At 42.1% G+C, this 55,736-nt stretch overlaps 1 protein-coding gene across 6 annotated transcripts; it reads right to left on the bottom strand.

Annotated features, from left to right (window-relative positions):
- Positions 1–22,828: 22,828 nt before the first annotated feature.
- LOC124277390 (multiple epidermal growth factor-like domains protein 11) lies at positions 22,829–50,537 on the bottom strand. 6 transcript variants are annotated; one of them, XM_046713065.1, is made up of 12 exons: positions 50,387–50,537; positions 41,386–41,520; positions 39,710–39,907; positions 30,296–30,520; positions 29,735–29,869; positions 27,436–27,584; positions 27,204–27,327; positions 26,848–26,873; positions 25,418–25,555; positions 25,030–25,168; positions 24,419–24,554; positions 22,829–24,236 (listed from the first exon to the last, which is right to left on the bottom strand). In XM_046713065.1, the coding sequence occupies exons 1-12, from the start codon at positions 50,442–50,444 to the stop codon at positions 24,053–24,055; spliced, it is 1,647 nt and encodes a 548-aa protein (XP_046569021.1). In that variant the 5' UTR covers positions 50,445–50,537; the 3' UTR covers positions 22,829–24,052. The 6 variants fall into 6 exon arrangements, with proteins under 6 accessions (XP_046569021.1, XP_046569020.1, XP_046569023.1 ...); XM_046713064.1 differs by lacking the exons at positions 25,418–25,555; positions 26,848–26,873 and adding an exon at positions 25,759–25,910 and having other exon boundaries at positions 27,180–27,327; XM_046713070.1 differs by lacking the exon at positions 27,436–27,584 and having other exon boundaries at positions 23,917–24,236.
- Positions 50,538–55,736: the final 5,199 nt, after the last annotated feature.

The raw sequence follows: 55,736 nt of genomic DNA, 5'->3' as shown, positions 1-55,736 counted from the left end.
TGCCGTGATCGTTCCATCAACACATCGTCATCAATAACCGAACAGCCGAACGCGAAGCCGCAATCGACGGAACCACGCATCCAACTATATCATCAATAGTAGATGACATCCTCATCCAGCGAACGAAGATAACGCATTACGATGAAGAAGACGCAGAATCAGAAACAGAATCACAGATAATAAACACCGAAGTCGTCAATCAGTTACGACAAATATTGGTCACGATCAGTCATATCATCATTCGCGTTCCAGCGTGATCACCAATCATCAGCCCAGTTGGCCAGAGGTCCAGCCACATCCACCATCAATCGATTCGATAAGAAGACATCTTCGATCATCGTCATGGAAAGATTGCTCGACAATGATCAAACGCCATATGGATTGCGAGCACATTTATTAATCAGTTATAATCGCGCGAAATAGACGGTGATCGATCGATTCCGTCATCGTCCACGTATTGAACCGCGACCGAATAAATATCTACGCCGATCTTCCCTCGACGTTGAACCTGAGACGCCGGATAATTTGCTTCACGGATTGTTCGATCCTCGTTTATTAGAAAATCGGCATCGGTCACCGTACACGCGTATCGATAATTCGTCAAACGTGATGTTAATAGTGCTATTACGAAAGGAACTTAGCCTTCAGCGTCGATGAAAGTCAAGTAACCGATCAGTTCCAATATCCGAATACCGTGCCTAAATCAAGATATCAAGCGAATCCGTGAAGATCAACCGTTTCCATAATGCTCGACCAATAGTAATCAACTGCTTATCAATCGCCGAAATAATCCACGAGATCGTTCACAGAAGAAAGAGCATCTTCAAGTACGCCCATACCGTTATTCAATCATAATCAATACAAACAGGCTAATACCGGCATAACTCAACCAGACCCAAAGTTTTATCAAACGATCTGATAACGCATTAAAGTCGAAGACGAAATTGGTTATCGTCATCGAAGACGCGGTTTATCCAGTCAAAGACAGCCGTCAACAAAGATTTAAAGGAAATATGTCGTCAGTTATCGTCATCGTCAACATCAAAGTCGTTACAACAGTCAAGCGCGGTCATCAATCAAAGACGCAGCGAAATAATGACGTCGTTAATACACAACAAGACGTATGGTGCCGCACAAGTCAGTTAACGAAGATTTCAGCGGTTGAGCGTACGCCAGCGATGCCAGTCATCAACAAAGACGGGTGAAATAAGCGTACGCCGGGTTATCGAAGACGCAGCGGTTAGCGCATGTCAAATATCGTCAACGAAGAGTCGGCGAAATTGTTATCAGTTATTGTCAATATCGAAGACGCAAAGTGAAGCCATAAACAAATATCGTTATCAACAAAGACGAAGCGGTTACGTACGTCGTTATCAAACAACAACGAAGACGCAAAGCGGTTACGGGTCGTCGTTATCGTCAACAAGAGCGGTTACGGTAATGTGCGAAGCCGCGCACAAATAACAAGATGCGCGGCGTACAAAATACGCGACAACGAAGACGCAGCGAAGCCACAAGCCAAAGACAGTCGAAGACGCAAAGTGGTTACAAGCCAGCGACAACAAAGACGCAGCGGTCAGGTATCGCCGTGTTATTTAACAATCAACACGCAGCGACAGCCAGTCAAAGATACAATAAGACGCAAAGTGAGCCGGTAGCCAGTTAAAACAACAAGACGGCGGTTGCGTATCGCCGTTATAACAAGATGCAGTGAACAGCGTACGCCAGCCGTCGGTCAGCGACGCAGCGGTTATATCAAAGAGAAATACGTCTACGCAGCGGTTACGCATGTAGCCGCTATCAACAAAGACGCAGCGTAGCCATATGTAATAAAGCCGTTATCAACAAGACGCAGCGAAGCCATAAAGCCAGCATACCGGGTCAAGACGCATGGTTATGTATTGCCGTTATCGTTACCAACAAGACGCAAAGTGCAGCCGACAAGCCGTTATCATCAACAAGACGCAGTGACAGTTGTTATTGCCACAAGACGCAGCGGTTGGCGACAAAGCCAAAGACACACAACGTAAGACGAGCGGTGTATCGAAGACAGCCAATAACAAGACGCAGCAGCCGGCGTAAAGCCGTCGTTATTAACAAGATAAAGCGGTTGGCGTATCAGCATTTAATAACAAAGACGCAGCGGTTAAGGAAGCCAGCATTGTCATCGTCACATGGTTGCAGTACAAAGCCGTTATTACCGGTCAACAAAGACGCAGCGGTCAGGCACAGTCAAAGTACGTAATACGTCAAAGACAAGCCAGCATTGGTCAACAAGACGCAGCGGTGCATTAAAGCCGTGTTATTGCCGCACAACACATTTTATGGCCGGTAATAAGCCGTTATTGCACAAGACGCAGTGAAATAAGGTATGCCACATTACACAATAAGACGCAAAGGTTGGCGTACAAGCCAAAGATACACAACAAGACGCAGCGGTTTACCGTTAATAACAAGATGCGGCGTCAGCCGTCAACAAGATGCAAAGCGGTCATGTATCAGCATTAATAATAACAAGATGCAGTGAAGCCATAAAAATAGCCGTTAATAATAACGAAGATTTACGCATTGCCAAAGACACAACAAGATAAAGCGGTTACGATGCAAAGCGGTCAGGCCGCCGCTACGTAAGCCGGTCAACGATGCAGCGGTTGGTAAAGCCAGTTACTGGCCAACAAAGACGGGCGAAGCGTACGCCGTTATTGCCATCAAAGACGCGGTTACGTAATAAAAACGTTATTTAACAAAGTGACGCAGCGGTTGCAAAGAATAAAGCCGTTAATAACAATAAATAAGACGCAGCGGTTGCGCATGTCAGCGACAACAATAAAGACGCAGCGGTGTCAGTACAAGCCGTTACGTTACCAACAAGACGCAGTGGTTATGTACAAGCCAAAGTTATTGCCAATAACAAGACGCAGCGGCCGTGCACAAGCCGCAATGGTCAACAAAGATGCAGCCGTCAGCATTGCCAATCGCCGCAGCGGTTGGGTACGCCGTAAAGTTGTTTGTCAACAAAGACGCAGCAGCCGTACAAAGCCAGTTATTGACATCGTCAAAGATGCAATAAAGACAATAATAAATGAAGACGCAAAGAAGCCGTTAATAATAACAAGATGCAGCGGTTACGTACGTACAAAGACAATACCGGGTCGGGACGGTCAGGCATGCCAGTTATCAACAAAGACGAAGCGGTTGGCGGTTGCCAGCATACAACGAAGACGCAAGTGGTTGCGAAGTCGTTATTACCAACAAGACGCAAAGTGGTTTGCGTCGCCGGGCACACAAGACGCAGCGGTTGTGTACGTCGTTAGACACACAACATTTAGCGGTTATGCAGCTGAAGCCAGCATAAATACCGGGTTCGTAAGACGGCGGTTGTGCATAAAGCCGTTAATCAAAGATGCAAGAAGTTATGTATTAAGCATCAACAAAGATGTTACCCAAGATTCCGCAGCTGCAGCTGGTAAGCCAAAGATTAATAACAAGACGTTAAGTTGCGCCAGCCAATACCGTAACGAAGATTTGAAAGGGAATATGTACGTCAAAGATGTCAACAAGATACGCAGCAGTTGTCAAAGCCGTTATTACGCAAGCGGTTCGTGTGATAAAGCCAGCATTACCAAGGTCGGGGCTGCCGTTGCCGTTACCGTCAAAGACGCAAGTGAAATAACAAAGCCAAAACATTAAGCCGCAGTACTAAGATACGCAGTGGTTATGAACAAAGCCATCAATCGGTAAAGACGCAGTGAAGCCAGGCATGGAAGCCGGGCACGCAATACATCGCGGTTACGTACAAGCCATTACAACAACATCTCTTTGAAGTCATCTCCAACAAATGATTGGACATGTGCATTTTACCAAACAAGAAAGCACGGCTAATAGTTTAAGATGCCATTGGCTAAAGAGCCAAAACAACAACATTTGTGGGCGCACACTGCACACATGCATCATCTCACATAATTGTAACACCCGCCGGTTAAGATTCGGCAGCCACAGCCCACGGAAATATTAAACGCAGCCGTACGGTTTAAAGCGCGCATAATATGTCATTAATATGGCAATGAAATAAGTCGACAAAAGCTGGATCAACAATCTGCTTCAGGAAATGGAGAAGACAACCCTCTGTTTATAAAGATCGCATTGAAGCAAGGTTTAATACGTAAGACGCCACGGGCTTCACCATTTGCTACCAAGCGATGGAGTTTATAAAATAAATTACCGAGCCAGCGAATTACCAGTTACGCTTACCGCGTTATCGCAGCTGACCAGCGTCGTGCCTGGCGAATTCAAATTGACATTGCGTAGTCTGCCGGTGACAACACCGGCCTTCATTCTTTCAAGATTTACTCTCGAACACCTGCCGAAAATAGAGCCTGCCAGCTCCCGGTATTTGAATTTAATGCTTATCTCTCAGTGAATGGGGGTAGCGCAGCAACATTATAACCACAAGGTATAATGAATACGCATTGTAAATTGCCACTAGGTGACAACGTCAGACGGCGATCGCGTTCTGTCGCCGAATAGTACACAATTACCAAACGTAAAGAACACTGACGCAGCGTAAAAGAACATCACAGTCGCTACGAGTACTCTCGTTGAGATTAAAGTTATTTCACATAATCAGTGTACCGAATCGAACAATTGAGTGTATTACGGTAGATAGGTTCTCGATAGTCAGTGGTCATTGGCGAGCGGTTTCCGTGTTATTACAAGAGGGCCGGTAAGGAAGAACTCGAGCGCAGCCCTTTCGCCTGGTATGTTCTCGATAGCCTTTAAAATGTTCCGCATTGCTCCAGTTCGCAGAAATTCCATATCCTCGAATTTAACATCGTTCGTTGATCGACGACGAATGTTCTTCGGAAAATACCGCCTGGCCTCTTGATACGCAACGGTAACCGTTCCTTTATCACGGATTCAACATTGTTTTATCCGAATATCATTTATCAATCATCGTATTGATGCATTAAATCAGCCTTTCCGGTCATGGTTCAGTTTCGTTCGAAGCGACACTATATATCATCGCAGAATATTACAATAATGAGCCGACAGCATTTCCGGAGCATATCGAGTTGATTCGAATCAACATTTCAAAATCGATTGTCATCACGAGATCCATTGATCATCGTCAATCGGCACTAATGTACGTAGACCGATGAAAGTGATGATATAAAGAACGGATGTTAAAGCATACTATGCCATTAACAATACATACCAGCAATCATTTCGATAATCAATAGTCTAAGAAGACGTAAAGTCGTTCAACTTCAGTTTTCATTGACTCGTTATCATAAAACATCCGGTAGGTATGGTCAGATGAAATTCTTCAGCCAGAACCTGTTAGATTCGGTCCTGCTTTGAAATCATCATACCATTAAACGTCAATCCGTCATTAATTGAAGCGCACCAAAACATATAGATCGTTAATTTCATGTTCATCGAGTATCGTTGTCGTTAAAGTAGCCGGTTGTTATTCGATTTGTGCCAATCGATTGCCGCAGAGTTACGAACTGTTTGTTTTCCGATAACATAACATCATTCGCTTCCTTCAGCATCGGTCGCCCATAAAAGGTTACTGAAAGAAACATGTAGATCGAAAGTTAGCAAGCCGAAGTTAAAGATTACGTTAATGCCTTGAAGTATCCATTTTCTCAACTAACGCAATTTCAAGAACAAACCGAAACATCTGATCAACTTATTACGTCATTACCGTTATTAAATACAGCACATACGAGCCCCAGAGTCACATAGTTAAGCTCCGGCACCAAGCATGTTCAAAACGGAATGGCGTTGAACATGGACCGTACCTTTCATCGAATCAAACGATGTTAACAAATCATCATCTTCACAGATTATCATCAGAAGAAATACATCCGTGGCGTATCATCAATCGAACATCATCAAGATGTTACACGACAGAGGTTCGATGTCGTTAACAATACATCTTCCCCGTCACGGCAGTATTGCCATCAACGTCGACAGATCAAACTGGACTTTGTAGGTGCGAGGCACGGTAAGAAATCCCACTTTCGCACCGAATTACAACTTTAATTCCACGATTCTCTAATATCGCGCAGATTGAGGCATGAAAGCCTTGGACGATCACCGATTCGAAATAACGGCGAATAAAGTCGACCATTTACGGGGAGAATAGGTTCCGAGGACAGCGTTGTCACCAGTCTAACGAACCACCACCCGAACATCCGTATTGCCAATAACGCAGACTATGCTCGACACCGCATTCGCCTGTTATTTCAGTTGTGATCCGGCATCTTTGCGATGATCGTGAACTATCGCTAAAGACGGCACATCGGGTTTGTCCGGTGATGTCCGGCACGAACCACCGGTGACGGTGAAATACACGAACAGAGAACACGTAGAGACTCAGCAGCCGTCATGGAACAAAGATGGGGCGAATGCCGATAAAACGCAGTATCGGTTGCGGTCAACCGTTCTTTCGACAAGACGTTTCGATTAAGTTGGCCGATGGAAGTGGGGTGCGGTGGGTGCGTAGTGCAAGTGCGTGTGAGCGAGCGTGAAAGGTGAAAGGTGAGCGTAAGTTTCAGTTATAAACAGTCAGCCCGGATCACGTACGTTCACTTGTCGAGAACGTCAGCCGTTTACACCAAACAACCGATCGCTGTTAGCTCAACATACGTTTTACGCTATTAACGATTTGAAGATACGTAACGCAAAAGCGCGCGGTGGTAATAAAATATGGCCAGAAATTATTACGCGTACTACAATTGCGCATTCAATCGCCAGATAGTTCAGACTCAACACAAACACGGTTCGTTTACGTTAACGAGCCCGTTCAACATTGCCGTAAACAGTCAAACAACGCCAATCATTATATGAAAAGTTCATCTGTCCTTCTGTTCGTGCTGTCTCTTTAAACCGAAGTTATCTCTGTTATTGGCTGGAATAGTTTTCATCAAACTTCGAAACAGTTGATGCTGAAGTTCACCAAACTATTCATCCAGATAAACATCGAAACCATTCACGTTGGAACAACCATCTAATCCAGAGCATACCGAAACCACAACATGCCATCAATAAACTTGCTCGTACATATATCACCGAATCATAATTCACCAAACCATCTGTTCAATAGCCAATCGAAAACCATAATACGCCAGGTTCGCTTGCCCGAAATCCGTATATAATCATCGAAACCATTGTTAATGCTAGTTCATCAGTCCAGTCTGTCCGTTACGTCACCGAAACACAGTTAATGTGTTCAATAAACACCGGTCGTCACGACAGCCTTTTACCCGATGATTCCCGTGAATGCCGATCCTCGTTCGTCATAGCAGACGTCCATAACTTCACAGTGGGAAAGCGGGAATCAGAGCCGCCGATCCTCGACACATTATATAGGTCAACATCAGTCCTTACGTCCGAAAGGGTCGAGCCGTTGCGCCATCAACATCAAATCCTTACGTCCAACAGGGAAGCGGCCCGTGAAGCCGATCCGGACACACAGCATACGGAACATCGCCATGTCCACGTCCCATTACAATGAAATGCCGACGCCGTCATACATCAACACTCACGTCCAGCAGCGGTAGACGTGGGTTGCCGATTCGTCGCCAATATACAGTCAACATCGTCTACGTCCCACAGTGGAAAGCGGGGAATGAGTTATCTCGTCGTTACCACGTCCTTCATAAACAGCGGGGAATGTGAGTTGCCGACTTCGTCATTATTAATAGTCAACATCGTCTTCACATGTCCCACAAAGTGGGAAAGCGGGGAATGTGCTGCCGATCTCCGTCATCAACATCGTCCTTACGTCCACAGCAGAAGCGGAATGTGAGCCGCCGATTCGTCACATTAGCAGCATATCAATATCAAAGTCTTCACGTTCACGGGGAATGCGAGCCGCCGATTTCGTCACATTTATAGCATCAACATCAAACTTCACGTTCCAATAAAGTGGGGAGCGGGGAATACGTGCCACTTCAATATCTGTTTGTTTCGTTCACTGGCCGACAAACCACGCCACCGTTAGTACTTACACGCACTACTATTTACCGTGGCAGCTTCAGCCGTGGCAGACGGAATGAATAAATCATCAATGCACCCCGCCGAGGATGCCAGGAAAGCCGCATCGTCCCTCGGCATGGAAAGATGTCAGCGGGAGTCAAACAGTGCTAAGACATCGAAAGCGTCATATACCGAATGTTCCTTAGAATAAGACAATTACTCGAATTGTGACCGCATGGACAAATCACTTTAGTAGCTCGCGCTGCAAAATACGGTCAGGTGTCAAAAACTCCGTAGTGCCGGATAGGCTAATTGCTCCGGGATACAGTGACATGACGGAGACGTGATGAAGGGAGGTTAACCATTGCATTAAAATAATGGTTTCACGTCATCTCATTGTACAGCCAAAGTATACGTAGCCATACCCTCGACATACAACAGCATCGTAACACATGCTGCACCGTGCCTGTAAGTGCGACAGCCGTACTGGTGCGACAGGGTCAATATTGAAGCTACCAGTTTCGGCCCCAACGGCTTCAGCACGTAAGGTATCGTTGCATAATATCAAATATCGCGCCCACTTTTCAATGATTATTCATCTCGAATATCGTTACAGGGTCAAAAGTCATAAAATATTCGAAGATTCCGAGCAATGATTTATGGAAATTTTAAAACAGCGATAATTTATCAATACGTATTTGCCAACGCGTGATTTTCGCAGCAGAAGAAGCGGCGTCAGTCCGACATTTAAGCCTGCGGCGTTCAACAGCACGGTAAGCTGGGAAATCAGGAGCCCGGCTAACGGCGTAATTCGTCAAGGCCGGTCATCGCATCATTTCATTTGCGACAACTTTAAGGTAACAAAGATTTAAAGCCGCTGGTCCATCAACAGTCATTTGTACTGTTTAAAATGTCAATTTCGGTCTATTTTTTACGACAAACTGTTTTCAAATGACGATGCACACCGTAACCGAAAGTCAATTTTATCGTTCATAGTCAAGGACGCATAACGACAAATCTACGAGGTTAGACCATCCTCAACAACCGGTAAGCGACGCACCTGGTACCGTAGCCGGTATGGACCCGCATGTAATATCAATCAGTCAATGTTCGGTCACCGAGCATATCGCACACAGATCTCATCCGCCAGCAAAACAAACAACAGCATCATAAAGCGAACTGGTCAAGACAACGCAAGCCGCATGTTGTTCGAAAGGAAAGCATCACCAGTAAGTTTGTCCTGATGATTATCTTTCGAGAGTGTACAGCAAACGTGAATTATAGACTATGGTCGGAAAAGCCCGGAGTGTGAGGTATCGGGCACTGGCGGTGCGAGGAGCGAAAGATGGAGTGGACTGCATGTTCGCGTGACGTTCTTTTCGTACCATGGAGTAAGTTCTGTCGTTAAAACAACCATGTACGAGTTACCTGTACCGACGATTAACAATGCTGGAACACAGTAGTTTGCGCCGTATTACGTTAAGACATTGAAGCCAGTATGCCCGCTCGCCCGAGCTAAGACAGAAGTTATTATCGGTAGCGCATCCTTATCAATATAATATTTGAAGACGTCACGGACATTTGCGTTACCGCCTTCCACGCGTGACGGTGCGGACATAGGTTATCATCATAAACATTGAACTGTTCGGGTCGTATTAAATGTTAATGTCATCAGTTAAATTACGTGGTGTTAACAAGAGGTAACTGCCGTTAACGCCAGTAGTGTTGGCACGACATATCATTGAAGAAAATCGCGTCTTCCGTTCGATACCGATCACATGACATCAGTCATGACATAACAATAAGTCGTTAAGTTCGGTTCAATAATAAGAAAGCCAATATTGCAAATTATCAGAATGTCAAAGTCGCGATGTTGGTCATCCAGCCCCTCCACGTGCGATGACAGGACGACTTTCGTCACCATGTCACCGGAACTCCGTCTGGAAGCGGGTTGCAGTCACCTCGTCGGTCAGCGTTGCCAAGGAAGAGGGCCACTTTTTACAACGTCTCGCATTTTGGGTTACAAAGTCAGCAGTTCATCATTAAATCAGCGCAAAGCAGTAACGGATGTAAACATGTAACATTCAAGGAAAATGTAGGTTCACGAGCGATTATACCAGTCGGCGTCTCCAAGTTTTCGTTTGTTGTACCAGTTCCAAGATTAACTGCGGAACACGAGCGTCAGCGAGAGAAACCCAAGATTATACGAGAAGAAATATGTTAATTCGGCATTCATGGGGAATAAATTACCGCCGATCTTCAACAGTTTACGATACCGACGGTGTCGAATGACGACATCTTCGACACGGTCAGCAGTTCGCGTACGAACATTTTGGCAGCAGGATTTGTTGGAGCGATTGCCGTCGTTGTAGTAAGGGTAGTGCTCGGCGGAGAAAGGATTTCAGGTACCACAACCGCGACAGAGACGTACACGGTGTTTTCAGTCGTTATCAAACACAAGAATGGCGAATATAATTATCAACACCAATACGCAACATCTAAATGGTTATCATTTCGTCAATTCCTTCGTTACCATCATCATTGACATCGTGACGGCAAAAGACGTCATCAAAGAACTCCGGCATCTTCGGTAATAAGTCAACCAGAAGTCACAGATGCCGCCCGAACACGACCACAATAAAGCTGACGATCCTCAATAATAAGAAGCATTGGCGACACATAACCAGCCGATTGACAGGAACAGATGTCAGTATTCACGTAAGAATCACAGAACATATGAAGTATTTACAGCTCACACTTCAGTTGAAACAGAACAGTGACGTTCGCATGCCTGATAGACCATTACGATCATTACGCCTGCCGCCATGTCATAACAGTGATCAGCAGCCTGACAGGATCCAACAGTAGTTATCGGCGAAGAGTATTGTGCTCACAGTTTAATAGAACAGCGATGTCAGTAGCTTCGTCGACAGATCCACAGAGCATCATGACATTACCTGGTCAACAGAACAGTGACGTCCGTATTCATTTCGGCGGGATCAACACAGAAGTTATTGCCTGCCAGTTAAGTTGTCAGAATATTGATGGGATCAACACAGAGCATTGGCGATTAAAGCCTGGTTACAGTCAGCGATGTCAGAATATTTTGCGGGACGTATGACATTAAAGCTCGGTTGAAGCTGGTTACCAAAAACAGCGACGTCCGTTGGCGGATCAACACAGAGACATGATACATTGTTACGTTGCCAACAGAACATGATGCCCGCAGTCTGCTGGCGGAGTCAACACAGAAAGAATATGAGTATCATCATTCAAAGTTGTAGGATGTTCAGCTTCGGCGGATCAATAGTACGAATATTACAGCTCCGCCAGTTAACAACAAGGGTGTCAGTATTTGCCACCGGTGAGTTAATATGACATTACAGCTAGCTCACAGTTAAGTCGTTATGTTCATGGAACACCGGTTGGTCATGACAGCCTGGCCAGTTATCAGTCATACGTCCTGCTGGCGGGGATCAACACAGTGTTATCATATTGTTAAAGCCTACAAAGTCAATAGATCAGGTGTTCGCAAAACGCTGGCGGAACAATAAGTAGCATTGCTTAGCAGCTGGAAGCCCGTTAAAGTCAGTTGCCGCGAACAGTGACGCCGTATTCAAGCCGGAGTCGGTGAATATGAGACACGTTCAGTGCTCGGCGCGTCCAGCAGGGCATACCTGCATGTCAGCCGAAATCAATATCAGCCAGTACTAAATTCCTCCATTTATCAAACGGTCGCCGTTGTTCCGTCACGCCCAGAGCGCGGAACACCGTCAAAGTATTATCATCGCTTTACCAGAGCCTCCACCAATAAGACGACATTTCAACGTTGTAAACTCGACAAAACATCGAAGAATTCTGCCTTGAATTTTGTTTGAAAATTACTGACCGTAACTTTCGAAGCGGAAAGGCTACCATAAAACCGACAATTCATTGGGGAAGCGTTACCGACTATCTCTGTTAGTGAATGATATGTATGAAAGGGACGCCATGTCGCACAAGTCGCGTCATCGCGGCGAGGCAAAACAGTCATATCAACGCTTATCATCGGCACAAAAACCATTAATGCACAGTGACAGCGTCGCGCTCATCAATACATATTTTAATTCCTTCAAAGGGAGACGCGAATATGCTTATCGGGTTCGCTGTCAAAACATGTTCACGCGCACGCCTACGGCATGCGTAAAACGCCCAAAATTTAGCTGCACGCGACAGAGACGTAACGCGATACTTCGACGCACGTCGCGCCGTCGCATTGTCGCGCGTCGCGCCTGTTAAACAGCTGAGCAAGGCATGTATTATAACATATGATGCATTATCGCACGACAATATGCCCGCGCCGTCGCGCGTCGCGTTTCGTTCTCGATCAGTGCATGCGCAGAAACACGAGCCCGCCATGCGCAGCATCAATACTTCAGCGGTCTGTTGTTCAATGGCAATAGGGGCCGCTTCGAACTTAATGGAACACTATCGGTTGCTTCGAAAATCATTGTATATTGCGTATTATCATCGCTTACAGCAAAGACAGTTATTAGCGCCAATAGTTCATTGTGGAACATGGAAGAATGGTGGCTCGCTGGGCAAAGTACCTACGCAGAGTCATAGTCACACCAGAAAATCCAGATCATAGGTTTCTAACTTCAGCGTCAGCAATAATATTCAGTCACTTCGGGACATTTCAATTCCATCGCGGTTGTGAAAACAAATATTGTTAAATCCAGGTCATTGAATGGAAGAAACACGGCATTCACGAATGGTCACCATAAACGCTTCCCTCAGTTCTTTGGCACCGTCCTTGATGCCGACAATACCGAAGCCAGCAGTAAATGTTAGTGTAATATCACCATCTGAAATGTTTTGCTCCACTTCGAACGATACTTTGGGAAAATCGCCAAATGGAATGTTTGATCATGACGCAGCGCTCCAAATGTTGGCAGAGCTGGAGTGCCGTAACTTCACTCCTCCTCCACTCATCATCTCTGCTCTGGCGTTCATCATGTTCACGCTGTGCCTGCTCCACCACCACCTTCATCATCAGCCTGTCCCAACAATACGCATTCGTTCACTACCACTGACCACTTCAATCATGCCGCTTCCACCATCACCTCGCTCATCATTCGACTGCTTCATGCTCTCCACTTCCGCTCATTTCACTTCATCATTCTTCACCACGACCAGCCTTCAATAATACTGCCCGCTCACCACGCCACCTTCCGCTCAGCGACCACCACCACTGGCTCTCCGCCACTACCATCATCATACCGCTCGCTCATTCGCTCACTGTTTGCCTGCTCACGTCCTTCACCGTGCTTCACGTTACCACTTCACTGCTCACTCTTCACCTCCGTTCATTCACTCACTTCCACTTCCACTTCAATCCGTCCAACCACCACTTCACCGTTCACTTCCACACTCACTTCCACACTCACCTTCATCCATCGTTCAACCAAATCCAACCACCCAGCAACCGCTGCCTTCGCATAGCCTACGCCAACCGACAAAACGCGACACGCGACAAATGTTTTGATGAAATGTCGCGTTGTCGCATTGTCGCGGGTCGCGCTTTGCTAAAATATTGAGCATAGTACGTATTGGTAACGTATTACTAAACGCCGACGACACGATGGTATCAAACGCCGACATTCGATGAAACGTCGCGCCGTCGTATGCCGTCGCGCGTCATGTTTAAGTTAAAACATTGGGCATAGTACGTATCATAACGTATTTACCAAACGCGACACGCGACAACGCGACAACGCGATTGACGAAATGTCGCGTCATCGTATCATGTCGCGAAAGAAATATTGACATAAAACATATTCGAACAGCCTGTTCAAACACGACAGTTTCTTCCGCGGATGACGACTCCGGAAACAGAGGTTCAGCTCAGCCTCCGACCTCAGGGACTGCGCTATCAGCTCTAATACTGAAAAAGCCATTTATCATTCAATTATTTCCATAATATGAGTGGAAATACCGATAAAGTGTTCAACCATTGCTCAACGGTGCGCTTCAAATATCGGCTCAGTAACATATCGCGAGAATCTATCTGAAAGTCGTTTTCGCGTTGTTACACTTCCGGTAATAAACAAACAGATCCAATTACGGTACTTTTCGAAGAATGTTGTTCGAACGGTTTGTAAACAACATACGAAAAGTAGTCTTTACCACAGAAACGTTTACATCAATAAACATGGGGATCAACAGAAAAACGTACCAGTACCGCCGAATACAATTTGTTCTGACCATCATTTTGTTTCAAATCGAATATATAATAACAATATCAGCATGATCAGTACGTTATCATCACCATAAGACGTTACCGATTCCGGTGAAATATCAACATTGGTCACAGATGAACATCTCCGTTATTTGAGCTAATACTTCGTTCCGAGTACCGTAGTTTCTTTATGGTTGAAGTCATATCAGCGTATTTAATTTCCGGCGTTACATATCGCCCGGAATTTAACCGTATTTTACGTTTGTTTTGAAACATCTTCGTAGGTTTTAAGAGTCATCAGCATCGTATCGACTGAATGCAGACTTGTTCATCTTTTGGGTTTACCGGTTGATGGAGATGTAAGTGCTGAATAATACTTTCAACATCGTTGTCCAGAATGCATATCGTTCGGTGCATCGAACGAAGGTTCGAATATTCGTAATGTTCATCGTATTAACTTCGCTTCCGTAATTGTGCGAAAGTTGCGCCGAGTACCTGGTTCGGGAAGTAAACAAAAGAGTCCAACCAACCCGTAACGTCCAGACCTGAATGTCGAACTGTCCGTCCAACAACGAACCCATGTTTGATCGTTTCGGTTATTCGCATATCGTACGAAAATTCAATAGAAATGATTCATCATTTCGAACTGATTCGCCACTGAAATGTTCGAATAATGTTGGTGCAATTCATTTCGATGTCGACGACGTTAAACGAGTTACAGTGGTCATACCAAATCTTTCACGTAAAGTCTCGATCGTTTGTTCAAAGTCTTCAATCCAAGTACTTTGTAAAAGCGAAGTCGCCAAATATGACGCAGGTGATGCCGACGCGATCTTCGTGTCGCAGCAATGCGCCGATCGTTCATTCGTTTAGTGTTAGCCCATTTCGTCGGTATTTTCCGTGAAAACGGTGTTTTCAAGATTTTATGCGTCGTATAACCGGTACGGAGATCGTCAGTTTCAGTTAAAACCGGCGATGGCGTACCGTCGGTCAATAACCGAATACAGCGAATATCGACAGGTCTGATCGTCCTTTGATCATTCGCCACGCATCGCATTTTGAATTGCGTATTTCAAAACACCAGAAATGACGCCGGTATTCCACGGTGCAAGCTTGTCGTGACAGTTCAGTAATTACAGAACCTCATAAACAGAGCAAAACCTTCGGTAAAATGAATCACGCTCATTCATTGCCACAATGAAATCAGTTTCACGATGCGTTTTCAGGAAGAAGTATATATCTGATTATTTCGGATACGATAATACCGGTGATATTAGAATAACCGGATACGCGTTTAATCATAATTTGATATCAAAGGGTTAATTCAGCAGCCATCGTTTCGATTAAACGCCAATAATGGAGTTTTGCGCCGCTTCATTAGCTTTGGTTGCATTAAAACATTATCAACGACATAATCAGTGATTTACTGAATTTTGGAGAATGACAGTACCGCCAGTCAAAGTTCAATTATTGACAGCCTGTTTAAATCGAAGTTTCCATGGTTTGCATCTAAAATCTGGGTATTGTGTTAACATTCATCCTTATTTGATCACCAAATACCTGCGGCAGAGATTGAAAAGTTATCTCCCGACAGCACAGATATTAAAAGAAAGTTTATACCGATGTCCTGTTGTAACGTTACCATTATTATTATTATTATTGTTTATTTGTTATCTCGCAGTTTAAAACAGCCCTTAAAGACCAGCGGTCAGAATCGAAAGAAAGCGTCACAGATGCTCATTGATCGATATTCCCCCATTAAAATCATCACCAGGTCTGGTCAGCTGGCAGATAATTCAAAATTATTTTAACTACCGTGCAGCAGAACTATCGACGACAGGCCAGTTCCTTGACGCGTTAAAATGCCCACCAGTTGATCGTCGTTAAAAAGAATGCGGTTTGGCGTTATATTTGTTTAACTGATGTTCAGTATGATTTAAATTCGCACAAAGTTAGATTGCCGTCTTTCACCGATCTACCTAAGATCAATCTTAGTATTACGCCATTATCGTCTTAGCTAAAGTTACACCGTTCATTCACCGACGAAGTCGATTGAACTGTTAGACGCTGCGAGATATATTATCTCCTTGTGTAGTCGATGGAAGTAGTTTACGAACCAACTGAAAGTGAGTGAGTTGCCGCATCAAAGGTCCATATGCAATACTAGTTAAGATGTATGTCATGAGCGTCTGGGCGTTAGTGAACGCTATGTACCTTTAAGAGTAGATGAAATGAGTTTTGGATTCAGATATCAATAAGAGGATCTTTGCAATTGGAATCGAATAGGTCACAGGTCATGATTTGATTGGTTTGACCGGTGGGTTTCTACGACAGGTATTGAATTAATATTTAACTGGATCATGGCATTTTCTCCAATGCCATTACGGCTGGAAAAATACCCGCTTAGCCAGTCCGCTAGAAGCCATTGAAACTTCAATAACCCATGCCTGTCGTAGCAGAGGCCACCAACGGGATCGAAGGTGGTCAAGGTCGCGCTGTTTTGGGTGACACATGTGTTCGGTTCCCATTTGCGCAGATCGATGCCTCGTGCCAAGTTGATCATTGGATTGTCTGGGTCCAGGCTCGATTATTTATAGCTATGCGCCATAGCGTTCACTAACATGAACGCTCATGTTAGGTGAACGCTATGCATCTTAGCTAGATTATTTTCAGACCGCCGCCATATAGCTGACCATTGCTGAGTGCGGCGAAAATCTAAACTCACTCACTCACTCCAGTTGGTTCGTAAACTACTTCCATCATTTGGTAAGGGAGATAACTCGTGCCTCGCATTCCCTCTATCTCTCGCACGAAAGAGTCTCGATCTAAGCTTGGATCGGATCGTAAGATCGGGACCGGCTACAATCGGCCTAAGATCGGGTAGTGGAACGGGTGTAACTTTTAGCCAAGACGATTGTAAAATTGGCGTAACTTGCTAAGATTGATCTTAGGTAAGATCGGTTAGAGGAACGGCAATCTGGCACTTTTGTGCAGAATTTGCACAATCGTACTGACATCAGTTAAACAAATATAACTGCCAAACGGTACATTTTAGCAACTCTGACCCGTCCAAGCACAAATTGTAGGCATTTTTATTGCGCATCTGCTCAAGGACTTTGGCACTTATTAGGATCAGTAGTTTTGCACATACTTGCTTTCTTTGAAATTGAATTTTTTAAAATAATTTTGAATTATCTGCCCCTTTTGCTATTGGGCCTAGAGCATTGAGATTTTAATGGGAATATCTACACCTCGATGGGCATCTAGGTGACCTTTCTCAAGCGATTCTGACCACTGGTGCTTTTGTAGGGCCTGGTACAAAAAATACGGCGGAATAATAAATAATAATAATAATAATAATAATAAAACATTAACGATTACAATAGGGACACGGTATATTTCCAACTTCTCTTTTAATATCTGTACAATGTCAGAATAGCCTTTTCAATCTCTACACCAAGAGTAGTAAGTGCGTTAGTCCAAATAAGGATAGAGTGTTAACACAATACCCAGATTTTAGATACAAACCATAAAATTTCAATTTAAAACAAATATCAATAGTGAACTGGCTAACAAATTCAGAGCACTGTCATTCTCCAAAATTCAGTGTAAAATCACTGATTATGTGTTGAAATATGTTTGTATGCACAGCCCTAAAGTATAATAAAGTAACGCAAAAGACTCCATTGTAGCATTTAATCAAACTTGTTAACTGCTGAATTATTGCTGATATCAAATTATATGATTATTAACACGTATCAGTTCTATTCTAATATCACCAGTGTTATCATGCTCCAAAATAATCAAGATATACTCTCCCTAAAGAGAAACGCATCGTGAAAATAGCAATTTCATGTAGCAATGAATGAAAACGTGATTCATTTTACAAAAGGTTTTGCTCTGTTTATGAGTTCTATGGTGTTTATGTTTTGAAACATCACAACAAAACGCACCATCCGTAAAATACCCGTATTTAACAGCATCATTTCGGCGTGTAGTGTCACAGAATACACAATTCAAATGCAATGCACGTGAAAGTTGGGGTCAGATAGTCTCAATGATTGGTATAAAAGGTTGATCGTTGCCCGTCGATTATTCACTGTATTTGGAATATTGTTGACGAACGCAAAATGCCACGTCTAAGTGAAGCCATCCGTCGTATCGCCATTGGTTTGCCTTGAAGCTGGCGTCTCAACGTGCAGTTGCCCGACGCATAAATGATCACCAAAGCACCATTTCACGGCTCTGGGAGAGATAGCGCCGGCAGAATGCGGTAGCAGATGCCCCTCGTAGTGGGCGACCTCGAGCGACCACTGCGGCGCAGGATCGCTACATCCGGGTACATCACCTGCGTCATCAAACAGCTACGGCGACCAGTACCGCTCCACAAATACCCGGATTGAGGAGGCTTTCTGCACAGACCAAACAGTCAGGAACAGGTTGAGAGGGGCTGATTTACGTGCCAGAAGACCTAATTGTGGCCCTGTGCTTCGACAACAACATCGTCGACATCGAGTTCAATGGTGCACCAACGTTCAGGCCTGGAACCTACCGAATTGGCGTAGAATCTGGTTCAGTGATGAATCACGATTTCTATTGGAACGACGCGATGGAAGAATGCGGGTGTACAGACGTCGACGTGAATGTTTCGCCGACGCTTGCGTTCCCCAGGTGGACAGATTCGGCCGACAAGATCACCGGACTTAAACCCGATCGAACATCTGTGGGATGCCCAGGACAGACGGGTGCGACGCCGTAACCCTCAGCCCCAGACACTTCAGCAACTCGCACAGGCACTACAGGCAGAGTGGGCTGCGATTGGGCAACACGAGATTCTGAGACTTATTCGTTCGATGCCGAGGCGATGCTGTGCAGTTCTGGATGCCCACGGTGGTCACACGAGGTATTGACTTCAGCGCCACCACACGTCTCCATGTGACACTCAAACTGACTTTCCTCGAGTTGGTGCTAAAGACGGATAAGTCTGCATTCCCAGTGTGCAATTTCGCTATATTTCATTGACTCTTAAAGCCTACAAGATGTTTCAAAATAAACATAAAAATACAGTTTAAATTCATATGTGCGTTTCTTTTTTTTTTTGGGCGAGTATACATGTACACCAAATGCATACACTGATACTGGCTTCAAGCCATAAAACTACAGTACTCAGGACAAGTTTCAGTGGTAAAAAGCTCAAATAGCGGAATGTACATCTGTATTAAATGTTAATCTTCAAATATATGTACTTTTAAGGCAATGTATGTATTTTTATGGTAGTGTATTAGCATACTGATCATACTGTGTATTATTATATATTCAATTTAGTAAAATAGTGGGTCAAATTCATTGTATTCAGCAGTATAATTGTGTGTGTTTTCTGTACAGATCATTTGATTCCCCATGTTTATTTTAATCATAAACATTTCTGAATAATATTGGTAAAACCTTTTCATGTTGTTTTACAAACCGATTCAGACAACATTCTTCGAAAAAAAAGTGTGTACATGGATGGATCTGTTTAATTTTATTACAAATTATATGTACCAAAGTAACTCAAGATAAGGGAATATATTTTTTCTGTATTATGTTACTGAGAGCCGATAATTTTACAAGCGCACCCGCATTTAAAAACAATGGTTTGAACTTTATCAATTATTTCCTCATAATACATAAGAAAATAATTAGATAATAAAATGGCTTTTCAGTGTGGAAGCGTTAGGGCAGCAGACCCTGGGAACCAGGCTGAGCCGTTTTCTGTTTCCGAGTCATTAAAATATCCACGGAAACTGTCGATGTTTATCGAAGAGAGGCCAAACAGTGATTCGAACCCTGTGGTTATAATACATACTATAGTCAATATTTTAACAAAGCGCGACGCGACACAGTACGACAACGCGACATTTCATCAAAATGTCGCGTTGTCATATTAATCGCGTGTCGTTTTAAAATACGTTATAATACATACTATGCAATATTTTTAACAAAGCGCAACACGCGACGCGCGGCAACGCGACATTTCATCAAAATGTCGCGTTGTCGCATAATCGCGTCGCGTTCTTAGTAAATACGTTATAATACATACTATACTCAATATTTTAACAAAGCGCGACCCGCGACAATGCGACAACGCGACATTTCATCAAAACATTGTCGCGTGTCGCGTTTTATTAGTTACGGCGGATTGTATAAACTATCACAAGCATGATTACTTTTCGATGTTTGGATTAGATTGGATTGGATTGGATTGGATTGGAGTGGAGTGGAGTGGAGGGAGGTGGAGTGGAGTGGAGGGAGGGAGTGGAGCGGAGTGGAGTGGATTGGATTGGATTGGATTGGATTGGAGTGGAGGGAGTGGAGGAGTGGAGTGGAGCGAGGTGGAGTGGAGTGAGGGAGTGGGCGGGTGGAGTGGAGTGAAGCGGAATGAGGGCCTGAGTTGAGAGGAGTTGAATGATTGCGTGAGTGGAGCGGGGAGTGGAATGAGTGAACGGAGTGGAGCGGAGTGGGTGAATGAGTGAGGTGAGTGGAGCGGGGGTGGGAGGAGTGAGTGAGAGAAGTGGAGTCACTGAGCGGGAGGGAGGAGTGGAGTGGAGCGGAGCGGAATGAGTGAGTGAGAGAACTGAGTCAGTGAGCGGAGCGGAGAGGAGCGGAGTGGAGTGGAGTGGAATGAGTGCGTGAGTGGAGCGGGGAGTGGAATGAGTGAGCGGAGTGGAGCGGAGTGAGTGAATGAGTGAGTGAGTGGAGCGGGGAGTGGAGTGAGTGAGTGGGCGGAGCGGAGCGGAATGAGTGAGTGAGAGAAGTGAGTCAGTGAGCGGAGTGGAGTGGAGCGGAGTGAATGCGTGAGTGGAGCGGGGAGTGGAATGAGTGAGCGGAGTGGAGTGGAGGGAATGAGTGAGTGAGTGAGTGGAGCGGAAGTGGGAAGTGGTGTGGAGTAGAGATGAGAGTGAGTGGAGGGAGGAGAGGAGTGAGCGAGCGAGGGTCGATTTCTGGCACCCAAGGGTACGCAACTCTGCCAAGCGATTTGACCGCTTTTAAAATCATAATCAAAACATTCCATTTGTATGGCGTTTTTCCCAAGAAGAATATCACGTTCAAAAGTCGACCAAAACTGTATTTGAGGTGCTGGATGGTTAAGTGATATTACCATCTCATTTTACCTGGTATCCATCCACTGCTGGCTGAACAAGTTCATCAGCGTCGGACAGGACTGTACCAAGAACTCTGAGGAGCCACACTGTCGAACATAGTGACCCATTCGTGGACATCACTTGATGTTTCTTCCGATGTGGCCTGGATTTTAACAATATTTGAGTTTTTCACAACCTGTGAGCTTGACATAGGTGAAATGTCCAAAGTGATGAATGTGTATGGTGCTGGGATTAGAACCTACTGATCATAGTTTTCTGGTGTGACTAAGAGACACAACTCTGCACAGCAAATTGCCCCGCCTTGAATGACAGGGCCACCGTGTGCCGTGATTACAATGAATAGTAGCGCTAATAACTTGTCTTGCTGCTAAAACATACTTGATTGGCCAAATACATTTACAATATATACAATAATTTTCAAAGCAACAATGAAAGATTTCCATTAAGTTCAAGAAAAAGCAGCCCCATTATCAATACGCGTACTACTTTATTGTAAAACCATTGGAGGTAACAAAGACCACTGAAGTGTGAAATAGAGTATAACATTTCCTGCGCGTGCGTAGACTCATTGACTTTCTACGCATGCGCACCGGTAATCGAAAAAGGGCGAAAACGCGACACGCGACAACGCGACATAATATGTCGCATTGTCGCGTGTCGCGTTTTTAGTCATATGTTATAATACATACTATACTCAATATTTTAACAAAGGCGCGACGCGCGACAATGCGACAACGCGACATTTCATCAAATGTCGCGTTGTCGCGTATCGCGTCTACCGTTTTAGTAAATTTTAGGCTGTTTTACACATCTTACATAGAGCGACGCGCGACAACGCGACATATTTTGACCTTGAAAATTGTCGCTATGTCGCGTGTCGCCCTCTTGAAGAATTAAAAATATATTATTCAAAACGCGACACGCTACATCGCGACAATGCGACAAATGGGCGAAATGTCGTTTTGTCGCGATGTCGCGTGTCGCGGTTTTGGTTTATTTTGCCTCACTTTACTTTGTTTTGACAACGCGACAATGCGACATAGCGACAATGTCCCTTCTAGGATTCCATACATATCATTCACTAACCAAGAGATAGTCAATTGCCTTCCATCAATTCTCCCAATGAACTAGAGGTAAAAGGGACCAGTGAGACCACCTTGTCGGTTTTATAGTGAGACTCAGAGTGACAAAACACACTTTCCACTTCAGAGAGAGATTACACAGTCAACTTTGATCTGGTGTGCATTTTCAAACAAAATTCAAAACACGTCTTCTTCGGTCTTTGATCAAGTTTACAACATTGGAAATGTCATCTTTGTTTATGGTAGATGTTGGAGAATCTGATACATCAGTGACAAAATGATGTGTAATGCAATTTTACTTTGACTTGAACCACATGTTCCCGCTGCTCTCTGGGCTGTGGCTGGTGTATATGTCAGTGGGAACCGTACAACTGACTCCGTTTACTACAGTCCTTTTGAAAATGGAGAATTTAGTACAAACTGGTGTGTGGTTTCAGCTGTATGAAGAATGCAAAATTGTACCCTGCTGGACGCGGGTACTGAAGGCAGCAATGTCTCATAATGCTCTGTGAGGATCCTGTCCAGCTAGATACGGACATCACTGTTCTGGTAACTAACTGTAGGCTGTAATGTCTCATAATGCTCTGTGTTGATCCCGCCAAGCTAGATACGGACATCACTGTTCTGGTAACTAACTGTAGGCTGTAATGTATCATAATGCTCTGTGTTGATCCCGCCAAGCTAGATACGGACATCACTGTTCTGGTAACTAACTGTAGGCTGTAATGTATCATAATGCTCTGTGTTGATCCCGCCAAGCTAGATACGGACATCACTGTTCTGGTAACTAACTGTAGGCTGTAATGTATCATAATGCTCTGTGTTGATCCCGCCAAGCTAGATACTGACACCACTGTTCTGGTAACTAACTGTAGGCTGTAATGTCTCATAATGCTCTGTGTTGATCCCGCCAAGCTAGATACGGACATCACTGTTCTGGTAACTAACTGTAGGCTGTAATGTCTCATAATGCTCTGTGTTGATCCCGCCAAGCTAGATACGGACATCACTGTTCTGGTAACTAACTGTAGGCTGTAATGTCTCATAATGCTCTGTGTTGATCCCGCCAAGCTAGATACGGACATCACTGTTTTGGTAACTAACTGTAGGCTGTAATGTCTCATAATGCTCTGTGTTGATCCCGCCAAGCTAGATACGGACATCACTGTTCTGGTAACTAACTGTAGGCTGTAATGTCTCATAATGCTCTGTGTTGATCCCGCCAAGCTAGATACGGACATCACTGTTCTGGTAACTAACTGTAGGCTGTAATGTCTCATAATGCTCTGTGTTGATCCCGCCAAGCTAGATACGGACATCACTGTTCTGGTAACTAACTGTAGGCTGTAATGTCTCATAATGCTCTGTGTGGATCCTGTCAAACAAGATACGGACATCACTGTTCTAGTAACCAACTGTAGGCTGTAATGTCTCATAATGCTCTGTGTGGATCCTGTCAAACAAGATACGGACATCACTGTTCTGGTAACTAACTGTAGGCTGTAATGTGTCATAATGCTCTGTGTGGATCCTGTCAAACAAGATACGAACATCACCGTTCTGATAACTAAGTGTAGGCTGTAATGCCTCATAATGTTCTGTGTGGATCCTTGCGGCTAGATACGGACATCACTGTTCTGGTAATCAACTGTAGTTTGTAATGTGTCATAATGCTCTGTGTGGATCGTGTCCAGCTTGGTGTAGTCATGTTCAGGCAGCACATCATATGTTGAGACTTCTACAGGTGGGGCCGGGCTTGTCTGCGGGGTGCCAGGTTCTTTTGATGACGTCTTTGCCATCCTGATATCAAAATGATGAAAATAGTAACAGGAATTGGCAAATGATGCTCTGATTTAGATGTGAATATTGAACATTGTCATTATAATTCATACATTCTCTATATGTTTGATAGAAAAACAACTGGCAACATACATTTGTACGTTTCTCTAATCACGGTTTGTACATTACCAACTGAACATTACCTGAAGTCTCCTTTCCTCCATGAGCACACTGCACCTGCAACAACAGCCAACAACACCAACATCACAACGGCTCCAATAAATCCAGCTACCAAAGGAGATATTCGTCCCGTTGAGTTTCCAGGTAAACTGCTGACCACTTAAACCAGAACAGAATAATTGTCAAAATCATCATCATTCTCAAAACACCATCAGTAATGTTACTCACATCGTTGTAGAAGGGACGGTGAGAATATCATCACACTATCATCTATAAATCTTAATTTATTCCCCATAGTGCCGAATTAGTTTTCTATGTCGAGTCTTCTCGTATAATCTTGGGTTTCATATCACTGTTGCTCCATTATTCTGACGACCACAGTTTGTTAATGCGGACACGTCTGGGTACAGGCAACAAACAAAACTTGGAGACACCATTTCATGTTATAATCACTCATTGGTGAACCCTCATTTTTTTTCCCTTGAATATTTACACGATTATACTGAATGGTGTATGATTTATCCATTACAGGGATGGGTGCTGGTTAGGATACTTTTGCACTGGTTTGTGGTGAACAGCTGACTGTACTAAAATACACAGACGTTATAAAAGTAGCCCCTCTTCCTTAGCTAACCTTGTTGACAGGTGTTGCTGACCCAGCCTGGACTGCAGCCCTTGAGACAGGTTCCAGTGACATGGGTGACAAGGTTCATCGTCCACACAATGTCCACACGTGGAGGAACAGTTGACACCAAACGTCCGCGACTGACATTCTACAATCAATTGTTTAATATATTAACTTTCACCTAAGAAGGTGAACCAACTGGTAACTAACGCAACAGCCTGCAGAACGTTGTATATATCATATTTAATAATCATATGATCTCAGTATCGTGTCTTATTCACTGCTAATGTGAACAGAACTTGATTTTTCTCCCATGGTATCTTCGTGCAAACCTTTCTCTGGCGTTAACGTTTTGCAGCGAGTTTACCTCTTGTTATTCAACACCACGTAATTTAACCTTGTTGACAGGTGTCGCTGACCCAGCCTGGACTGCAGCCCTTGAGACAGGTTCTAGTGACGTGGTGACAAGGTTCATCGTCCACACAATGTCCACACGTGGAGGAACAGTTAACACCAAATGTCCGTGACTGACATTCTTCAAGAAAATGTATATTGATAGGGATGCACTTCTGATATGCTTCACAGTGTCTTATCAGGTTGAGCGAATACTGGCTAGCGTATTAGCATGTACAGCAAAATATAATGTTTAGCATTTGTGTTAATCGTCAGTACAGACAATAAGTACATGGTTGTTTTAACTGATACAGAACTACTCCATAGTACGAGAACGTCACATACCCAACATACAGTCCACTCCCTCCCATCCTGGATGACATCCTCCACCACACCGCCCAGTATCCCGGGACAGGGTGCCCGATACCTCCCCTTACACTTCCGGGCACTGCAGTTACCATGACAACCGGGTCCATAATTCACGTTTAGCGTACACTCTGAAAGATAATCACCAGGACAAACACTGTAATTGCTGTCAGTGCTCACAGCAAGGAAACAACATACCGGCAACACACCAGAGAGAACTGTTAGTTGTCTTGGCTCCTTGTTCTTGACTTCTAGTTCTTTATATATGTCTGTTGTTTGTTTGCTAGCATAGTTGACGCCGTGCACTTTGATATTCCCGCTATAGATCTGTGTACGATAATACTCGAGTCTGAGCCAGACAATCAGCTGATTGATATTACATGCAAAGGTCTATACCGGTACCTACGATGACACATACAGTTCACCAAGTCGCGGAATCGGACCACTAGGTCACCATCGCTTACCACGAGTAAAGGTTGTTTGGGGATGAAGTCTAACTATCAGCTGGAACGTGTCTGTTGTACGTCCATGGCGTATGATGACGAAAACGATAAAATTGACTCAGTTACAGATAACTGGAAATGTCTCCTGTCGTCTACGTGACGGAACCTCATACCAATTTTAACTGCCTTGGGAAACTGAGTTTGTGTCATATAAGTTGCCTAAAAAGGAATAACTTCTTTGAGTGGCATTTTAGAAGCTGGAAATACAAAATGACTGTTGATGGATAGCAACTTATAAATGCTGTTACACATAAAATTTGTCATATCGCAAATAGGAAATGATCCTGATATATTATCCCTTGACAGAATTATTTTGCCGTTGTAGACACCTTTTCCTGGTTCCAACACCGTGCGATTTTGATTACTGAACGCCTGGAAGCTAAAATGTCGGACGACTACAAATGGACACCGCTTCTTTCTTATACGAAAATCGCACGTTACAGCAAATACACGTATTGCATTGTCATTATCGTAATTTTAAATTCCATAAATCATTTACTCATAGGATCTTCAGATATTTTTTATGACTGCACTACACTTACACATACGTGACATCGTGACATACCTGATGTACAGTCCTCTCCCTCCCATTCTGTAGCAATATTCGGATAGATAATCATTGCATAAAAAGTGTTGCAATATTTTGTGTATATACAACTGATACTAGCTACAGTGCCATTAGTTCAAATTTAGTAACGGGAACTGAACCTTCAAATGTGGCATGGGCTGAACCCCCTGTCACTCAAGTATACAACTGTCATACTACAAGGCACAGACATACATGTATTTTACGTCTGTTGGGATATGTCCGGGGTATATTGCAAGCTACATATACTTTGGCTATTACAATGAGATGACGTAAACCATCTATTTGAAATACAATGGATATCACTTCACCTTGCCTGCAGTCCACTCCTCCATCCTGCCTGACATCCTCCATCACACCGTCCTGTATCCCGGGAACAGGTGCTCCCATCTCCCTGGCACATCCGGGTACTGCAGGTTTTGAGACACCTGACCCCGTATTCCACACCTTGGACACAGGCTGTAAAATATGGTTGTCAGCTATATGTTGGGTCTAATTCAGATGGTGTCTGCAATAACTCTAAAGACATACATTCAGTGAAATATGACACTTTCCGATGTCTCTTACCTGTAGTGCAGTCCTCCCCTTCCATCCTGCCTGACATCCATCTGTACACCGTCCTGTGTCCCGGGGACAGGTGCTCCCATCTCCCTGGCACATCCGGGAAGAACACGCCCCTCTACAGTCAGGGCCGTACTCGACATTGTCGACACATTCTGTCAAGAATCACCAAACAGTTTGTTATCATTATTTCCGTCTGCCACAACAGAAGTGGGCATTGGGTGGTCCACGTTCTACGAGTCATCGTGAAAGTTAATATTAAAGTATAACAGGTGAAACATTGAAGAAAAAGACCACTACGTGTGGTAGTGACAAAACAAACAAGTGTAGAAGTGAGCACAGCTCACATTCCCCGCTTCCCACTGTGGGACATGGGACTGATGTTGATATATATAATGTGACAAGGATCAGCAGCTCACATTCCCCCGCTTCCCACTGTGGGACATGGGACTGATGTTGATATATATAATGTGACAAGGATCAGCAGCTCACATTCCCCCGCTTCCCACTGTGGGACATGGGACTGATGTTGATATATATAATGTGACAAGGATCAGCAGCTCACATTCCCCGCTTCCCACTGTGGGACATGGGACTGATGTTGATATAAATAATGTGACAAGGATCAGCAGCTCACATTTCCCCGCTTCCCACTGTGGGACATGGGACTGATGTTGATAAATATAATGTGACAAGGATCAGCAGCTCACATTCCCCTTCCCACTGTGGGACATGGGACTGATGTTGATATATATAATGTGACAAGGATCAGCAGCCCACATTCCCCGCTTCCCACTGTGGGACATGGGACTGATGTTGATATATATAATGTGACAAGGATCAGCAGCTCACATTCCCCCGCTTCCCACTTTGGGACATGGACATGGCTGATGTTGATATATATAATGTGTCAAGGATCAGCAGCTCACGTTCCCCGCTTCCCACTGTTGGACATGGGACTGATGTTGATATATATAATGTGACAAGGATCAGCAGCTCACATTCCCCCGCTTCCCACTGTGGGACATGGGACTGATGTTGATATATATAATGTGACAAGGATCAGCAGCTCACATTCCCCAGCTTCCCACTGTGGGACATGGGACTGATGTTGATATATATAATGTGACAAGGATCAGCAGCCAACAGGATCTATGGGTAATAACTAACATGTGTGTGGCGTTTGGTGAACCTAGCATGTATGGTTTCGGTGATATGCTCTGGACAAGATAAGTTTGGTGAACCTAGCATGTATGGTTTCGGTGATATGCTCTGGACAAGATAAGTTTGGTGAACCTAGCATGTATGGTTTCGGTGATATGCTCTGGACAAGATAAGTTTGGTGAACCTAGCATGTATGGTTCGGTGATATGCTCTGGACAAGATAAGTTTGGTGAACATTATAGCATGTATGGTTTCGGTGATATGCTCTGGACAAGATAAGTTTGGCGAACCCTAGCATGAATGGTTTCGGTGATATGCTCTGGACAAGATAAGTTTGGTGAACCTAGCATGTCTTGTTTCTCTGATATATGCTCTGTACAAGATAAGTTTGGTGAAAATAGCATGTAAACCTTAAGAGATATGCTCCGGACAAAGTTGCTGGACGGAAGGACGGAATGGACGCCATATAATAATTTAACATTGTTTAAGATATTTACAGCAATATTCTTTTAGACGAATACTAAATGATTAACATAAACAGGCCGTGTTATCTGTTTTGTGTTGGTCTGAACTATCTTAATAACTGAATACACAATTGTATTAGTAACATGCACATGTCATTTCTGGCCACTGTGGCAATACTACAGAGCTACTTACATTTTTTACTTACTTTTTGCGTTACATCTTCAAATCATTAATATACACAAAAAACATATGTGGAAATTGCTCTTGATCAGTTTGATTTGGATTGTATAACTTCCGCAAAGTAACGTTCTCGACAAAGTGAGACATACGTATTGTCAGGCTGACTGTTTTATAACTGAAAACACACACTCACACTCACACTCACACACTCACCACTCACACACACACACACACACACGCACACACACACACACATGCCCACGCACGCCTACCCTTACCACCACCACCCCCACCCCATCAACCCTAGCACCCAGTACAACTGGTCAAAACATCTTGTCCGAAAAGGATATCACGTTTGTTGCTTGGTTAGTTACCTTTCTGCCCAACCATTACCCCACGACATGTCAACACATTCATCCCCCATCTTTTCCCCATCCTTTGTTCCATGACAACCTTTAGTCTACACGTGTTCCTCTGTTGTTCATTATGTACTCACCGACATCGCAGTTGGTTCCCTTCCAGCCTGCCAGACATCCACCTGGAGGACAAACCCCCGTGATGTCGTTACAGACGCCGTCTTTACAGTGGCAGTAGTTCTCACAGTCAGCACCAAAGGTACCCGGATCACAAGCTGGCAAGAAATAACAAACTGGGTCACAATTGTCGAGCACCTCAAGATACTACTGACATTGTTTTAACCATTGACAAATACAAGGATGTATTTCAGACATTAATATTGCTCTTTTCCTTCTTCCGGGTGAAAGGTGTATGGTCTGTTCCCATAAATATATTATAAATGTATTCTATTATACCCAATAAGTGACTTGATGTCTTCTTCTCTGTGAAATTTGCATTTAAAGACTGGTGACAACACTGAATAAATGTCCCTCAAGACCCCTCATTACATCCCCATAAATGGGAGTCCGACTATTAACCATTGGTTTCGAATCAGTAACTGGTCATCAAAAACTCTATACTCAATCTATACTTGATAACTAGAAACATCACATTAAAAATCAAAGGTTATGTATTTTGGTACGAAATTAGAGTTTCTTACCATTCACCTCCACCTCACAAAAGTCCATTATAGGTTGTGTATCCCTATTATTAGCTGTAGTTGTGTACAAAAGTACGTAGCGCCCTCTGCCGTGACAGGGGAAAGATGTGGTGTTGTTGATGTCAGGCCCATCTACTCTTCCTGTCACAGTGTAGCAGAGGAGACCGCTGGGTATGGTGGTGGTGTTGGTGAGGTACACCTGGATGCCGTTTCTTCTGGGTGTATCTGTACATAACGAAGATGAAGTAGATGTTTAATATGTTTGTTTATTCTCAATAAAAACACAATTAAAAACATTTCCATGTTCATGACACCATTTCCGTTTTGAGAGAAACATATGCCAAGTGCAGGATAACTATATTAACTCTTCTAGGTTTAACTATATGACTCCTAGGCTGCTAAATTAATATATGCTGCTATTGTAATAACACACTTCAAGTTGATCAAATCTTTCTGGTTTGTTCATGCGTTATGCTAAAACGAAAATTACATGTTTAAGTTGAGAAAAAATAAGATTAATTACTTCAAAACATTGTATATCTTGCTTCAACACTGCTCGATCTACATGCCTCTTCTAGTGTATACTATAAGTGTAGAACTGACCATTCGTCACAGAGAGGAGCAGGTGGTGTTGCTCTGTTTATCCGGAAAACATTAAGCAGCTCTGTGCTCTACGTATCAGAGAGTGACAACATCCTTGGTGCAAAGGTGACTATTAACGGGACCACAACATTTATAATTGGCACCCGACTTCCGCCCACAAACGTGCTTGATTGTCGGTATTGTGAAGAACTGTATAATACCTTTGATCTATATGACAAGTGCGCTCAAGAAGCAGAGACAATATTAGTTGGCGATTTTAATGCTGACGTAAGACACTGTGTTGACTCAAAGCGTAGAGCTAAGTATCTAAATAGGGTTCTAACAGAACGAAACCTTGTATCTGTTATACCTCTGGGTGATAGTAATGTTTTTACTTATTCCAACAAGTGTAAAACACAAAGAATTCTGATTGACTACGTCTTCATAGACTGTGATCTCAGAAATAGGGTACTGGGTTATGCTATTGACAATAACATAAGCTATGCTGTATCCGACCACTTTGCTATCCTCACGGTGTTTCGTAGTGAAACTCCTACATACAGCTATACTGGTGGTATACATCTAAATTGGCGAAAAGCCAATCAAGTAGATCTCTCATTGTATCGATATGAAGCTGAAAAGTATTTTAGAAATGTTGAATGAAAATGCTCCAAGTATACGTCTCCAGAAGAATATATCGAAGCTCAAAATGCATATGTAACCCAATCTCTCCATTCTGCAGCAAATATAAGTATCCCTTCCAGGCAAACTTGAGTCCATATTGGAAAAAAGATAATTTGAAAGATCTACATAATACAATGAGAAATTGTCGTAATGAATGGATCCGTAATGGTAAAATCCATGATAAAGAGAATAGTTACTACATTGCATATCAAGAAGCCAAACGTATTTTCCGAAAACGACATCGTCAATCAAAGAAACATGAGGATGATCTTAAATTCAAAGGAATTTATGAGGCTTCCGAACTAGGTATGCACGAGTACTTTAAAGCTATCGAAATATACAAACGTAAAAAAGAATACACTCAAGTTCTCACTTACGAAAACACATCTTGTAATACTCAGGAAGGTATATGTGACCTATTTGCTAATATTTCAGAGACCTATCTCTACCATGTACACATGTTAATTTTGATTCAGATTTTACTGATTATGTAAATAACTTTGTATCTCAACTTGAGAATACTCATGCTGACTGTGATGATGCTTTTACACTGCTTCAGTGTCCTTTTACGTTTGATGAACAGTTATGCACTATTCGGCGACTTAAGAACGGCACATCACCTGGACCTGATCGCCGGTAGATCTGTCGTTAATCACCTAGTAGCACTTTACAATGCTATTGTTCATTATGAATATCTACCTTGTGGTTATAATGTTGCTACCATACCCCCATTCACAAAGGGAAAGGTAAAAGCACATGCGATCCTTCAAATTACCGGGGAATAACTTAAACTCCTATTTTCAGCAAATTATTCGAAAGAGTCATCTTAGAAAGAATAGAAAATTGGTGTTGTCACAGTAAACCTTTCCCGCACAAGTATCAATTTGGATTCCGTAAAGGTGCTGGCGCTGAAACAGCTGCATTAACACTGTTAGAAAGTATAGCTTGGGATAGAATATGGCTCAATGGATTATTTTATAAACTCCATCACTTTGGTATAAATAGTAAACTGTGGCGTATCTTACGTATTAAATATACTTCAATGCAGTCTTGTGTTACAATAGGGGGAGTTGCATCTTCTCCATTTCCTGTAAAACAAGGTGTTGGTCAAGGCTGTGTTTTGTCAGCTTGGTTATTTTCATTGTATATTAATGACCTATTATGCGCACTAGAATCATTACAACACGGTTTAAGTCTTCCATAGGGTAATGTGCCAGGTATCTTATTAGCAGATGACAAAATTATTGTAAGTGGAGCCATAGATGGCCTACAGTGTGCACTAAATGTGTGTTTTGAGTACTCTTGTAAATGGCATCTTAAATATCATGCCGACAAAAGTGTATTCTTATTGTTTGGTAATACCCAAATACATACATGTCCATCATTTTACATTGGGGAGAACATTGTAACTCAAAAAGATGTTGTTGTGTATGCTGGCTTGTACATAACCACTGCATCTTGTTATGTATGCTGGCTTGTACACAACCACTGCATCTTGTTGTGTATGCTGGCTTGTTCATAACCACTGCATCTTGTTGTGTATGCTGGCATTGTTCATAACCACTGCATCCACTGCATTGTTGTGTATGCTGGCTTGTACATAACCACTGCATCTTGTTGTGTATGCTGGCTTGTTCATAACCACTGCATCTTGTTGTGTATGCTGGCTTGTACATAACCACTGCATCTTGTTGTGTATGCTGGCTTGTACATAACCACTGCATCTTGTTGTGTATGCTGGCTTGTACATAACCACTGCATCTTGTTGTGTATGCTGGCTTGTACATAACCACTGCATCTTTGTTGTGTATGCTGGCTTGTTCATATCTTGTTGTGTATGCTGGCTTGTACATGCATCTTGTTGTGTATGCTGGCTTGTTGTTGTTGTGTATGCATTGTACACCACTTCATCTTGTTGTGTATGCTGGCTTGTACATAACCACTGCATCTTGTTGTGTATGCTGGCTTGTTGTGTATGCTGTTCATAACATAACACTGCATCTTGTTGTGTATGCTGGCTTGTACACATGCAACCACTGCATCTTGTTGTGTATGCTGGCTTGTACATAACCACTGCATCTTGTTGTGTATGCTGGCTTGTGCATAACCACTGCATCTTGTTGCATCTGGCTTGTACATGTGTATCTTGTTGGTACATTGTACATAACCACTGCATCTTGTTGTGTATGCTGGCTTGTACATAACCACTCCATCTTGTTGTGTATGCTGGCTTGTACATAACCACTGCATCTTGTTGTGTATGCTGGCTTGTACCACTGCATCTTGTTGTGTATGCTGGCTTGTACATAACCACTGCATCTTGTTGTGTATGCTGGCTTGTACATAACCACTGCATCTTGTTGTGTATGCTGGCTTGTCTTGTTGTGTATGCTGGCTTGTACATAACCACTGCATCTTGTTGTTGCTGGCTTGTGCACAACCACTGCTGGCTTGTGTATGCTGGCTTGTACATAACCACCGCATGCTTTGTTGTAACCACTGCATCTTGTTGTGTATGCTGGCTTGTTCATAACCACTGCATCTTGTTGTGTATGCTGGCTTGTACATAACCACTTCATCTTGTTTGTTGTGTATGCTGGCTTGTGTACATAACCACTGCATCTTGTTGTGTATGCTGGCTTGTACATAACCACTGCATCTTGTTGTGTATGCTCTTGTTGTGTATGCTGGCTAACCACTGCATCTTGTTGTGTATAACCACTGCATCTTGCTGGCTTGTACACATAACCACTGCATCTTTGTTGTGTATGCTGGCTTGTACATAACCACTGCATCTTGTTGTGTATGCTGGCTTGTACATAACCACTGCATCTTGTTGTGTATGCTGGCTTGTACATAACCACTGCATCTTGTTGTGTATGCTGGCTTGTACATAACCACTGCATCTTGTTGTTGTGTATGCTGGCTTGTACATAACCACTGCATCTTGTTGTGTATGCTGGCTTGTACATAACCACTGCATCTTGTTGTGTATGCTGGCTTGTACATAACCACTGCATCTTGTTGTGTATGCTGGCTTGTACTTGTACATAACCACTTCATCTTGTTGTGTATGCTGGCTTGTACATAACCACTGCATCTTGTTGTGTATGCTGGCTTGTTCATAACCACTGCATCTTGTTGTGTATGCTGGCTTGTTCATAACCACTGCATCTTGTTGTGTATGCTGGCTTGTACATAACCACTGCATCTTGTTGTGTATGCTGGCTTGTACATAACCACTGCATCTTGTTGTGTATGCTGGCTTGTACATAACCACTGCATCTTGTTGTGTATGCTGGCTTGTACATAACCACTGCATCTTCAACTTTAGTGCGTACTCAAAAATCATGTGATAAACTGTGTGTCTGGAACAGAGTTATGTCACCATATGCCCTGTTTGCTTGTGAATTATGGTGTAAACTAACATCTAAAGAGTATGAAATACTTGAAAGAGCATAATCTTTCTTCTGTAAAAACATCCAGGGGCTCTCTAAATGTTCTTCAACAGTTGTCGCACGAGATTGTTTAAATTTACTATCAGTCCAAGCATACATAGAAAAAAACGTTGTCTTACGTTCCTTGGCAAATTATGTAGAGGTAATTTAAACTTTGTATTCAAGAATGTCTTAAACTTTAAACTTAGTCAATTCTTACTTGACTCATGTTATGAAAGAGAAGCTAAAAGTACAAAATTCCCTTACTACCATATGTTACTATTAACATATAAATACGACCTGACAGATTATGTAAATACATACATTGTGTCTGCCAGCTTTCCTAATAAAGCACAAAGGAATGTCCATGTTGCGAAAACAATCCATGAAGCTAAACTATCCATACATCTAAAGAGTTAACGTCAAGGGAAAATCAACATAGATACTATTCAGTGCGAGACCAGAATATACATAGACTATGGTAAATGTCGATCCTACGGCCTGATCTATTTCACTGTATTGCAAACTTGGTGTAAAATAGTACTCTGCGTATCCAATCAAGTGTATATATGGCACATTTGCCTACGATATTGTCAAACATGCTTTTATGTACTGCCAGCTGACAAGCCGTCAGAGAGATCTTATCGAATCAATTATTGACATAGTAGATGTAAATACGTTTTCTAGCCTTTGGAACAATGGTGAAGAATTGATTCTATGTTTCTTACTGGGAGGACTTCCAACGGAATATTGTCTATCCCTTGATGATAATGTATGGCTTGAGTGCATGACCAATGTATGTATAACTGTTAACAACTGGAAACATTTCTTTGTAAATTGTTTGTAACTATCTGTATTCCCCTGTTTCTGATCTGCATGTAAATATATCATATCACATTGTATCTTCATTCACTGGAGGAAACAAAGAATATCTATCTATCTATCTGTGTATGCTTTCATTGGATGCATGGCAGACCTGAATCCATTCTTATATATTTTACGCTTCCACGTTCTGTGACCTGGTTAGTCATTGTTTCAAGTTGATAGCTGAAATATGTATTTATTGTCTGAAGTGGATTAGTCTATACATTTGCGTATTGTTATGTCATTGTTCAACTGCGGGTTTGTTTCAGATTCAGTAGAAGTTCAGAACATTGAGTTTAACACTAATTAGTTGTCACAAATGTATTACTACCTGATATCAGCAGTGGTTTTAAAGTTATTTCATTTGGATGGGTCTGGCGTCAAGTGTGACCTGGAAGGTTCTTGAACAGCTTTAAACTTGATCCATAAACTGTATTGAACTTTCTGGAGATGGTTACACTATACCATTAAACAAAGAAGGGGATATTCAATGGAAGTTATGGATATTTTGTATATTTAAGGTGATACATAGTTTAACAGTATATCAGGGACATCTGAATGAGATTTGCATTAGTCGGTTAGCATTAGTCGGGTAGCATTAGTCATTAGCATTACTACGTCTAGCAGTAATGTGAGTCCGTCAATCGTGTCTGATTACAAATCGTTTGTCCACTCTCCCTATCTACCACCTGTAGCTCTACTCATGCCACAATGTTCTGTCTTCTAACTCCTAACATTTACAACTTCTGAAATGACAATTCCACGTAGCAGCCCCTGACATGACATTTTCCGCACGCTAACACCATCGTTTAATGTGTTTAAAACAATATCAGAACATTATTCACCAACACAATGACATGCATGACTGAACATTTCGAATGTTACTCGACCTTGTTCAAATACACATCATGAATAACGTTTACACGAAATTGGCGTATACACGAAATTCCTGAATAATCATGTTCTAAATCCACATACAAGAATACAACTTTGTACCTAAATATTATCACCTCAAATTGCACTGTTCCCTATTTTTATAGCAGGTATAAGTGGACAAGCAGATGCCTTTCAAAGTCACGAGGACCACCAGCTGTGTGAAGATCGAATACACATTCTGGACATCAAAGCTGTTTGGGAAGTGTTGCTGCTATCTGCATATTATCATCACTGATGTCATTGATATTACCAGATTTGATGAGATCACTATGTAACGATTTCGCATTGGCCATACTAGATATACGCACTAATATTTATTAGAAGGTGAGGATCCTCGTTTTTGCATCCCTTGTGATGAGAGGATCACGGTCAAACATGTCATGCTTGACTGTATTGATGTTTTTCCATCACAAGGGATAAATATTTCAATGCCAAATCTGTGAAGGATCCTTTTAATGTTAATTTTCAATTTTTTAGTGAATTTTCAAAAGAACAAATTGATACATTTTGATTGATATGTTTTGTATTATATATTGTATTATTGGTAGTTTTAATCAGCAACTTAGAATGCTAGTGGCTGTATCCTCACAGGCGGATGAAGTAGCGCAAAATTATTGTCCTCCTGTGAGTGTATGTAAGTCCCCAAACTTTCCAAGTAAATTTATACTTACCAGACTTTTAAACGTAGTATTTGTGTAAGTTTAAATTATGGGTGAAAGTTCCTACTAGCTCCAGCGGCTGAAGGGATGGTGTAAATCCTACTATGGTAAATGCAGGTAGCAACGTTACTATCAGTCCCCATGGTCCCTAGTATGGTGATCTACCTTCAGTTGTGGGCGATCTACAGCCCGTTTTTATATTGTATCGTCCTCTGTAGTTAAACCGTTTTAGAATTAATTACTAGTTTCTAAATTGATATCTGTGATAATCTAGTTGTTTTACTGTCCTTCGTTGACAAGTGTGTCAGATTTGCTTTTAATCATTATAAATCTATAACTTGATTTAGTCACGATATGGCTGAAGAAGTGACTCACTCACTCATTGCTATTAGGGACCGTTCATAATTTATGGCCAGGGGGGGTGATGATGATTTTTGTGGAGAAGCATGTACAATGTCAATGACCCCCCCTAAAATTTATGTACAAAATAAGTGACACCCCCACACACACACACACCCCACCCCCAACCCCCTGCATGTCATGTACAAAATCAATGACCCACCTCCCCTTCCCACAATTTCTAAGCATAATTTTAAACATATTTTTTATGTAAAAAATTGCTGGCCCCCCTAGTACGTGTGTAAAAAAATGCTCCCATTGTAATAACTTTGCAGTTATTGAACTGAAAACCTAGTTAGTTTCTGTTATTGAACTGAAAAACTAGTTAGTTTCTGTTAACTGTGTATCAGTTCTACGTTATTTGTTGTTTTCAAATTTTCTGGGTCACGTGATAGTTTCTATTTGCATGTCGACATGAAAAGTAGAAATGAAATTAGAAGGGGCAACCCGTTGCAATCATAACGTAAGAATGCTATCGAAAATGACATAACTGCCAATCTTTTGATCGATTCCATCACTATACTGGTACCTAGATGCGACTCGAGTTTGAGGCATAGCATCCAAAGTATATTTCACATCAATCATGCCCAATTTAAACTTTCTTTCATATGAGAAATGGTCTGATCTGTGTATATCTGCATGTATTACTGATTCGATCATGACTCGAGTAAACACTTAATTGTGATTGGTTACTTAAAGTCCATCAAAGCTAATTAATCACGTTATACAAGTTTCTAATTATACATGTTTTAAGGCAATACGTTGTTTTAGGGTGATTGCCAACATGGCATTACTTTGCGGTCTTTTCATCGATTCCAAACACCACGATGCCGTATACTGATGCCTTGACCCGAGTTCGAGGCATGTTATCACAACATAACGTAGATCTAAACAAAAGTTTACATTGAATGTGCTTGACAATTTACTTGATAACTGGAAAACGTTTCTCATTATATGACATTAGTGAGTGATTCTTCACCGGGATCGAGTGAGTGAGTTAATATTTAACGTCACATCGGCAATATCTCAGCCATATCGTGACGAAAACAATTTATATAATACAAAAATGATAACATTATGAAGAGTTAAACTTGTCGACGATGGGCAGAAAAAAAACTAGAGTATCACAGATATGAACATAAAACTAGCATGTAAAACTAAAACAGTGTAGTTAAATAAGACAATACAATATAAAACACGGGCTATAGATCGCCAGCATCTGAAGGTAGATCAGCATGCAAGGAACCATGGGGATCTTCACCGGGAAAAGGAAACATTAGGATCCCGGAGAAGTCCAACTACGATCAAAAACCTGTGGCTTCATGTAAGTCAGATTCTCAAAATCAGTAGCTGATGAGAATGGGTCATAACCTAGCTACTATCTTACTAGCTACTTAATGTGTTGGCCGCCATATTACCAAAAACGTAATACTTACAGTCAGTTCTGAAGTAAATGGTGACGTCATGCATCAACACTGTGTCATTGGGATCCACTCGCCACCAGTTGGGATTGCTGCCCTTTGTCTCTACACAGACAGTGTAACTAATGACAATCAGTCATGATACTATACTTACAGTCAGTTCTGAAGTAGATGGTGACGTCACGTATCAACACTGTGTCATTGAGATCCACTCGCCACCAGTTGGGGTTGCTGCCCTTTGTCTCTATACAGACAGTGTAACTAATGACAATTAGTATTGATACTATACTTACGGTCAGTTCTGAAGTAGATGGTGACGTCACGTATCAACACTGTGTCATTGGGATCCACTCGCCACCAGTTGGGATTGCTGCCCTTTGTCTCTACACAGACAGTGTAACTAATGACAATCAGTCATGATACTATACTTACAGTCAGTTCTGAAGTAGATGGTGACGTCACGTATCAACACTGTGTCATTGAGATCCACTCGCCACCAGTTGGGGTTGCTGCCCTTTGTCTCTATACAGAAAGCGTAACTGTTTGCAGCAGTGTTTCCGTCAGTGGCTTGGGATGATGGGTAAAGACCTTCTCCACTGGATGATGTAGGTTTCACCCTCGCAAGGTTATCTGGAAAATGCATCCAGGACGATTGTCTTCCAGTATATTCATCTTGTTTGGATCCAAGGTTTTCAGCACAACATCAAGACATCTCAATAACATGACCTATCGTTCCACTCAGTACCAAGCTGAGTATACTTTTTATGCTACCTACTTATTATAATGCTTACACAGAAGGTAAACGTGTTCCGATTGCAGGACTCTATGTTTTCATGGTACAAATGAGTGTTTGTACTTTCAGTTCCATTACGTGCCACACTGGCCATTTTGTATTGGACTTTTGTTAAACAAAGCTTATTTTACGTCCAACATTTTCAATAAACAAAGTATACTGAAAGGCAAAAGAAACGTCGTGATATTAGAAATGACATTTAAGTATCAATGGATTATTTGAACCTATATTTTGGAAAATATACACCGGAAGTCAAGTTTGAGGAAAACATGAATCGTGGTCGTATAGCCTGTTTTCCCATTAGAGTATTGTTTGAGATTGAGGTTGATTGAGGTTAGCTGCTGTGTTCAGAAAACAAGTGAACAACTGCCATTCAAGCCGACAATCTATACCTGAATGCGTGCATGACACGCGTGCATCTCGATTTCAATGTTGTGTTTGTGCGAACTCTTCCCTTTCCACAAACAAAAACATTTCAAACCTCAATCTCAAACAATACTTTATTGGGCAATACAGGCTATACGACCACGATTCATGTTTTCCTCAAACTTGACTTCTGGTGTATATTTGTAAAAAATACTCCATTTGTAATTAGATGTCATTTCCAATATTACGACGTTTCGTTCGCCTTTCAGTATATTTATGTTCGGTGTGTAAAACCATAAGACATAATTTTTCGCTGCGGAATTATACATAGTTCACATTGGCGGACATCATGTATAGCTACCATCCCTTAACCAACTTACATCAATAATAAACCACAAATCAATGAAGTATGGGGAGATTGTGTCCTATTCATACCTCATAAGTCAACAACATTCAATGATTAATGTACGTAGTTCAACTACACTTATTTGTACAATTAACGGTCTGTCCCAATTGTTGACACAACTTCAACCTGGTATGTATTAACTCCTCTTGGTACAGAATGAACACACGTCTAAAGCCCCTTCACCCATGGTCCCTAGAGCCGTACACGATGTGAATTCGTTTACAATCCGATTGACTGAAGGCATATAGGTCGTAAAAAGAGACAATCTATAACCATATTCATACGTCTATTCCAACAAAAAAAACCTCGTCAAACCACAAGATTCCAGGAGCGTGACTCAGAAGACAGGAAAACATAGCAGTGATGACACAAGTGTTTCCTTTAATCAGGGTGATTCTTAATGGATGTGACCCCTTAGGACAAAACAGAGTATATAACCTCTATAAGTTAAAAGAAGAGAAATGTGTGACCCCAGAGTCAAACATAAACTAAGCTTTAATTATGTTACCGTGTCAGTAGTTGTGTGGTAGTGTAGTTACATACGTTTCTGACATGTCGGACCAGACCACCCTGGGGAACAGTTTGGCGGACTGCAGCCGGAAGTAGGATTACACTTGTCCTGGTCACAGTTACATGTGTAACCACAGTTGTACCCGTATGTACCACCAGGACAGTTGCCTGTAACAGAAGAATTACATCAGAGATAGACAGTGACACTGGTAGCCGTATGTACCATCAAAACAGCTGTCTGTAACAGAAGCATTACATCAGAGATAGACAGTGACACTGGTAGCCGTATGTACACTCAGGACAGCTGTCTGTAGCAGAAGTATTACATCAGAGATAGACAGTGACACTTGTAGCCGTATGTGCCATCAGGACAGCTGTCTGTAATAGAAGTATTACATCAGAGATAGACAGTGACACTGGTAGCTGTATGTACCATCAAGACAGCTCCCTGTAACAGAAGTATTACATCAGAGATAGACAGTGACACTGGTAGCCGTATGTACCATCAAGACAGATCCCTGTAACAGAAGTATTACATCAGAGATAGACAGTGACACTGGTAGCCGTATGTACCATCAGGACAGCTGCCTGTAACAGAAGTATTACATCAGAGATAGACAGTGACACTGGTAGCCGTATGTACCATCAGGACAGCTGTCTGTAACAGAAGTATTACATCAAAGATAGACAGTGACACTGGTAGCCGTATGTACACTCAGGACAGCTGCCTGTAACAGAATTATTACATCACAGATAGACAGTGACACTGGTAGCCGTATGTACCATCAGGACAGCTGTCTGTAACAGAAGTATTACATCAGAGATAGAGAGTTACACTGGTAGCCGTATGTACCATCAAGACAGATGTCTGTAATAGAAGTATTACATCAGAGATAGACAGTAACAGTGGTAGCCGTTTGTACCATCAGGACAGCTGCCTGTAACAGACGTATTACATCAGAGATAGACAGTGACACTGGTTGCCATATGTACCATCAGGACAGCTGTCTGTAATAGAAGTATTACATCAGAGATAGACAGTGACACTGGTAGCCGTTTGTACCATCAGGACAGCTGCCTGTAACAGAAGTATTACATCAGAGATAGACAGTGACACTGGTAGCCGTATGTACCATCAGGACAGCTGTCTGTAACAGAAGTATTACATCAGAGATAGACAGTGACACAGGTAGCCGTATGTACCATCAGGACAGCTGCCTGTAACAGAATTATTACATCAGACATAGTCAGTGACACTGGTAGCCGTATGTACCACCAGGACAGCTGCCTGTAACAGAATTATTACATCAGAGATAGAAAGTGACACTGGTAGCCGTATGTACACTCAGGACAGCTGCCTGTAACAGAAATATTACATTAGAGATAGACAGTGTCCCTTGTAGCCGTATGTACCATCAGGACAGCTATCTGTAGCAGAAGTATTACATCAGAGATAGACAGTGACACTGGTAGCCATATGTACCATCAGGACAGCTGTCTGTAATAGAAGTATTACATCAGATATAGACAGTGACACTGGTAGCCGTATGTACCATCAGGACAGCTGTCTGTAATAGAAGTATTACATCAGAGATAGACAGTGACACTGGTAGCTGTATGTACCATCAAGACAGATCCCTGTAACAGAAGTATTACATCAGAGATAGACAGTGACACTGGTAGCCGTATGTACCATCAAGACAGATCCCTGTAACAGAAGTATTACATCAGAGATAGACAGTGACACTGGTAGCCGTATGTACCATCAGGACAGCTGCCTGTAACAGAAGTATTACATCAGAGATAGACAGTAACAGTGGTAGCCGTTTGTACCATCCAGACAGCTGCCTGTAACAGACGTATTACATCAGAGATATACAGTGACACTGGTAGCCGTATGTACACTCAGGACAGCTGCCTGTAACAGAAATATTACATTAGAGATAGACAGTGTCCCTGGTAGCCGTATGTACCATGAAGACAGCTATCTGTAACAGAAGCATTACATCAGACATATACAGTGACACTGGTAGCCGTATGTACCATTAGGACAGCTGTCTGTAACAGAAGTATTACATCAGAGATAGACAGTGACACTGGTAGCCGTATGCACCATTAGGACAGCTGTCTGTAACAGAAGTATTACATCAGAGATAGACAGTGACACTGGTAGCCGTATGCACCATTAGGACAGCTGTCTGTAACAGAAGTATTACATCAGAGATAGACAGTGACACTGGTAGCCGTATGCACCATTAGGACAGCTGTCTGTAACAGAAGTATTACATCAGAGATAGACAGTGACACTGGTAGCCGTATGTACCATCAGGACAGCTGTCTGTAACAGAAGTATTACATCAGAGATAGACAGTGACACTGGTAGCCGTATGTACCGCCAGGACAGCTGCCTGTAACAGAAGTATTACATCAGAGATAGACAGTGACACTGGTAGCCGTATGCACCATGAAGACAGCTGCCTGTAACAGAAGTATTACATCAGAGATAGACAGTGACACTGGTAGCCGTATGTACCATCAGGACAGCTGTCTCTCACAGAAGTATTACATCAGAGATAGACAGTGACATTGGTAGCCGTATGTACCATGAAGACAGCTGCCTGTAACAGAAGTATTACATCAGAGATAGACAGTGACAGTGGTAGCCGTATGTACCATCAGGACAGCTGTCTGTAATAGAAGTATTACATCAGAGATAGACAGTGACAGTGGTAGCCGTATGTACCATCAGGACAGCTGTCTGTAATAGAAGTATTGTATCAGAAATAGTCAGGAGCTGTCATTTTCCCACACCTCTTGGTTCTTGTGTGCAATTTGGTCATATGAGCAATTATATTATATCAAACTGACAACACAAGAAGAAGTGTAATTTCAACTTGGGAGTCAACTGTACTGTCAGCTAAATGAACTGTCTAAAGGAGAATCAATGTCAAACTAATCAGAAACATGATTTTGTGTTTGGGACACTAAACCGCATCCCATTTTACACAAAACTTCCATACTAGATATTGTTCGTAGGCTCCAAGAATGTCTGTATGTTGTACAACTGTTACTCTTGTGTCAGTAACTGGACAAGGTTCACGTGGCTGGGATGTAGCGACATGTCTAGAGGTACTGCATGATGTGTTGAAGTTTTGTCATTGGTTGTAATGTCGGATAGTTGTGTACAACGTTGAAAAATGATAATGTTGGACAAAACTGAACTCTGAGATGACTGTAAAATTTCAAGCAAGCCCTGCTAATGTTTTAGTACCAACATTCCACTGTCTCAAATAGTTTTCTTTGATTATGAGACTACTTGTCGTAAGAGGCAACTGAGGGGATCGGGTGGTCAGGCTAGCTGATTTGCATAGATCGATGATTATGCTGTTTATCACTTGATTGTCTGGTCCAGACTCGATTATTTACAGACCGCCGACATGTAGCTGGAATATTGCCGAGTGTAGCGTAAACTAAACTCACCCACACTCACTCACTCGTTGACAGTATTATGGAGATGGGTATTTGGTAGCAAATATGCTGGATTCGGCAACATATCTTTCCGTTGTCTAAACTACCAGTTGTCCGACTTCCATATTTGTGGAAGCCGCGGTAGGTGAGCGGGTTAGATGTCTGACTTTGTGTGCTGGCGATTAAGTGCCTGATTCTGTCTGTGTGGGTTCGAATCCCGAATGGGACTCAACCCAACAAATGTACTAGAATATGTACTTGACAAAGAAAGTGTAACCCCAAATATAACATATGTTACATAACTTTCGTGTACGGATTTGTTTGGAGCTTTTCCAGTACAAAAGACGATGGAGGAATCAGGTTTTAAGAATATAAATGCAGAGGTGACTGGAAGAAAAGGAAGTTTCTTCAGAAATTTACTTTTTACACATTTTCAGTCCAATCTTGCCTTTGTGATATAGTTCTGTTCATTTAAATAATCACCATACATAATGCATTCATCGCCAGTATTAAACTTATATCAGAGAGAGAGAAAGAAATGGAGAGAGAGAGTAAATAACAAAAAACGGTTTATTGTACAGTACAATGTGATGACAAGGAATTACTTGATGAAGCCAGTGACAAGGGAATACACGTGCAAGCCAGTTTATATACAACAAAGGCGTTAACGCTTGTATCAGTTCAGTAGCTGTTTGTATTCTGTTGTGGATGATACAGAGTTTGCATTTACTATAGACTTGCAGTCTAACTATATTTTGATAGACTAAGGTGTTAGGAATGTTAATTGTTTACAATTTATGTATTTTGATGCCACTCTCCTTCATTTGTTAATTCACAAATGCTGTGCAGTTGCATCATTGGATGCCTTCAAATCTCTTCAATATTGCAGGACATTTAGACAAGCAATAAATCAATCCGCTGTACTCATTGTCATTTCGATTCTAGTATACTCTTCCTTAGGTGGAGTGCATATCACTGCAATGTAACCATCGTTAAAATTCTTCTTGAAGTATGATTAACAAACACGCCTTCCTATACTGAAAGCCATTAAAAACGCAATTGGTATTTGTTGTCCTGAAACTGACAAAAGTTGTATTGAAGATTTTTTCCTGCGATACAGAGGATGTAGGGATAAAGGGCTGTTATTCTGGCCCATTTCGAGTTCGAGTCCCGGAGCGTTCCTCTCACATGAACTTTGATACTTAAAACTGAACCTTTGACATTTCTCGTAAACACAACCACATTCATGAAACACGCTGTGCACATGCATAACCTGCACCCATGCCCTGTAAAAGCACAAGGAATTGTGGAACTCAATCACTTTGAGAAAATGCCACACTTGACACAAGACGAAAGGAATCAGGTTATCGGTATGGTCAGCCAAGGTGCTTCAGATGTGATGATTGCCAGGCACTTTAATGTGCATCCATCCACTGCAAGTCGACTCAGACAACGTTTTCCGGCTACCGGAAGTGTTGCTGATCGTCCGCGACCTGGTGCACCACCTGTGATAACAGTTCGACAAAACCGCAATAGCCGAGTTTTGCACTTGCGCAATCGGTTCCGAACAACTGATGATTAGGCAAGGAGGACAACTGGGACAAGTCAACGTCATTTCAGCGCCCAAAAGGTGCAAGGACGCCTTGCTGCTTTCAACATCCGGTGTCGTCACCCGTTCCGTGGTCCAACCTTATTGCATCGCCACAGACTTGCCAGGCAGAGATGGGCAGCAAATTTGGCCAATCTTGGCAACAGAACAGATGTCATTTATTCAGATGAATTCAGGTTTAACTTATCCTTTGCAGATAGACGTCAACAGATTTATCGACGTAAAGGAGAAAGACTTGCGCCAAACTGTGTCCTTGAACATGATCGTTTTGGAGGGGGTGGTGTCATGATCAGACAACAGACCATCAGAGGCTGCAGACCATCCAACAGCTGCTCCTGAGAAATGTGTGTCTTTCAATGCCCAAAAGACTGCGAGCATGTCTTGCAGCGCACGGTGGACACAGACGATATTGACTGCAAGTGACCCCTCCTTAGTGTGATGTCGTTGTTGCGTCACTGATGTTGTTGTTGACTGGACATTGTCAGATGAAATTATTCACAGATGTTCACTTAAAACATATCTGTCAGTTAGGTTTATATATGTTGACATTAGTGTGAGTAAAGAAAGTATGAATGTCAAATTGCATTTATAATGGCTTTCAGTGTATAAACTTGCCCAGCCACTATTGACCTGATATTTGTCTAATGACAAGCCCCGGTTACACTATGTCAGTCTTTATCCTGATCCCGCTTGAACTATTTGTGGATTTAGGAGTTTGAGGTCACATGGTGCATGTACTAGTTTTGTGTAAAATGTATCACAGTAGAATGTTGCGGGCAGTTATGGCTGCTGGTTATCGTCAACGTAATCGATTAACATCGAACGCCGAAGGAAACCTTCTGTCCACATAAATATAGACAGTCGGCTATGAATTCAATAAAAATGATATATCTATGAGAAATATGTACTGTTTCAAATTTAGCGGTAGTATAACACTATTACCGAAGCTGTAAAATTTACTTACTACCGTTCTGTTTAGCCCATCATATTTTTCTAAAATATATAATATTGTTAAAAAACTGATTTAGCATATCACTGATTTTGTAATCACGACCCCTCTGATCCATTACACTGTTTGATCTAAAGTAGTCTTTTAAAGTATGATTAATTACCTTACCGTGTTTATGCCAGTGGTACACCCTTATGCGCTATTCAATCCTATCGGAAATATCAAGCCTCGTGTCAGCGAATCCAATACAATTGTGTACACTTTGACGCCACTAGGATATCGCACACTTTCCAAAATGTAGAAAATAGTTCCCATAGAATCGAACTTGAGCACAAGGTACACACATGAGTGAGTTAGAGCCACCGCAGTGACTCTTGTGAGGCGCGTAAAATCGTTAAGTTGACAGGGCACAAGGTTCAGCAGTAAATTCATTCAACATGGACACCTCATAACAGCAAAAGAGCCTCAACTCTTAATGTTTGCAGTCAGTCATACAACCAGGTTAACCTTGCACAAATTGTCAGAAGCTCTCCTCCCGCATCTTTCCACACCCAGTAAGTGTCGTCACTCTACACAATTACTTCCGAAAATAGGTCAAGGTCATTATTCGGTTGGGTAAAGGGTCTACGGCGGATTTATACAATGTTAGTTATTGAAGGCTTTACCACAAATCACCCAGTTTGGGGCGATGTCAACTGAGTTTGGAATGCGAGGCCGCATAAGGTATTCACGCGTAACCAAGAAAAGGGTTCCAACTGAAAATGTTCAAAAAATTGTCACGGTAGAAAAGTGTTGACGGTTCTAAATTTAATTTAAAACCGAACGCGTAATCGTGTTCTGACAAAGTCGTTTACAACACTCAGTAGAGACACCCGTTCGCCACGAATCCGCCCGTGTTTGTTGGCACATGCTGGTATAATATTGCCGAGTAACTACACTCATTTACAAGGTCGTCGTGACATGGGGATCACTGAAGAAAAGAGTTTCACTTTATTGACACATTCGTAGACAGCTGTTGTGAACTTAGCCCAACACAAACAGTAAAACCTGTCCTGCAGGTATTAGCCGTATCTACACTTGGCTTGTTGTTACTGAGTGTGTTTGGTTACCTGTCAGGTATTGGCCGTATCTACACTTGGCTTGTTGTTACTGAGTGTGTTTGGTTACCTGTCAGGTATGTAAGACTGAACAAGATAACCCCGGTATTATACTGTAACATGCTGTTATACATAGCGAATGTTAATACCTCGACAGATCTCAAAAACACATACAATCTTAACTTACATGAACAGTGTCCAAGAAGGATCACAAACAAGACCGCGACTAACTGGATTCGTACGATGGAAATGTACAAAACTTTTGTCGACGCCACCCATGGTAGTCGTGTCACTTTTTAAAAAACCTTGTTTAATACGACAACCAGTTAGTTCTTTAAACAATAGTCTTCATGAACGACGATGCTGGGCAACATCGTGAACATACCGTTGGTGATTTCTTGCGTCAAAAGCCGGTAGCAACTCCATCTTGACCCACCAGGGAGTCCAGTTCCAGAAAATCCCATAGAACATTTTTGTTATTTTGGAACAAGTCCTCAGTTGAGAATGAACGCAATATTTCAACATTGGAAACATATGTTATTCGGTGTTATTATATCAATCTTCAACACTGGAGGAAATAAAGACGATGCGTTGATCACCCATCACCATCACCATCACCTCACCATCACCATCACCATCACCATCACCATCACCATCACCATCACCATCACCATCACCATCACATCAACATCAACATCACCATCACCATCAACATCAACATCACCATCACCTCAACAACACCATCACCATCACCTCAACATCAACATCACCATCGCCTCAACATCACCATCACCTCACCATCACCATCACCTCACCATCACCTCACCATCACCATCACCATCACCATCACGATGCGTATCATTGATTTCCTAAAGTACTGGGGCGGTGGGGTAGCCTAGTGGTTAAAGCGTTGGCTCGTCACGCCGAAGACCCGGGTTCGAATCCCCACATGGGTACAATGTGTGAAGCCCATTTCTGGTGTCCCCCGCCGTGATGTTGCTGGAATATTGCTAAAAGCGGCGTAAAACCAAACACAGTCAGTCAGTCAGTCCTAAAGTACTTCACTTCTAACATATTGCGCATACCTTCTTATCCCCAATGATCCCTTTGATCTTAACACAAATATTGACATAAACGACAGTACTGATATTCTGAACAATGACTTTAGTGAACATGAAATATTATGTACCATACGAATATTAAGAAATAATAAGGGCAACATTATTAATGAATATATTAAATCTTCTGTCCCAGCTATTTTACCTTTGTATGTTAAACTATTTAATCTAATATTTGACTCGTGGATTTTTTCCCTAGCATTGGTTAAATGGTATTATTCGCCCTTCTACAAAGATAAAGGAAGTACAGATGACCCTGTAAATTTAAGTATTATAAGTTGCCTTGATAAATTATTTACCTCACTTCTCAATAAAGTGTTAAACCAATAAAGTAATACTATTTTATCAGAATCACAAGCAGAATTTAGACATGGCTACTCCATAGTTTTAGCCTGTACGCTATTATTGATCTGCTTAAAAAGAGAAAGATAAAACCGTATTGTTTTTTTTATTGATTTTCAGGGAGCTTTTGCCAATGTTTGTTTATGGAAAACGTTACTAGCGCAAGGTATTGATTGCAAATTAATTCGAATTATTGAAAATATTAGCATGTACGATGGTATTCATTCATGTGTGTGATCAAATGGTACTTACTCGGAACAGTTTCACTGTCTTATTGGAGTCCGCCAAGGGGGAACTCTCTCCCTAATGCTATTCTCTTAGTGTGTGTGGTTACCTGTCAGTTATACAATACTGGACAACATAAGCCTGTCATTTTAGTATAACATGTAGTAACACATAACGAATGTTTATACCTCGACTGATGTCGAAAAGACGTAATAGTTTAACTTACATGAACAGTGTCCAAGAAAGATCACAAACAAGACAGCAGCCCCAAGGTACTTCTCCATTGTGTCCACAGTATGACCACAGTACTACAAGGAAGTGAATGACTACAACAGGGCGACTTCTAGACAACACCCCCCACCAGTAAAATACCTGCCTCAACAGTGCATTACATTATCACTCTGTCTAACTTAGGGTCGGTCACGGACGAGGCTGAAAACCTAGTATCATCACTATTTATCAACAGTTGCCTTCGCTATAGCTGGATATAGTCGAATAAGTACAGTGGATTCTGACGAGTGAAATATACGAAAACTTTGTTGACGTTACATCAAGGTCATTCTGCCACGTTTTTAAAAAAATGTACCGCCCTCGTTATTTACGAATAATACAAAACAAACAAAACACACTTGTACGGGATTTTACATGTATTATGTATGACCGATATATTATCATTATTACATATATACCCGATACATATTTACAAAATGATGTGAGTATAGGACAAAGAACCATATACATATTTGAATTGCACGTTACACTGAGGTCATAGTCCAGATCTTATCACTGAAAGCAAAACATGTTCTATATATAAAGTGGTAATCTGACTTTCACTGTTCACTGTTCTGTGTTGGAGTGTAGGGTACAGGGTCAACATAATTGCACTGAAACACATACGTATATGTCAGTGTGGAGTAATCGTAAATAAAATACATGAAGATACATGAACTTTAACTGTCAGTTATTGAATCTAGCTGTGTCAGAGCGGCATATTACTCACTGTCTGTTTGATATTCAAGAACGGTGCGTCAGCGTGAGGTGCATATAACATTTCAACATAGTGAGTTAGTTTTCGTCCTCCGTTCTTGGACTGGATAGTTTATCAAGAATCACATTCTGTATCACTGAAGGAAACCACAACATGCAAGTTTTGAGCTTCCCTGACACTGAAATCACGGGAAGCGAGAAATATACAGATCTCAGCTTGTTTATTATTGCCATCACTGATTCATTGACAATTCACAGGGTTATTATATATACTCAGCAGCAATAAAAACGTCAGTATGAATTGAAAATTAGATAGGCACGGTAATCAAATCATTACAGAAATGGACATAATAAGCGGATCAAACATTTTTTGTGTACAATATCCTGACACATCAATGAATAACTCAGCACAATTCCAAGACATTACGTGAACGTTTGCAGTCCTTTCAGACTCTTGACTTCAGTGGCACCCTTGAAGAGCCACCTCCTCGTGGTGGTAGCTGGGTAACGCTGAGCGCTCTTCAACCCCCCGTTGTGGACCGAGGGGTTGGGGTGGGGGTATATTTGGTCCATCAACTCGTTTGCCGTGGGTTGCGCCCCCTGTGTCGGTGGAGGACGGGAGTCTGGTGGTTGAGGGCACTAGTTCCAGGAACAGTATTCCTTTGCCCAACACACCACTTTGCCCCTTACTTTACCTTGAATGAGCCCGGTTCAAACAATCGGCTGGTCATGCTAAGCCCTGTACATGCATGTTTGTTATACAAAATTTAGAAACTATTCAAATTTTGTCAGTTGTCTTAGTTTTATGATAGTATATTTGCATTTCGATCAAGTAACTATAATTTAGTTTTTTCCTAGAGTCCTATCTCCAGAAGGCAGTGGCTCATGGGCCAATCTGGTGGAATAATTACTTGTTAATTATTCTGCTTGAGTATGTCATCCGGGTATCCTTGGTGTTGAAAGCCGGAAATCCACTTGCTATCAGCATTGTCCTTATGATACTCCGTGGTGGGTGGGGAGCTCGGATGATAAATCAATATATACTCACCATGGAATACGAAACCCCCTCTAAGAAAACAAAACGTCCTCTTGACAACGATGATGACAAACGACCCTCCACAACAGTTGATTACTGGCCACGTTTCTTGATTATTGAGACCTTGGATAAGACTCCCCTTTCAACTGACTCCTTTTGCGATTTCAAAAAAGGTGTTTATGGCATAGCAGGAGAAGTCAAGACCGGTAAGCGCTTGCGGTTAGGATCACTTTTAATTGAATGCAACAGGAAACAGCAAGCAACCAACCTGCTATCGACAGATATGTTTGTTGGTGTTCCCGTTCTAGTCTCTGCTCATAGAACCTTGAACACTAGCAAAGGGATTGTACGAGACAGAGATCGTCTCTTTTCAGATATGACGGAGATTGATATCTAAGATGAAGGACCAAGGAGTGTTATATGTCAGAAGATTTACCAACCGTAAAATAATGAAACTGTACCAACAAACGCTTATCTCTTTTCGTTTTCCGCGCCAAATCCTCCAAGATCAATCAAAGCAGGTCATTGCAATGTGAACGTTGATGCGTACATCCCCAGTTCTCTGTGGGGGTTTAAAATGCCAAAAGTATGGACATGGTGTGAATAACTGCACATTGTCTGTTACATGTGCTCACTGTGCTGAGAATACACATGTAACAGAAGATTGTGACAATAGTTATGAAAAATGCGCCAACTGCCACGGAAGTCATTCATCCTTTTCTAAAGATTGTCCTATGTGGATAAAAGCAGATGGAAATAAACAGGATTAAATATACCAGAAATATCAACTTTACTGAAACAAAAGAGTGTGTTCAATCTACAGAACATACTAAAACCTATGCCTCCATCGCCAGCACATCAACCGTAACAACCCATAAAGAAAGTCCTTCAACAGTAACTATTCTTACTTCCTCACACTCCTGCCACACAGACTTGACATGGGTGAACTCTGACGCTCCCAAACGCTTTTCGCCTGATCAGTCTACTCAGACGGCGAAATCACTTCCTGCACAGCAGACCCTCTCGCAGGAACAATCATCTCCTATTCCACCAACTTCTATTCCACCAACTAGTTCTCAACCTGAAAGAACAGAGGAACAAACCGGAAAGACCAAAATCAAATCAAGAACAGAAACTTCAAAACCAGATCGAGCACCCAAAGGGTCAGATCAGATAAAAATGTATAATAAGTTTGGGTCCCTAGAGGATATGGATGTGTCTGATAGCATCCACCCAAGGGCACATAGCTTGTCGCCCTCCAAGAAAGTGCGGGACCGATCCCCAATCAACCCACCAAAAAGATACAGTGGAATTGTAGAGGACTAAGGGTTAATTTTAATGAATTACAGCTATATATTAGTCCAAGATTTTACACCTTCAGCATTCTGTCTTCAGGAATCCTATCTGAAACAGACAGATACGTTTTATTTACGCCAGTTCGATACCTATCATTCTTTTTTCACCTCCAGGCGGATCTTCAATACTTGTTAAACAGGATGTTATCCATAGTCCTGTGGCACTTACAACTAATCTCCAAGCTGTTGCAGTTAGACTCACGCTTCACGTTACCTTTACATTGTGTTCTCTGTATATTCCGCCTTCTTCAGTACTCCAGCTGTCTGATCTTCAAGCCCTCTATGACCAACTTACGAAACCCTGTATTATAATGGGTGATCTCAATGGTCATAACCCACTCTGGGGTGGTACAAACACTAACTCTAAAGGTACAATACTGGAAGATTTTATATCCGCTAATGACTCATGTATATACAATGACGATTCCAGCTCTTATCTAAATCCTGCAACTGGCACCTACTCTTCTCTGGATTTATCTCTTGCAGACTCCAATCTGCTTTAATGAATTTGATTTGTCAGTCCATACTGACCTCTGTGGAAGTAGATCACTTCCCAACTATCCTATCAGAATGTTCTCCTTCTGATTCTCCATCCTATACCAGATGGACTTTTCCAAGGCAGACTGATCTTTATTTCTAAACTAAGACCCGAATTGTTCAGTGATATTGTTGATCCTATTCGGGATTTTTCTGACGTTTTAAATGTAATAGCTGATGAGTGTATGCAACTCCAGATGTACGGAAACCATGGTTTAATACAGATTGTAGACAAGCCAGAAAAGCGAGGGAAAAGGCAGAGAATTATTTCCGCCATTACCCACCTGTCCACAACTTAAATAAATTTAAAATACTCAATGCGAAGGCACGTCGTACCTTCAAACAAAACAAAAACGGAACTATGTCTCCAAAATTAACTCACGCACGCCAATGTCCAAGGTATGGAACATGGTTCAAAGAATTAAAGGCAAAGGTTCAAAATCTGCTGTTCACCATCTTAAAGATGGTGGTAATTTAATTACTGACAAGTCTAAAATTGCAGATAATATTGGCGAAACTCTTGCCAAAAATTCATTATCGGCAAATTATGTCCCTGAGTTTCAGATATATCAGAAACAACAGGAAAAGACAAAAGTTAATGTTGAATCAAGTAATGGTGAAGACTATAATGAACTGTTTTCATTACATGAGCTATACACAGCTCTTGAGCAAGCTCATGCCACTGCAGCGGGTGATGACAATATTCATTATCAGCTACTGAAACACTTACCTGAACCATGTCTGGACACACTTTTAGATATATTTGACAAAATATTGACGTCCGGGAATTTTCGTTCCTCGTGGCGTAATGCCATTGTAGTCCCAATACCAAAACCTGGCAAGGATCATACAGATCCGTCGAATTACAGACCGATATCTCTAACTATCTGTGTCTGTAAAACCATGGAATGTATGGTGAATAATAGATAAACTTGGTATCTTGAAACCATTAAACTTATAACAAATATTCTATGTGGTTTCAGGAAAAATCGTAGTACCAGTGATCATTTGGTACGTTTAGAATCCTTTGTTAAAAATGCTATAGTAAATACACAACATGCAGCATCAATTTTCTTTGATCTTGAGAAAGCTTATGATACGACCTGGAAGCATGGCATTTTGAAGGATTTACATGATTTTGGTTTGAGAGGCCGTTTGCCTCTTTTTATATCCCAGTTTTTAAAAGACAGGCAATTTCAAGGCCGAATGGGTTCAACCCTGTCTGATCATTACAATTAGGATCAGGGTGTCCCTAAAGGCAGTATTTTGTCTGTTACTTTATTTAGTATTACGATCAACAGTTTATCCAAGGTTTTAAACGATTCAATCGATGGATCACTTTTTGTAGATGATTTTTTAATATTTCTTGTCGTGGTAAAATGTGCATACTATTGAACGGCAATTGCAGTTGTGTTGAAATAAAATAAATAAATGGTGTCTTGAAAACGGCTTTACATTTTCCAACTCGAAAACTAATTGTCTACACTTTTGCAGAAAATATAAGCCACATAAAGACCCAGAACAATCTTTAAATGGCACTCCTATCAAAGTTGTCAAGAAGGCCAAGTTCTTGGGTCTAACATTTAACTTTTTTTGCCGCATATTAAATGCCTTAAAGCTAAATGCCTGAAGGCCCTTTGATTTGTTGAAAATTGTTTCCA

The sequence above is a fragment of the Haliotis rubra genome, unplaced genomic scaffold, assembly GCF_003918875.1.
Source record: "Haliotis rubra isolate DU_JTF1 unplaced genomic scaffold, ASM391887v1 Scf2207, whole genome shotgun sequence".
NCBI classification, from domain to species: Eukaryota; Metazoa; Mollusca; class Gastropoda; order Lepetellida; family Haliotidae; genus Haliotis; species Haliotis rubra.
The sequence above is the reverse complement of the archived record's forward strand: the minus strand, read 5'-3'. Positions and strand labels throughout refer to the sequence as shown.

Excerpts from the sequence above, each read along its gene's own strand:
- LOC124277390 (XM_046713064.1), bottom strand. The coding sequence starts at position 50,444 with ATGGAGAAGTACCTTGGGGCTGCTGTCTTGTTTGTGATCTTTCTTGGA. Across the intron at positions 25,911-27,179 it reads AGGAGTGGACTGCAGGCAAG|AGTGTACGCTAAACGTGAAT; the intron begins GTGAAGTGATAT and ends ATTATCTTTCAG. Across the intron at positions 24,555-25,029 it reads CAGCAACACCTGTCAACAAG|TGGTCAGCAGTTTACCTGGA; the intron begins GTTAGCTAAGGA and ends TTCTGGTTTAAG.